At 38.5% G+C, this 71,048-nt stretch overlaps 5 protein-coding genes across 14 annotated transcripts; 4 read left to right on the top strand and 1 right to left on the bottom strand.

The window, feature by feature from the left end:
• The first annotated feature begins 9,357 nt into the window (after window positions 1-9,357).
• Window positions 9,358-10,439, top strand: LOC127786951 (auxin-induced in root cultures protein 12-like). Its single transcript, XM_052314748.1, has one exon. It carries the CDS (start codon window positions 9,444-9,446, stop codon window positions 10,230-10,232), a length of 789 nt encoding a protein of 262 aa, XP_052170708.1. The 5' UTR covers window positions 9,358-9,443; the 3' UTR covers window positions 10,233-10,439.
• A 3,356-nt stretch (window positions 10,440-13,795) lies between these two features.
• LOC127814214 (uncharacterized) lies at window positions 13,796-41,675 on the top strand. Of its 3 annotated transcripts, none has more exons than XR_008026310.1 (14): window positions 13,796-14,209; window positions 15,814-15,923; window positions 17,298-17,360; window positions 17,441-17,633; window positions 17,822-17,926; window positions 18,014-18,144; window positions 18,230-18,812; window positions 20,456-20,521; window positions 20,778-20,854; window positions 21,267-21,548; window positions 35,867-36,206; window positions 36,284-36,436; window positions 37,444-38,046; window positions 40,041-40,189. XR_008026310.1 is itself a non-coding variant. In XM_052355569.1 (14 exons), the coding sequence occupies exons 1-14, from the start codon at window positions 13,829-13,831 to the stop codon at window positions 41,465-41,467; spliced, it is 3,204 nt and encodes a 1,067-aa protein (XP_052211529.1). In that variant the 5' UTR covers window positions 13,805-13,828; the 3' UTR covers window positions 41,468-41,675. The 3 variants fall into 3 exon arrangements, 2 of the variants coding, with proteins under 2 accessions (XP_052211529.1, XP_052211530.1); XM_052355569.1 differs by lacking the exon at window positions 37,444-38,046 and adding an exon at window positions 41,282-41,675 and having other exon boundaries at window positions 13,805-14,209; window positions 40,041-40,574; XM_052355570.1 differs by lacking the exons at window positions 13,796-14,209; window positions 37,444-38,046 and adding exons at window positions 16,036-16,114; window positions 41,282-41,675 and having other exon boundaries at window positions 15,866-15,923; window positions 40,041-40,574.
• Window positions 41,676-43,139: 1,464 nt separating this feature from the next.
• On the top strand, window positions 43,140-44,234 carry LOC127787359 (cysteine-rich repeat secretory protein 55-like). Its single transcript, XM_052315364.1, has one exon. The coding sequence runs from the start codon at window positions 43,224-43,226 to the stop codon at window positions 44,010-44,012; it is 789 nt and encodes a 262-aa protein (XP_052171324.1). The 5' UTR covers window positions 43,140-43,223; the 3' UTR covers window positions 44,013-44,234.
• Window positions 44,235-44,344: 110 nt separating this feature from the next.
• Window positions 44,345-49,273, bottom strand: LOC127787358 (asparagine--tRNA ligase, cytoplasmic 2-like). Of its 6 annotated transcripts, none has more exons than XM_052315360.1 (9): window positions 47,062-49,271; window positions 46,709-46,930; window positions 46,451-46,524; window positions 46,003-46,369; window positions 45,470-45,652; window positions 45,326-45,390; window positions 45,117-45,246; window positions 44,921-44,979; window positions 44,345-44,697 (listed from the first exon to the last, which is right to left on the bottom strand). In XM_052315360.1, the coding sequence occupies exons 1-9, from the start codon at window positions 47,476-47,478 to the stop codon at window positions 44,478-44,480; spliced, it is 1,737 nt and encodes a 578-aa protein (XP_052171320.1). In that variant the 5' UTR covers window positions 47,479-49,271; the 3' UTR covers window positions 44,345-44,477. The 6 variants fall into 6 exon arrangements, with proteins under 6 accessions (XP_052171320.1, XP_052171318.1, XP_052171321.1 ...); XM_052315358.1 differs by having other exon boundaries at window positions 46,003-46,524; window positions 47,062-48,368; window positions 48,719-49,266; XM_052315361.1 differs by having other exon boundaries at window positions 45,470-45,532; window positions 46,003-46,524; window positions 47,062-49,273.
• A 165-nt stretch (window positions 49,274-49,438) lies between these two features.
• On the top strand, window positions 49,439-51,190 carry LOC127787360 (uncharacterized). 3 transcript variants are annotated; one of them, XM_052315365.1, is made up of 4 exons: window positions 49,439-49,719; window positions 50,259-50,359; window positions 50,524-50,711; window positions 50,822-51,190. In XM_052315365.1, the coding sequence occupies exons 1-4, from the start codon at window positions 49,644-49,646 to the stop codon at window positions 50,901-50,903; spliced, it is 447 nt and encodes a 148-aa protein (XP_052171325.1). In that variant the 5' UTR covers window positions 49,439-49,643; the 3' UTR covers window positions 50,904-51,190. The 3 variants fall into 3 exon arrangements, with proteins under 3 accessions (XP_052171325.1, XP_052171326.1, XP_052171327.1); XM_052315366.1 differs by having other exon boundaries at window positions 49,679-49,719; window positions 50,529-50,711; XM_052315367.1 differs by lacking the exon at window positions 49,439-49,719 and adding an exon at window positions 49,840-50,110 and having other exon boundaries at window positions 50,529-50,711.
• The last annotated feature ends 19,858 nt before the right edge of the window (window positions 51,191-71,048 follow it).

Here is a 71,048-nt window from a genome sequence, read left to right on the forward strand (position 1 = left end):
TCTGGGACCCGTCATACCTTCGATAAAATAAATCAATTACAAAATTAATATCATTAATAATTAAACATAATATATACATCTCAATGTAGCTCACTTGGATCATATAGCTCAAAATGGTGACATCACTATTAGAAAAACAATAACGATTTTCTTCTCAAGAAATTGATTATTCTAATAAATTATATAAAAAAACATATTCTACAAACAATAGATTCCAGAAAGGCTAAACTAAGGGGTTTTCAACTTTACTTTTAATACTAAAAATAAAGTTGAGAGTTTCAGAATTTTCCAAAAATGATTAGTTAAGAATCGAATTGCTAGAGGAAAACATATGCTGTGCAATTTCTGTATGATACTTTGGTTATATTTCTTTCCCTTTTTCCTGCAATCAAATGTTTTTTTCTTTAACATGGACCATGGTGTTGCAGAATTTTGTGAGTTTATCTGTTGCGGATGGGTACATAGCTTTTGGTTCATTGCTGTCTGCTCAATCAGTCTAGTCAAGATCAGTGTTATATATCCTTGTTTGAACTCTATATAATTTTGGATCAACCAACTCGTAAATACCCCTAATACTAGTTGACTTAGAAGTTAATTGAATGGGAAAACTCAAATGAGCCAATTTTATAGTCTACTTTATGGATCCTTTTGCCTATGTTGGATCTTAAAGGTATATTCCTTTTCCAGTGAGTGAGCAGGGCAAGGCAATGAACTCAGATCTGTCCATTATTTAACCTGACCAAAATTTTTAAGCTATTACATTATTAAACCGGACCAAAATTTTAGATCTGTCCATTCACCTCATACACACACACACATATATATATATATATATATGTTTTCAGCTTGACTTTACTTTTTCATCCACAAAATTCCAAAACACTGTATGCACTGTCATATATCCCGGAACAAAAACAAATAGCATTCAAGTTTCAATAGCATTCAAATATCATTCAAGTTTCAAGAAAGAGCTAAACCTCGAGCATTCAAATAGCATTCAAGTTTCAATAGCATTCAAATGCCACAAAATAGAAACAAATAACATTTAATAGCATTCAAGTTTTAAGAAAAAGAAACAGCTAAACCTCGAGTGAGTAAAAACGAGAAAACTAGAGGCAAGGGCGAGGGTGAGAGCCAACCGTGAGAGGCTAGGGTGAGGGCAAGGACAAGGGTGAGGTAGTGAGCGAGAGGCGAGCAAGCAAAGTAGCCAGCGAATCATGAGCGAGAATGAGAGCCTAGGGCGAGGGCGAGGGCGAGGCAGCGAGCTAGAAACTAGGGCTAGGGCTAGGGCGAGTTAGCGAGCAAGAGGCTAGGGTGAGGGTGAGGAAGTGAGCGAGAGGCGAGCAAGCGAAGCAGCGAGCAAGAATGAAAGGCTAGGGTTAGGGTGAGTTAGCTAGCAAGAGGCTAGGGCAAGGGTGAGCCGCGAGAGTGAGGCAACGAGCGAGGGCGACGGAGAAGGGTTTGCAGAAGGGGAAGAAGAGAGAAGAAGGGTTTGCAGAAGGGTTTTGATTGGGGGATTTTTAAGGAGGGATTTGGTTAAGAGAAAGAGACGGGGGAGATTCTCACATCTTTCTTATTTTTTGTTTAATATTTAATAATTAAATATATGTTTAATTTACTTTTTTCAAAGTAAGCATGAGTTTTCATCCTAGGTTTATAATTAATATTAATTATTTATTTTCTTCAAACAAAATTTTTGAAAATAACTATTGAACCGATTAGTCATTTAAATTCATTTGTATGAATTTGGCTCCCAAGAACATGACAACTAAATGGATGGCATCCAAATGAACACATGAGTTAAGAATATATCATTCAATAATTAATTTCTTCAAGGCAACACAATTTTAAGACTGGAACACAATTAGGGTGTGTTTGATAGTATGAAAAATATATGGAAAATGTCATATTCAAGGAATTGAATTTCATATTTGGTATTTGACACACTATATTTTTTATGGAATTGAATTTCATGGTACAATCATTAACGTATGTTTTTGTATCTTTTCCATGAAAAATTCCATCTAGGAGAGATGGTTTTTGTTTTCTATGCGAGTTGAAAAATGATTTCATTTCCAACTAAATGCTATCAAACACACCCTTAGTAAACCAACATTCGATAATTGCTATTTATTTAAATATTTAATTATATTATAAATTTAATAAATTCGTTTAATATATTAGATTATTTATTTAAATATTTCGTGAAAATTGACGTGTTTGAGAAATTAGCCAACTTACTCGAAAGGGATGATTACACCATAATATGAATGTCACATTATGGTGTTACCTATATGGGGATGATTACAATTTACATGCTAGTGTTAGGAATTCTATCCAATCCATTTTGTATATAAAAGAAAAAGAAATAGAATTTCACTTAACAAAGTTATTTAATTTTGGCTTCAGTTTATTCAACCTATTAAATTCAATACAAAATTTGTTACGGAGGGAGATGACAAAGGATACAAACATGAAATTGATAATTATATTTTTTAAATTTAATTTATATTTATTTACATACAACTATATTAAGATCATCTATGTGTCACTTTATAAGAACATAAAATGTCAACTTTAATGTATAATTTGAATCATATTTTTATTCAATTTCCAAAAAAAAAAAATCTGAACTCATTTATATTATATTTAATTTTTTTTAATTTTACTACTTAGCCATGGAAAAAATTTCCCTTGCTAAACTTTTCACGATGGAAATTATATTTCGTTGCTAAATAAATTAAAAATATTTTTTATAATGATCACAATATATTTATAAAAAGAAAAATAAATAAAAAAAAATTATATTTAGCGACGGATAAACTGTTCCGTCGGCAAAATCAAATTTTTATTTTTTTTATTTTTTGATTTCAGCGATGGAAATATAAATCCATCGCTAATTTTAGCAATAGAAGAAATAATCCGTCGCTATTTTTAGAGACGGATTAATATTTTCGTATCTGAAATTTAAAAATAAAAGAAAAATAAAATTAATTTTTTGCTTAGGAACGAAACAAAATTTTCATCTCAAATTAGCAATGAAATATTTATTTCTGTCACTAATTTTACCAACAGAAAATGTATTCCATCGCTAAATAAAAAATTAATTTAATTTTTTTTATTTTAAAATTTCAGCAATGGAAATTTTAATCCGTCGCTAAAAATAGCAACAGATTATTTCTTTTCTTTTGCTGAAAATCTTATTTAGTGATGGAATATTTTTTCATTGCTAGTTTTACGGTGTAAATCCATCGCTAATTCATCGTTGTTCCATTGCTAAAATACCATCGCTAAATCTCGAATTTTTTGTAATGCAAGAGTCTCCTTCCTTTTGCTTACATGTATTCAACGTAAGTTTCTTGTATTCGACGGGCGATATACAATTAAGAGGCTCCTTTTGGGCAACAGTGGTGAAGGATGATTTGATGAGGCTTGTCCTTTTCGTTGGCTGGTGATGGTGATGGCAAATTTGGTAAAACAAATATTTCTGGATTTGCAAAGGCAATGGAGACTGGAAATAATGAGAGGGAGATGATCAGTGGGAGACAAAGAGGCTAGCAAAGGATCTAGAGTCCACCACGTGGTCAATTGGATCGGTCTAGATCTAAATTAATTATTTAAAATGAATCAAGATCCATTGACAAGCCTTCCTAGGAGGAGTGCTTGAGAGTCACCAAATTTGAGTTCGAGACCCTAGACTAGCTCGTCAATATTTAAAAGATACCCATCATCATTTTAAGTATTTAATAGATCGATAAATCTATTTGGATATAATCTATTCGGATAGAAAGATATTTAATACTTGTTTTATAATATTTTAATTATATTAAACAAAAGAGAAAGACAATTTTAACCTTATAAAAATTTTAACTCTTCACTTGTCTAAAACTCTCGCCTAAAACTATTGCCCAACATATTAAAGTTGCACATTTCTAAAGCAAAAAAAATTAGTTATGAAAATAAATAATGACAATCATGACACTTAGTGGCAGCACACTATTGACTATAATCAATGTATTCTCTTTATATTTTTCTTCTATTTTATTTCATTCATAAATTATTTTACTTTATCTAAATTGATTGATGCATAAACAGACGAACTTCATCTGTGTTGAAGTCCGCCCACACTGGGCGGACTACATCTTAGATGATGCAACCCGCGCTGCTGCATTTAAGATGCATGCTGCTGCATCATGCAGCAGCGGGCTGCATCTTGTTGATGTAGCAGCCCGCTGCACAAGATGCAGCCCGCCATCTAAGATGTAGTTCGCCAGCACTGTATCTGGCGGACTGTATTTAGATATAATTTGTTAGAAATTGAGAATTGTCTGAATTATTGGACAAGTTTCATTACTGATATTTTTGTTATTTGATGTCTTTAATGATCTTGTGTGTCAATCAATCCAAGCAAAGAAGAATAATTTGTATTTAAAGCCATTATGACTCTTGAAATTCTAAAAATTCATTAAATCATGTGAGAGACTAAAATTTAAATTTAATAAGAAAGAGAGAATGAAATTTTGAATTGTGACTGAAGAGGGTATTGTTGATAAATAAAATGTTAAATGACATTCTTATCCTAACATCAATAATTGAAATGACAAAAAAAGACAATTCTATCTGGATCGATTCTATCCAAATAGCAAGGTCCTTAATAGATATCTATTTATCATCTAGACTAGATCATATATAGTATTTAAAATGTGTTCCTTAATATATATTGATTAAATGATAAAGATTGAAACACAGGAGGAGTGACTACGAGTAAGTGACAGGGCATGCATGCTAATCTAAAATGATTCATTATAACATGATGATTTGTGCAACTTTTTTTTTGTTTTTATTTTTGTGATTAGTGCTGCTAATGTTAGAAATTTTGTGTGGGCATTAATTGGCAGACACAAATATTGTTAGATAATGATGTTGATGGTTTGGCGGGTGGGGTGGAGTGGAGTGGAGTGGACGGACGGACAAATACAAATTTACAATCGAATGCATGCCGCTAATTAACAACCATGGACCATGCACCTACAAGTTGTAAGACTTGAGAACTTGATGATCGGGACTATTTACTGTTTAAAACTTGTACAGCAGCTTTGCTTGCTTAAAGCTCCTTGATCATAATTGGATTGGACCTTCCCTTCCTATATGCTGGGCTTCTCTCGCTAGCTATAGTTGCAGCTGCAAGTCTGCAACTAACTACAAGTCTAGAGTAACGGGCTGGGTTTCAATTTTGAAACATTGATATGACGGACACTTGGGTGGGTGGGTTGGCACTTGGCACTCCATATTCTCACAAGAAAATAAATTTTTTAAATGTAATCCATCCACCGATGCAAATCCTCTTTCCTTGCACCTTCCCATAGGCCAAAGTCTAGTCAAAGTCTGTCCTCCAATCCATAGCACGATGGCATGCATCCTTAATTCAATTTGAATTTGCTTATTGAAATCAATTCACATATTATGCGTGATCTCAGCCATCCACCGATGCAAATCCTCTTTCCTTGCACCTTCCCATAGGCCAAAGTCTAGTCAAAGTCCGTCCTCCAATCGCAACAGTCTAGTCAAAGTCTGTCCTCCAATCCATAGCACGATGGCATGCATCCTTAATTCAATTTGAATTTGCTTATTGAAATCAATTCACATATTATGCGTGATCTCAGCCCTCCACATCTCCATTCACGCGCTTAACTTTGGTCAACAACCCAGCCCCTTTTCCCACCTATCCCCTCAACCCCCCCACCCCCCCCCCCCCCCCCCCCCCCCCCCCCCCCACCCCAGTTTTCTTCAACCCCGAGCCCAAACCCAAAATGCTCTATTTACCCATTATTTATTTGAGGAATTTTATTAGCAGCCCACATGAAATTACTCTTCATAGTCCATATCATGTAAAATTCCTCACTAATTTTAAAATTTTCAGTTTAGCCTCACCTCTCTCTTTCTCTTCCGCACATATACACACATACACACAAACAGGACGACAGCCATGGTTCCCGACACACCGCCATTACCCCCTCCCACACTCCTACAAGCCGTAGCAGAGAGAAGAGAGATAGAGAGAGTGGGTCAGCCTGTACACACACACATATATATACACACACAATATAGCCGTAGCCATGACAATCGCAGCTATGGAACTCAACCCATCACACACACTTATATATATATATATATATACACATTCACACACATGAAAGCATGGCTACGACCATTGCAGTCGGCAGTCGCGGCCATCAGAAACCTCCGCCCTGACTCCTCCCCACCTCAGCGACGATGGTAGCATCGCTGCCTTCGTCAGCTATTATGGTGGCGGCCGCGATGCCACCACCATCGCCTCGAGTCGGGGAACGCTAGGTTCCTCAACTGCTGCCATGGCTAGGTTTCATGGTCGCGCTAAGTGTGTGTGTGTATATATATACTAGTGGATAACCCATGCGATGCATGGATATTGTAAAAAAAAAAAATCGTTAAAGCGAAAATTGTATAATTTAGTAGTTACAATAAATAAAAAATATAATAAAAAAGTAAAAATTAAATAAAATAATCATGTTACAATCATGAGAATACAACAAAAGAATTACAAATTTTAAAAGATTTCCTTATGTATATTCAAGGGTAGACGAACAATAAAAAGCACATAACTCTATCCCGAAACCATGTAAAAAATAAACCTAAATTAACATGTAATACAATAAGCAATGCGTAAAAAAATACAAAAATTACACAATAACAGGAAAAAAAAAGAATAAACGATAATCAACCTCTTTATTCTAAAATATGTATTCAAGGGTAGACGTTTTTATTTTTAATTTTCACATGTATTTGTCTCATATGTGCGTACCACACGAACCCTCAAGGCCTAATTTTTTCTAGTTGCATTCATATCACTCACTTGACATAATAGTGGTGCTATGTTACATCAGAAGACCAAACTGGATAAAAAAAATGGTTAAAATTTACTAAATAAAAATAAAGAATAAGAGAAAATTTAAGAAGAAGAATTGAGAAAGGAGAAGAGAGGAAATGGAAGTGTTGAACGAGAATGAAGAGGAAGAAGAGACAAATTTTTGTTTTTTTTATTAATTTTTCTTCCTTCAAATTCTCCAATTTCTCTCAATTTATCAAATCACATGTCACCATTAAGTTTCTCTTTTTTTCCCACGCTTTGCCACACAATCTGAATCTTACTTAACATAATTTTCAAAACACAAATTTAATTTGTATTTAATTTCCCCAAGTCCAACATATAGCACATCTTCGGAGTAGACCAATGGAAAAAAGAAGAATTAAATAAATGACAATAAACAATTAAGTTGAAAAATAAAATTATGACATTTAAAATTATAAAAAATAAATTTAAATTAATTAAATTGTATGTAAAATAAAAATAATTTAAATAATCAAATTTTCAAAATTGATTATCCATACATGACTTTATATATTTCTCCTAATAATTAATTACCATATTTAAGATAGGTCAAATTTTGAAAGAAGTAAAAACAAAAAAAGTTAAAAAATAAAATTATAACATTTAAGTTATATTTAAAATTATAAGAAAATAAATTTAAATTAATTAAACTATATATAAAATAAAGATAATTTAAATAATCAATTAATTATATAAATGGTAATAGTCAAATTTTCAAAATTAATTATTCATGACTTTACATGTTTCTTCTGCAATCAATTACCACTTTAAGACAGATCAAATTTTAAGAAAGTAATAAAAAATATAAAGTTAAAAAGTAAATTATAATATTAAAATTATATATAAAATTATAATATTTAAAAATATAAAAAATAAATTTAAATTAATTAAACTATATATAAAATAAGAATAATTTAAATAATCAATTAATTATATAAATAATAATAATCAAATTTTTAAAATTGATTATCCATATATGACTTTACATATTTCTCTTGACAATTAATTAACACATTTAAGACAAATCAAATTTTTAAGAAAATAACAAAAAAAAAAAGTTAAAAAATAAAATTATAATATTTAAGTTATATATAAAATTATAACATTTAAAATTATAAGAAAATAAATTTAAATTAATTAAACTATATAAAATAAAGATAATTTAAATAATTAATTAATTATATAAATGATAATAATCAAATTTTTAAAATTAATTATACATACATGACTTTACATATTTCTCCTAGCAATCAATTACCACATTTAAGACATGCCACATTTTTAAGAAAACAACAAATAAAAATAAAGTTAAAAAATAAAATTATAACATTTAAGTAACATTTAAAATTATAAAAAAATAAATTTAAAATAATTAAACTATATATAAAATAAAGATAATTTAAATAATCAATTAATTATATAAATAATAATAATCAAAATTTTAAAATTAATTATCCATACATGACTTTACATATTCCCTCTAGCAATCAATTATCACATTTAAGACATGTCACATTTTTAAAAAAGTAATAAAAAAAATAAAGTTAAAAAATGAAATTATAACATTTAAGTTATATATAAAATTATAACATTTAAAATTATAAAAATATAAATTTAAATTAATTAAACTATATATATAATTAAATTAAAATAAAAAATTTACTTGGCATTCGGTATTCAACGGTATTACCTGATATGTCAAGAGTTCTCCCGATTTAAAAAAATCTCATTTTTCTGTAATTTATTTCAATTAAAATTTTATGTTAATATTTAAAAATTAATAATATGAATTAAATTTTGTCTCTTCATATATCAGCATACTTACACATTCTCCAAACACTATTTAACAATAAAAAAATATATTTACGTGTTCCAAGAACTACACGATTTTTACAAATTTAGACTTAATTAATGACTTATAAAAATTTCATTTCGGGTAAGCAAAAAAAATTAAAAAATATAATAAAATATCTAAATAGTAACTAGAAACGGGCGGGAAAAATTTTGACGGCTGTTTTGTTATAATATATATATAGATGTGTGTGTGGGTCGGTCATGACAACCGACACACTCTCTCTCTCTTTTTCTCTTTTCTCTACTATGGCTTGCGGCTATTGTACAAAGAGAGAAAGCGAGAGTGTGTGGGGGCTAGGTCGACAACCATGGCGGTCGCCTTGTTTGTGTGTATATGTGCGGGAGAGAAAGAGAAAGGTGAGACTAAATTGAGAATTTTAAAATTAGTGGGGAATTTTACATGTTGTAGGTTGTGAAGAGTAATTTCACGGGCTGCCAATAGAATTTCCTTATTTATTTATACCTGACACACACTTCAACATTTTCGTTTTTTTAGAAATTACAGTCCCCACGTGCCACTACCTCAAATCTTTTTTTTTTTTCCTTACAAACTCTACCCCCCTCCCGGCTCTCTCTCTCTCTCTCTCTATTCCTTCCCTCTATAAGAGAGGCCCCCCCGTATTTAGGGCAGGGCAGTGCAGCGCAACTCAAAGCCAGCAAAATGGCCGCTCCTCTTCATGTTTGGGCTTTGTTCCTGACCCTTGCACTCCTGCTGCTGCTGCAACTCATCTCCCCCGCCTTGTCCCTCAAATGTACCTCCCAGAGCGTCTCCTCTAAGAAGAACCAGCTCTACACCAACTGCACCGATCTACCCTCCCTTGGCGCCTACCTCCACTGGACCCACGACGCCTCCAAATCCACGCTCTACGTCGCCTTCCTCGCTCCTCCCACCAAGGCCGACGGCTGGATCGCCTGGGCCATTAACCCCACCTCCACCGGCATGGCCGGCTCCCAAGCTCTCCTCGCCTTCAAGCAACCCAACGGCTCTATGGCCGTCAACACCTACGACATCAGCTCCTACAGCTCCATCGTCCTCTCCAAGCTCTCCTTCGACGTCTCCGACATGAGCGCCGAGTACTCCGGCGGCCTGATGAAGATCTTCGCCACCCTGGCCCTGCCCAAGAACGCCACGTCGGTCAACCAGGTGTGGCAGGTCGGCAGTTCCGTCTCCAACGGCATGCCCACCCGCCATGAGTTCCAGTCCGCCAATCTGAACGCCAAGGGACCTCTGGATTTGGTGAAGAAGGCTGCTCCTGCTGCTGCTCCTGCACCGAGCAGCGATGGTCCCCTTGCATCTCCAACTCCGGCTGCGGCTCCTAGTCCAGCTACCAGCACATCCACTGCTGGGGCACCCACCGGCCCTGATAACGGAGGAGGTTCAATGATTCGAAGCGGCCAATTGGGGGGTTTTATTTTTGCATTTCTTGCAAGTTTTGCGGTTTTGTTTTAAATTAATTTGCATGCACGATGAGAGAATTAATGTGGTGTTGGTTACAAATTACTTGATTAATTAGCGATCATTTAGGAGGGGGACTGAGGAGGAGGTGCAGGAGGAGGATATATCATTGAACTCAGCTCAGCTGTTTGCTTCATAGTGTACGATATATAAATAGTATGTTACAGTAATGAAGGGGTGGTGGAGTGTATTTTGGCTGTCTGTGTGTGTCTCTCTCTCCATATATATATATATATATATGTACTATTTGCTGAAGATGGTTTATATATGCTCTTGATTTAATTGCCCCTCAATATTGAATAACTTAATTACCCGTCGGTTAGAACAGTACTCTAATAACAGAATAAATGAAATATGATCGGTAGAGTAGAAAATTGTTTTTAGTTTTAATTTCCTATATATATATATATATATATAGAGGGAGAGAGAGATAGTAATTCTAATATAAGCGAAGGCAGGTAGCTAGTAAGTAGTGCTTTTTGCAACTTCATCCTTTAATTAGGTGGAAAAGCTTTGACGACGATGAAGCTTCTCTACTTACTACTAGAAAGTAGAAACAAAGATTACATTGGTTCATACGTGCTCATCAATTCCATTTTTCTTTCTACAATGAATATGATATTCTTTATCTTGGCGGGTCCTGGCTCTCGGATTTTGTTCATTTGCTGATCTTCTTCTGGTACAACTAATGTTTTGATTAACTACTGGTCTCTGCATCTTGTTAACCATCAAAGTTTCTTCTGTTTATTTTTTTTTCCTTTTACTGTATATAGAGCACCAGAGGCAGACATACAATATTGGTTACTCGTTAAACACGGCAATCCTTTCTCGGCCGACCGATCCTTATTCGAAGTGGGTGTATCGATCTGCAAACCAAGCAACAAAAGCCAACAAATAAATATACATATATATAACTTCAAGACTGACGTACGTGATGTGACTGCAACTTCCGCTGTATATCTTGTTAATTAATTCAACATACATGGTGTTCTTCTGCCAATATATATATTCAACGTACAATATATTTGGTTAAACCAAACCTTTTAAGAATTTGAAAATATTTAACTAATTGTGTATTTTTTTCATAGTAGTTGAACCATCTCCATGGTCCAGGGGAGGGGCGACATCATCATGCCAACTTAACTTTACCATGCAATCAATCAAACAATTAAATAAAAGATATGAGAAATGGAGCTAAGCTACCGCGCACCAAAGTCACATGCCAACCTCTACTTTTGTGCGGGCTTGTGGAAACCCAATACCTTTAAGCACAATAATTTCTTTAGTAATCCTAGCATCAATCTGGATGTCCCCCCGCCCCTCTTACTCCTACTCTGAATCAAAATTTACAGGTGGGTGTCTGTCATATATAAACAGTCCCAAGTCCAGACAAATTAAGCTGGTTGGGCGTGTGCACATCACACGTTAAGAAATATTAGAATGGTAATTAATTTAAGAGTTTAAGAATCTATATATCTTCTAGATATTAATTAGAAGAATATTACAATATTTGACATATAGACACATGTGAGTGGGGCAGAATTGACACGAGTTGAGGCATGTGAATTGGAAACATGAATATGATTTGCCTTGTTGAATTATATAAACCACATGATGATGGGTCCTCAAACTAATAAACTCGTCTGCCATGCCATGTTACAAAAATACAGTTCTCGTGATCTGGTGAACAGCTTCCACATGCTAATCCTACCTAATTTGGAATTTAAAATATTTCCAGCCTTCAATGAGTCAAGATCAAGAGAGGAGTGCGGGACAGTTGTTAAAAATATTAACCAACCCAAAGCATACAACACCACAATTTTACGTTCTTATATAGTGTTTTAATTATAACTCTATACTCGATTGTGACACTACAAAATGCATCTCTTTTAAGATATTCTAATTTAGTACCTACCTCTCTATATACGTACGTATTTTAATTTATTGTGTTATAGAGATACAACGTCGTCATAACTAATTAATTCGCCCTCAACTTTAATTTGTCACACTAGTTACTCAAAGAAACTACATATTTTGAGTAATTAGTGTGAAAAAACATTAGATTCGGCTTATTTTAACATAAAACATTTAGTAAGAACCTGAATCAAAAGAGAAAAGATGGGGTTAGTCTCCTGGGCGGGCGATGAGATTGATAAGACTGAGGAACTAACTGCTGCCTTTTGTAATTAATATATCTGAGGGAAAGATGAATTAATCCGTGAAGAGTGGAATCCCATAAAGCAGAGTGAGGGGTTGGAAAGAATGGCAACAAGAGCAAGCAGATGAATTATATCAATTAATTATGGAAAGCAAGCAAGCAGAAGCAGTGAAAGAGGGAGGGGGAGGGGGACCTCCATATAATAAAAGGAACATGCTTTCTATCGGACCCCAACCCAAATTCACAAACTTTTTTAGTGAGTCTTGCCCCAAAAATGTTGCCAGAGCCCAATTATGTCTTGGGAAACTTTTTGACAGTCAACAAGTCGAGGTTAAAAATGAGTTGAATGGGAGAAGAATTAGAAAAGAAGAAATTATTAGAAGGTTTTAGATCTCTACATTCCATTTGGTTGAGACCTGTGAGTGCTACCATTTAAGCTTCATTCCATTTGGGGACGCCCTTGTGCCAATCACCCTTGCAAGACTTGCTCTTAAGGGTATCACTTGTTGAGCCTTCAGTCATATATAATACAATTTTATTTAACTAATTAATTAGACAAGGACATATATATATATATATACATCTATATATAAGATATAACTCAAGTACTTTTTCACTTGATTAATTAAAAAATATATATATATATATATTTAGTACATTTTATTAACTTATACTCTTAAGGACATAAGATATAAAAACTTCAAATAAATTAGTATAATTATAAATTGTAGCAACTCATTAATATGAGGTACTAAAAATGTTTGCTAACATGATCGCAGACACAAAAATAATTGACCGAACTTGGGAGTGGGACAGCTTTGCCTACTACTAAAGTCTAAATCTCCCTCTCACAAACTTTGAAGTTTGAATGCCATGTCATCTTTAGCTTTTAGTTACAGTAGCTGGAACTGTTGGGCCTATCAGCAAAATGGATCGGCTCAGTTATTGGGCTAATGATTGGGCCCATTCAGTTTTACTTGGATATCTAACCGGCTTTGCCATACGATGCGGTGCAGCAAGCCTAAACAGAAGCCCAAAACTATTAAGCCTTAAACGCAGATATATTATATAAACAACAAATTTTTTATATATTTGAACTCTTGATGTAAACCAATGACTGAAAAAATTAAGTTAAATAAAATATATATATATATATGCTTAAATCTTCCACCTTTAACCACATACGTGTCATTGGTTGTTTATCCACAACCAATGAACCATTGCTCCAAATATTTTTGTTATTTTAATTGATTAACATTAAAAATCAGAATAAAATTGGAAGTAGAATGGGATACACAATACGAGGGGGTCCCCGCGCGTGTGAATGCGATACTGATACATACAGATCATACCGCGGGGAGGGCAGGGCAGGGGGAGGGACTGGGACACGGTTACTGGGGGGGCATATATAGATGGATATAGCGTATGGTATATGCTTGCCCGACAACGCCTTCATTCGTCGCTCTCAAACGCCTCTCGTGTCCCGAACGCAAGCGCAAGCCCAAATCGGCCAAAGAATCCCATCGAATTGCACTTGGGGTTTCGGAGTGGCATTGCTATGCGATGGACGATGGAGTCTCTCCAACACAGAGTGGAGACATGGATCCGGGACCAAAGCACGAAGATCTTGAAGGTCGCGTGGTCGCCTCGTTGGCCCTGGGCCAACGCCAGGCAGCAGAGGAAGCGGATTCAGCAACAGTACGAGCGCAGGAAGAAGCAGCTTCATGACCTTTGCTGCGCGCTCAAGGCCGAGTCCGTCTCCGATTTGCAGGACATTCTCTGTTGCATGGTGCTCTCCGAGTGTGTTTACAAGGTTTCTGCCTTTCCTAGCCCTTCCGTGTTCTGTTATTTCTACGCTATTTCTTGGTTGTAATTTTGATTTGCCCGTCTTGTCCTGATGTCATGTGGCAACGCCGCGCTAAGTTACAGCTACCAACAGTCGGATTACTTGCATATTTTAAGTATGCGCTGGCGGTAAACCTGACGTTTTAGGTTACCTTCTGTGAGTTCAGGTTTATGGAAATTCAATTGCAATTAAACGCAATGCATATTGGTAGCTTGTTGTTTAAAAAGTGTTATCTGCATTGGGAGTAAGAGCACTGACAACATGGCGCCACGGAATGTGTTGTCTGATGAAGTACAAAGACCGAGAAGAAAGGTCATGACACTTATTTAAATGAAATTATAGTGGGTGACTGAGTGACCTGAAAGAACTTATCAAAACAAAGGCTCAGAGCAAGAGTATCAGAAACCAGTTGGGTTCAATGCTGTTAGGGCATGCAGACTATCCCAATTAAGACCAGGCTCTGTGCAAATCCTTGAGCACAGAAGAAGAAAGATTCTAAGTTCTGTGCAACAAGACCTAGAGAAACAACCTTATAGTCATTAAACTATAAGTCCTATCAAATATATATGTAGGCAGGATTAGACACATGTTAACGAGTTCACTAGCATGCTGTGTTCGGTAGAATCACCTCTGCAAGATTTTGCTCGGAGGTATTTCACTTGTGTGGGGTAAGCTACTCCAATACTGTGTCTCTTTTTTGACAGATGAATCATATTAATGAAAATTCAGCTTTCTGGCCTATTTATGAATGCAAGGCATAGCTCAGGCTATTGGTACGTTCCCTAGCCCTGGATCTGGTTATATGTCCTGAAACAGAACAATCAGAAAAAGAAGTTGCTGAATGCTTCTGTGATCTTCTCCCTTTCTGACCTATCTTGACCGGAAAATTTGGGCTCATCAAGAGAGAAGCCAATGATCTCCTTGAGTAAGAAAGTACTCAAAACTTTGCTGAAAAACACCACATATCTCCCCTTTATTCCCCTCTGAACTGCATATAAATCTTTCAGGAAAGTAGAGGAATAATGGCTATCTAACTGGTATCTTAGAAGAAATAACTGCCATTTTAGAACTAGGAACTGCTTCCTAGAGAATGTAAGATAACAGGGAATAAACTGACAAAAGAAAACAGAACATAGCTGAATATTTTAAAATATAACTGCTCTATAACAGCTATCTTTGGGTTTAGTCATTGCTGAGAAGATATAAAATTCTATTTCAATTCACAGGATTTTTTCTGTTCTCTTTTTTGGAAAAGAGTGTCAAATTGGTAGGACCAACTTTATGAAATTCTGTGTTAGCTTTCCTTCCTGTGTGATAAAATTAGAAAGCCTTGGATGATTGTCTGTCTCAAAATGGCCACTCAAAACTCAAGCGCTGCAATCAGATCATAACTATAGGCTACAGCTATTTATTTATTTTTTTTCTAGATCATTAATGGTAAGTGACTGAAAAATCTAATGTTTAATATTAGTTCCTTGTTACCTAATTTACATGTTAGCTGGTTAGGAGTGCTATTTCTAAGTGCCTCTTTGTCATCTTGTTATAATGCTCATTTATCTTTCACATGACAGAGACCTGCTTCTGAGATGCTTAGAGCTGTGAACAAATTTAAATCAGATTTTGGAGGGCAAGTTGTTTCATTAGAGCGGGTACAGCCTTCTTCAGATCATGTTCCTCACAGGTAGATAATTTATGATCTAACAAATATTAGCTAGCCTAAAATTGATATGTTTTGTTATTAGTTGTTTGTTTGTACAGTACAGTTAGAGAATTAGTTTCGTTGGTTAGTGCAGTTAGCAGTTAGTTAGAGCAGGGCATCACATTGTATTTAAACGCTGCAATGCAGTTCATTTCTGGTAATGAGAATTTGAGGTATTCTTTTATTCCTTTGTCTCAATATGATATTCAGTGTAGTAATTTTCTTGATTTTATTTATTTACACTTCTGTATTTGGTATGTAATACCTATTTTTTGGTTCTTGCATATTAAATTTGTCTGAAAATCTTAATTATGGGGGTACAGGGTCCCTCTTGTTTCTTTAAGGATTATGATTAATCCTGTTCAAAGATTCCAATCACACTTATAAGGACAACTCCTGCTTCTTTACAAATTATGATTGGTCCAGTCCAAAGAATTCTATTGCTACTTATAACAAAGTGGCTTACTTTTGGCTTCCGTGGCTTGACCCAACCTAAGTTGAACACCACATGAATTTTATTGGTTGGTTTTAGGGTGGATGTACTGAATCTGAAGCTCTGTGACAAACCTGATATCTATCCTGGTTCACACAAAAAGAGAAATCAAAGGGATGTCTGCCTGTTATTTTGGTTTTTTGTCCTTTCTGCTTAGGACTATGACATTTGCTCCTTATTTATTTTTAACCTAGTTTCAAATATTAAATAACTGATCATCTTCACTTTCACAGATCAGGTTAGAAAAAAGTGTTTAGTTTGGTGCTGGCTGTCTTCACTTTAGGTGGAGTTGAGTGGTTGTTCATTTCAATTGGCACCGGTCACTCATTCAAAATTGCCTTTGCTACTTTGGACTTTTCTTAATCATTTATCAGTTTTCATCTTTTCCTGTATGGTCAAAAACTAGTTGTCAGTCTCCTCTATTACCTTGTTAGAAAAAAGTGTTTAGTTTGGTGCTGGCTGTCTTCACTTTAGGTGGAGTTGAGTGGTTGTTCATTTCAATTTGCACCTGTCACTCATTCAAAATTGCCTTTGCTACTTTGGACTTTTCTTAATCATTTATCAGTTTTCATCTTTTCCTGTGTTGTCAATAACTAGAGATCAGTCTCCTCTATTACCTTGTTATGCCAGTTTCTATTGTTTTCTGTCAATTTTTGCTACCTATAATTTACTAAGAATTCCTTTGTAAACCTCACTGATCCATTCATGATTCTTAGTTCATTTATGCTTGTTTATGGACAAAAATATCTTGCATGGCAACTCTAAGCATCTGATTGCCTTTGTGATGTTCTTGTTTAACCTTCCATAATGTAACTTAACTGTTTGGTTTTTCATTTATGTGGTTTGTATTCAATTCTTCACAGATATCTGTTAGCAGAAGCAGGGGACACATTATTTGCCTCCTTCATTGGGACCAAGCAGTACAAGTAAGTGGAATAGTGATCCTTGTTCAGCTGTCTATTACAGACTCTTGCTATTTTTATAATTCTTCTTGCCTTTTGTCAAGGGATGTCATGGCTGATGCAAACATACTTCAAGGTGCCATATTTCATGAGGATGCTATAGAAGATAATTGTGGGATTTCAACCACTGAATCTACCCAAGTTGACAGTCGAAAGATTAATGTAGAGAATCCTTCAAGGTCCCTTGAAGAAAAGCCTAGACAATCAAAACCAATACCTAAACCTGCTGTTCATCGAGTAGGGAGGAGTTTATCATTTTCAATTTTTATTTAAATTTGATTTATTACATGTTCTAGGATATTATTTGTTGTCTTATCCCTTTTAAAATGGGTTCCCCATCCCCCAACAAAAATAAAATAAAAAAGACAGGAAATATGTTTGCATTTCATTGTTTTAAAAAGTTTCTTTTAAATTCTTATCTGCAGGGATTCATGGCTCGTGCTAAAGGGATACCAGCACTGGAGTTATACAGACTTGCTCAAAAAAAGAAACGGAAGCTTGTGTTATGTGGACATTCACTTGGTGGAGCAGTAAGTTCAATTGATATCTGCTTACAGTTTGGACACACTTTCATTTTTTAGTATCTTTTTGCTGTGCTCACTCTTTCTGGTGTCTAGGTTGCAGCCCTGGCTACCCTTGCCATTTTGAGGGTTATTGCTGCATCATCATCATTAAAAGACAATGAAAAAGTTCAAGTCAAGTGTATCACATTCTCCCAGCCACCGGTTGGAAATGCTGCTTTACGGGAGTATGTTTATCTTCCTCATGTATATTCTTCTAATGGAAGAGTATATATATGCATGCTTTTGTTGTGACAATAACTTTTGTTTCAGTTATGTTAACGGAAAAGGCTGGCACCATTACTTCAAAACTTACTGTATTCCAGAAGATCTGGTCCCTCGCATCCTGTCTCCTGCTTATTTTCATCATTATAATGCACAAACCGCTCAAATCATTCTTGATGCCATGACTAGCAGTTCATCAATGTCAAAACATGAGGAAGGAGTGAAGAAACAAAAACTAGAAAAGGTAAAAGAGAATGAAGGTGAACAGCTAGTTCTGGGTTTAGGCCCTGTACAGACTTCCTTTTGGAGACTTTTTAGGCTAGTCCCACTGGAGGGTGTCAGAAGGCAATTCAATAAATACAAAGGGAAAAAAGTTGATCCTATTGAGGCATCTTCTACTGCAGATTCTTCTTTAACATCTCCATTTGATGTAGTAGCTGCACCACAGTGTCTTGAAATTCAGGAAAGTTCTGAAGGAGTTTCTCTCAAGCCATTACCTGAGACAGGAAAAGGGCCTCAAGGTGAAGCAAGAGATTCAAAGTCACCTGGAAAACTCAGCAAAGATAGCAAGGGTAATGATAAGGCATGGCGTAGAGTGCCTTATTTACCTTCTTATGTCCCTTTTGGCCAGGTAGTTATTATGATTTTTTTATTTGTTTTTAGATCTTATGTCTTTAGGTATGATATGAATTATAAGGGTTTTACGGAAGATACTGCTATAAATAAAAATGATTGATGAGCCAGAGTTCGTATGGCTGACCCCACATAATAGTAGTTATTTTCTTTAACAATGATTAGCTATGACTAATCATTGTTTTCTTTAACAATCATTAGCCATAGCTAATACCCATTTGTATATTGTTTATTATTTAATAAGCTTGGATAAAGAGTTTGTGGTTGTTTATGTTGTTGACAATTGTCACATGGCTCAAATTAGCACATATTTTTCGTGATGGCACGAAATTACAGTGGCCAGCCTCAGCCAAACCACACCGAGGTTATGCACGCAGGCACAGTAGGCACACAAGCACAACACACAGGTCAGGTCAACACCCATCCTTTATTACTTCAAGCTACAAGTACAAAGGAATGCCTGAGAACTCGTGTAGACTCCTTCCTCTAGAAGTCTATCTAGATCGCCAAAACTAACATCTCATTAAACTCAGATGAAGGTATTGAATTGAGAATGAGAGGGAGTCAAGGGTCAATAGTTGGATTAGATTTGAACAGGGAGAAAAGATTTATTTTTATTAATATAAAATACTTGATAATTAGAACTTAGATATAAAAAATAAAAAATAACAAAATTCATTACTCAATATATAATAAATTAATAAAATTCATCAAGTAACATTATATTATAATTAGAAAAAATCAATACAACAACAACATTTCCTTACCACCATATGGGGTTAGCTACATGAATTTTATCTTACCATTCATTTGCTCATTTGTCTAGAATTCATGTTTGATCTGATGAGTTTTACATTAGTTGTTGGCTACCTAACACTATTTTCCTCCTTTATCTGGGCTTGGGACCAAGCAGAGTTCAAGATGACATCTAAATTACAAAAAAAAATTCTTTATACATCAACAATATCCAAATTACAAATCATTATAAATAATTTCATTATCTTGTCCTTTATTTTGACTAGGATTTGAACAACCAAAATGCTAGATAATATCCTTAAAGTTGACAGTAATTCCTTCTAGATCTTGCATATTCTTTTAACATTTAAAAATAAAATAGGAAATTAAAAAAAAAAGAACTGGCTGGTTGAACCAGAACCGATTTGGTTGAATTGATTGGTTTTTTGCTTCCAACTTGATCAATTTGAGATTACCAATGGGCACGTTGGCTGGTTTTGGCCAACAGTTGGTCCGCATGACTCCATGTGAAGCTTTTGAAACCATCTACTTTGCCATCAGTCCTTCGGTTTGTCCACTTGGTAGTTTTGAAAAACTTCTATTCTTGCCCTCTGAACTTGCGGGCTTTCACTTTCCTTTTTTTTTTCCCTTTTTTTCTGAAGATTTTTTCTTTTTCATTAAATCATTTTCTCTGCTTCTTTACAATTTTTGGAGTCCCTTTTTTACTCAAATCGGTGAAATTGCTGACAGGCTTATTAAAATTCCTTTTGTGACTATTTTTTTGCTTTATTTGTTCACATTTTCCTGTGCCATTAAAGGTGCAAAGTGTGTAATCTTTCTTCCTAGCCTACATAACTTATAGTTCTTTATAGTAGGGAATCCAAACTTACAATTTATTTGTAACAGCTCTACCTTTTGGGAAATTCATCAGTGGAGTCGCTATCTGGTGCAGAGTACTCAAAGTTGACATCGGTATAAGATTTGTTTATTTATTGATTTTCGAATATTTGCTTCAGTGTACATATTTTGATTATTGTACATTGAAATTGAATATTTGGTTTAATGTACATACTTTGATTAGTGTCCATTGAAATTCAAGTGTATGCGTATATGTATAGATGCATTACTTAGAGTTGCATAACAGCCATTAGATATGCATGTTAATCTTTACATACCAGCTTCTAGAACCTCTCATTTTGTTGCTTTCATTTGGCAAAGACATTTTCAGGTTAGATCTGTGATTGCAGAAGTAAGGGAACTATTTCAGTCACACTCGATGAAATCATACAGGTCTAGATTTCAAAGGTAATAATGATCCTCTTTAGAAAGTTTTGCTTTTGTTTTTCTATACTTTTCTTGATTTTAGTACATCTTTTGTTTTTCCATTTTTTGTAGTTGTTTGATTTTCAGGAAGTTTATTGTGTTACAACCTATTCATCAATCTTGTTTAGCTACATTTTCATTTATTGCACCCTGCAATGATTCAGAAGTCATTAAGAAATCTAAATGGTTTTTTATATTCTATGTATACACCCACCTTTATGTTGCATTAATTTTTCAAAATAGAATTTCTACATGTGGATTGCTTTTAGTTCATCTAAATTGGAATTCATCTGCATACCAGTGCGACTGCCATTTTCTATAAAGCCAGCATTATTGGCATTGAACTTCAAGCATCTTGGATTATCATGACTAATGTGGCTATGTTTCCTTGCAGAATATATGATCTCTGCATGACTGATGATGCTTTACCATTCTTGGGGGTTGACCAACTTCAACAATTTCCTCATTTACAAAAGTGGCTAGGTCCTTCATTTGCTGGTACAGTTGAGCTTGGCCATATAGTGGAGTCTCCAGTTATTCGTGCAGCCACTTCTGTTGTTCCTCTAGGATGGAAAGGCGTTCCTGGCGCAAAGAATGGTGAACCTCTGAAAGTAGATATTACTGGATTTGGATTACATCTTTGTACACTGGTTCAAGCTCGTGTTAACGGTAACTGGTATTGTTCTTCTATCCTATTAGTTATTCGTCATTGTTGTTGTTGTCATCTTCTTCTTTTGTTTTCTGTTTTGGCCTTTTGTTTTTCTTTTTATTATCATTGGTTAAGTTTAGTTGGATGTAGTTATTTAAGCATCTATGCCATTTATTAATTGCATGTCATTTGCTTAGGCACATTTACTAGGAGATCACAAATCTATTGTATTTGTTGAAAATGATTTAAATTAAGTAGTTAAATTAATGAGTTGGATAACCAATGGACTTAGCCACCCAAGAGACATACATTAAGGCATTCATTAACTAGAAGTTATGCATTAACTAAGAACTCCAAAAGATATTTAGAAATTAGGAATGCATTCCAAAAGATATAAGTTAAGAAGTCTGAAGGATTTCCCTTAAATATTAAAGAATTCAAAATGAAAATATTAAAAAGATTATTACTTCTGCATCTAGAGGTAGAGAAGTACTTGGTTGCCACCAGTTAGTGTACAACTGTGAGGGAATGGGATTGAATCTAAGCTATGTTGAATCCCGGACATAGAGTTCTGGATCCCTTGCATAGTGGGAGGCTCTATCTTCAAGAAGCTTGATCACACCTGTTGGAAAGAGATTTGATATTTGTTTCAATTCAGGTATCTCTAACTACACCAGTAACCATTCCAGTTATCCAACAGTATTTTATGAGGAGAAGATGAGCAGTTGTGGTCTTTCAAGGAAACAATGATACCATTTGGCACAAATATAGTAGAATTGGATAGCTGCTTTCACATTTGCAAACTGAGAAATTTTAAACAGAGCCTCTACTGGAAAGATAACATAGATCTGGGAAGAAAAGGCGCTTGTGTGCATAATAAAGGGCCCATTTTTAGCTGTGGTAAGATTTGTCTATGCATATGTTGAATCATATTGTTTTTGTAGCTCAAGTGCTCCTTTGACAAACGGGTAACCTAATTCAATTACTTGCTTGTGCTGTGCTTCCATTCAAAGTCTTCATGAATAGCCTCTTTACCCAAGCAAGAAAGTTATTCTTCATACTAACCTTGGGTCTCTTGCTATTGATCCTTATGCATTGAAATTGCATGGTAGTTGAGTCTATTCAGATTGAAATTTCCCCCAACTGATCCCACTTTTTTTCAGCATTGCTATTGAATTATCTATTACTTATATTTTCTTCAAAGAATAAAATAATACTTGTGATTTTTTTGCATGATGTCTACATTAATCTAAAGCAGTAGATCTGCCATAGGAAGGGAACTTCGCAGAGTGCAAAGATGATGGCAATGCGCTTCATTACATTGAAGATAAGACCTTGAAAATTCATGTCCACGACTTGGTAATAATGTTAGAAAAGCATATTTATGATCCTTGAATGACCATTGCCCTAATCTTTGGAGTCATTTTAGTCATCTAAAAAGGATAGAAGTTAGAGATGCAATCAATAGCTGACGTGGCGTGTAGCGTGTGTGTGAAGAAAGCACACCAAAATAAACCCTTGAAAGAACAAACTTAAATGGCCGAAGCTTGGCTTTCAAGAAGACGCAAAAACAAGATTGTTTTGCTAAGAAAACCCAAATAGGTTGCTGAAATTTGAATTGAGAAAACTTAATTATAACCCCTAACTTCTAGGTATATTTATAGTGTTTGGCTAATCCAAATCCATCTAATATTTGTAATTAAAATTCAATTAGAATCCTAATAGAAATAAATCCTAAGTAAAAGTCAACTAGAATCCTAATAGAAATAAATCCTAAGTAAAATTCATCTAGAATCCTAATAAAAATAAAACTCTAATCAAACATGGAATAGAATCCTAAATCAAGTTTCATGAAGTAGAATCCTAAAACTTATGAAGTATTAAAATACTGTTCTGGCGATATTATTCTAGTGATACTGTTCCGGTTTAGTTGGGTCAGCCTTGGGCCGAGTCTTGATTGGAGATCGCATCAATAGCACATTGTTAGATCTCTAGTCTGACAATTGCCTCTCCCGCAAATTCTGAATTGCGCAAGAATGATGAACCAGAAGAGAACGAAATTCAGGGAAAAGAGAGAGAGAGAGAATCGAGAGAATAAGGGGGAAAATGTGATCCAATTCTATTCCAAGATAATCTACTTTAGCGGCATGAGCTGGCTCATATACCCTCCTCAAGGAGTGGCGCCAACATTTGAATTACATGCGGCTAACTACCAAGCTTCTACACACTTCTATACTTCTAACCGCCTACCTCCTTTATTACAATGTTACCCCCTTCGACTAATAGCCCCCCTGCCCCTGTCACATGACAATTCCCTTCCCCTTGGAATTCTTCTTGTCCTCAAGAAGAGTTTAGAGGAGTCCTACTGCTCTCGGAAATTGTTGAAGTAAGTCTGGTAAATACTCTTATGTGTTGTTTTTTGGATGAAGGGTGGACCAACGGACTAGCACCTGTGTGAGGGGTAGTTTTTGTTTGTAAATCACTCTCTTACCCACGATAGTGACAGGCTCAGCTACCTGTTGTGATGCTGGAACAGCCGGAGGTAGGGTTGCACTCACCGGGCTAGTGCCAGGAGAGGTTTGAGGAGAGACATGAAAAACTGGATGGATGGAGGTCTTTGCTGGTAGTTGTAGTCTGTACGCCGCTTTGCCCACCCGAGCTAACACCTCATACGGCCCATAGAACTTGGGATTGAGTTTGGACATTGCCTTTGGGGAGAAAGTCTTCAATTGTGCTTGCCTTAGTTTCAGATAGACCTGAGAAGTTTCGTTCACTCCTCTTCTTGTCAGCGTATTGTTTCATTCGGTTTTGGGCGCTTGCCCATTCCCTCTTTAGAGTCTGCATAACTTCTTGTCTCTGATTTAGATAATCATCCACTGTGGCTACCAAGTTGGGGCCTCCACTAATAGGTAACAGTGGTGGTTTGTAGCCTTATAGCGCCTCAAACGGGGTCATTTTTAAGGACGACTGGTGGTTGGTGTTTTACCACCATTGTGCCAAGGGTAGCCACTTTTGCCACCTTGTTGAATGCACCAAGGACGCGCACCTAAGGTAGGTCTCAAGGCATTGATTCACCCGTTCCGTCTGCCCATCTATTTCCGGGTGATATGCTGATGACATATGAAGTTTGGTGCTGAGTGATTTCATGAGTTCTCTCCATAATAAGCTAGTGAAGACTTTGTCCCGGTCGGTCACAATGACTTGAGGCAAGCCGTGCAATTTACCAACTTGATCTAGGAACACTCGCGCCACTTCTTGGGCTGTGAAAGGATGAGCTAGGCTTAAAAAATGGCTATACTTTGTGAGTCTGTCCACGATTACCAGTATGCAGTCCTTGCCCTCTGACTTGGGCAATCCTTCCACGAAATCCATGCTAATGTTGGACCATGCTTGCTCTGGCCTAGACAATGGCTGCAGCAGCCCTGGAGGGTGAATGTTCTCATGCTTACACTGGTTGCAAATGTCACAGCCCTTCACGTAATTTTGCACTGCCTTCTTCAAGCCTGGCCAATAGAACAATTGATGTACCCTGTTGTATGTACTCTGGACCCCGGAGTGGCCTCCTACTGGCGAATCATGTAGGGCTATCAGGATCTTCCTTTGTAGCAGCTCATCACCTCCGATCACCAGCTTCTCTTTGTACCTTAGCAGCCCATTCTTTAGTGAATAACTCGGTTTGCTCGTAGGGTCTAATGTTAGTTACTCCATTAGATCCTTGGTCCATTCTTCTTTCTCGTAACTGGCTGCTACTTCTAAGTGCCATTCCGGTATGACAGAAGTCATGGCTGTCGTAGTCCCCTCTTCCATGCAGCGGGAAAGGGCACCGGCTGCTTTGTTCTCGTGTCTTTTCCTATATTGGATAATATAATCAAGACCCATGAGTTTAGACATAACTTTTCTTTGGAGATGTGTTTGTAGTTTCTCCTGCAATAGGAATTTCAAGTTTTCATGATCAGTTGGAATAATGATCTTACTTCCTTCCAAATAATGCCTCCACTTCTCTACTACTATAAAAACCGCCAGTAGTTCCTTCTCATATACACGCCCGGCCTAGGTGCTTCGGTGCTAAAGCTTGGCTGATGAAGGATATGGGTCTTCCTCCTTGTGCCAACACTCCTCCAACTCCATAGTTGCTGGCATCAGTCTCTAGTACAAACGGTTGATTAAAATCAGGGAGGTTCAATGTAGGAACCTCACTCATGGCCTTCTTCAGCCTATCAAAGGCGGCTTCGGCTACTTCACCCCAACGAAATCCTTCCTTCTTTAGTAACTCAATTAATGGCTTGCTGATGATGCTGTAATTTTTAACAAATCATCTGTAATAACCTGTAAGGCCCAAGAATCCCCACAAACCCTTCACGTTAGTCGGTCTTGGCCAGACAGTCATGGCTGCAACCTTTTGGGGGTCAATGCTCATCCCCTTTTCTGATATAACATGACCAAGATATTCCACTTGGGTTTGTGCAAATGCACATTTAGACTTCTTGATGAACAACTTATTGAATCGAAGGATTTGCAAAGTCATCTGTAAGTGCTCTATGTGTTTAGGGAAGCTGGGGCTGTAAATTAGGATATCATCGAAGAAAACCAGAATGAATTGGCGTAGATAGGGTTCAAATATCTGATTCATGAGGGCTTAGAAGGTTGCTGGTGGGTTGGTCAAACCAAAATGCATTATTAAGAATTCTTAGTGCCCTTGGTGAGTTCTAAAGGTTGTTTTATGGATATCTTGGGGGCTCATACGAATTTGATGATATCTTGAACGGAGGCCGAGTTTGGAGAAAACTTTGGCCCTATGTAACTCATCTAATAGGTCCTCTATGATGGGAATAGGGAATTTGTTCTTTATGGTAAGAGAGTTGAGTTGGCGGTAATCTATGCAAAACTGCCAACTGCCATCTGTTTTGACTAAGAGAAGAGGGGAGGCATATGGGCTGATGCTAGGTCAGATAACCGATTGATGTAGCATTTCTTTTATCATGCATTCAATCTCAGCCTTCTGTTTTGGGGGATACCTATAAGAACGAATGTTAACCAGCTCGGAATTGAGTTTAAGGTTTATGGTGTGGTCTAACGGTCTAGGGGGTGGTAGAGCCTTAGGTTCTTCAAACAAATCCTTAAATTCAGCTAAAAGTTCATAAAGTAAGTCCAGTTGATTTACCTCCCAGGGAATGGAGCCATCCCTCGTTGATTCTAGTATGAGTTTCCCACCATAGACCAGTTCCTCCTCCTCCTGATCAATTGCTCGTATTGATTGAGCCACCTGAGTCCACTTGCTCTTGAATAGCTTATGTAGTCTTTTCCCCGAAATAAGCTTGCAAGTTCCAGCCTCCGCACTACCAGTGATAGTCATTTGTTTTCCTCCTTTGTCGAAAGTGACTTCCATTTTCTTAAAATCAAAACAAATGGGGTGTCAGGTCCCGAGGGACTGACTTAGGAATTTAGAGAGTGGAAGGGAGAAAACAGAAAGAATAAGGGAGGAGTAAGGAAGTAGAGAGAGAGAATTCAATGGAATAGTGATAATATTTCTCAATGCCATTAACGGAAGGGAGAGAATCCTTATATAGCTGGGATTCTCTCTCACAAGCTGTAACAGATTACAGCTATAGGGAATGTACAAGTTTGAATAGCAGCAACAAACTTTGTACTACTCCCTCAGCAGCTAACTAACTCTTGCCTAACTCGTCCCTCACTTACATTTTATTACAAAATCACCCCTATACCCCCACGGTACATGACATTACCCCGCCCATCAAAACATTTCTTGTCCACAAGAAATATGGAGAAGGCTGGCCACTCGCGGAAACTGGTTCAGAATGTCCGGCAGATACTCCCACGTGTTATCTTCGAAGTGATGATCAGTCCATTTGATGAGGACTTGAGTAATTGGCGCACCTTGTCTGTAAATTACTCTTTTATCCAGTATAGCTATAGGTTCCCGGAGAGGAGCTTCAATGTGGGGAAGGTTTGGTAGGATAGAGCTTGCTGGTTGTGCCCCTACTGCTTTCTTGAGAAGGGAGACATGAAAAACTGGGTGTATATTGGATCCCTTTGGTAATTGCAAACGGTAAGCTACTGATCCTATTCTTGCAATCACTGGAAAAGGTCCATAGAACTTTGGATGCAATTTAGAGCTGGGATTGGGAAGTAGTGACCTTAGGTGTCCTGGTTTCAGCTTAAGATACACAACATCACCAACCTGGAATTCTCTTTCACTCCTCCTTTTGTCAGCAAATTGTTTTATCCGATTTTGAGAAGTAGCCAACTCTTCCTTAATCTCCTGCAAAGCTTGCTGCCGTTGCTGTAAGTATACGTCTAGGGATGCCACTGTTGAGTGATCAGCCAATGCTGGTAGACGTGGGGGTTTGTAACCATAAAGGGCTTCAAATGGGGACCGTTTGATGGCTGAATGGTGGCTGGAATTATACCACCATTGGGCCAGTGGAAGCCATTTGTGCCAGGTCTTGGGTTGAAGGAAACAAACACACCGGAGATACATTTCTAAACACTGATTAACCCTTTTGGTTTGTCCATCAGATTCTGGGTGGTATGCACTAGACATCTTCAGTTTTACTCCCAGCAACCCCATCAATTCCTTCCACAGCCGGCTAGTAAAGATTTTATCTCGGTCAGAAACTATGGCTTTGGGTGTTCCATGCAGTTTCAGTACTTGGTCTAGGAATATTTTGGCAACCTCCTGGGCAGTATATGGATGAATCAGTCCCATAAAGTGCCCATATTTGGTAAAACGATCCACAACTACCATGATGCAGTCTCGGCCTTCTGATTTTGGCAATCCTTCTATAAAATCCATTGAAATATCTTCCCATGGCCCCCCAGGAATATTTAGGGGTTGAAGTAATCCAGGTGGCGCTACATTTTCTGATTTGCACTGCCTACAAGTGTCACACCTAATCACAAACTCCATAACATCCTTCTTGAGTCCTGGCCATCGAAAGAGTTGCTTAACTCGATGATAGGTGTTCACAATACCCGAGTGTCCCCCTAGAGTAGAGGCGTGGAGTGCCTCTATAATTCTCTTTTTTAGAGCTTCCTCTTCCCCAATCACCAACTTCCCTTGGTGTCTAATCATCCCATTACTCAAAGTGTAGCCTGGTTTAGATAAAGGATCCACGGCCAGCTGCTGTAAAAGTTCTTGGGTTTTATCACTTGAGAGATAACTAGTAGCGATTTCTTGGCATCATTCTGGAACAATGGTTGAAATAGCTGTTGTACTTCCCTCTTCAAGACATCTGGATAGAGCATCGGCTGCAAGATTTTCTTTCCCCTTCCTATATTGGATTACATAATTCAAACCCATGAGCTTAGTCATCCCTTTGCGTTGTAGTTGAGTATGCAGCTTTTGTTGTAACAAGAATTTGAGGCTCTCATGGTCAGTCTTGATTACAAAGCTTCCTCCCTCAAGATAATGTCGCCATCTTTCCACCGCCATTAGCATTGCCAACAGTTCTTTCTCATATATGCTCAATCCGAGATGTCTTGGAGCAAGGGCTTGACTGAGGAAGGCTATGGGTCTGCCGTCCTGAACCAGGACTGCTCCAACCCCATTGTTGCTGGCGTTAGTTTCTAAAATGAACGGTTTGTTAAAATCAGGTAATCCTAGAGTGGATACTTCACCCATAGCCTGCTTAAGTTTGCAGAAAGCCTCCTCAGCCGTATCATCCCACTTGAATCCATCTTTCTTCAGTAGGTTAGTGAGAAGCCGACTGATTATACCATAACCTTTAACGAACCGGCGATAGTATCCGGTTAACCCTAGGAATCCTCTCAACCCTTTCACATTTTGAGGCCGAGGCCAATTTACCATGGCAGTGACCTTACTTGGATCTGTGCTTACCCCTGAACCGGAAATAATATGCCCAAGATACTCAACCTATTGCTTGGCAAAAGTACACTTTGACTCCTTAACATATAGCTTATTGATTCTAAGGACTTCAAAAGTGATTTTCAGGTGGCTTAGGTGTTGTGCAAAGGAGGGACTGTAAATTAGAATGTCATCAAAGAATACTAGGATGAATTTGTGCAAATATGGTTCGAAAATTTTGTTCATTAACGCTTGAAAAGTTGCGGGAGCGTTAGTTAGGCCAAAGGGCATTACAAGGAATTCATAATGCCCATAATGCCCTTGATGAGTGGTAAAAGCTGTCTTAGGAATGTCTGTAGGCCGCATCCTAATTTGGTGATAGCCTGATCGGAGATCTAACTTGGTAAAAACTGAAGCATTGGTTAGTTCATCAAGGAGATCTTCCACAATTGGGATGGGAAACTTGTTCTTGATGGTCATAGCATTAAGTTGACGGTAGTCAACACAAAACCTCCATGACCCATCCTGTTTTTTAACAAGCAAGACAGGTGATGCAAATGGGCTATGGCTGGTTTGGATAATGGACTTCTTTAGCATATCTGTTATGAGTTTTTCTATCTCAGTCTTTTGTCTGGGTGGGTAATGATATGCTCTTAGGTTTACTGGTTCAGTATTTGGCTTCAGATTAATGGCATGGTCATAGGGTCGCTCGGGAGGTAAGGAACTTGGTTCAGAAAAGAGGTCCTTATAATCAATTAACAGTATGTTAAGGGAGTCAAGTTCATGTACCTGCCATGGACTATGGGTGGTGCTGCTCAGTGTGCGCGCCCGCTGAAGTTCCTCTCCTTCCTCCCCGAGGGTAACACCCATGGTATGGATAGAAAATAGATGAGCCACCTGTGATAACTTGCTCTTGAGTATGCTTTGTAACCTCTTACCCGAGATAATTTTGCATACTCCCACCTCTGGTTTGCTCGTTAGAATCTTCTTGCTGCCATCTTTCTCGAAAGTCACTTCCATTTTGTTGAAATCGAAACTGATTGGACTGACTCCCTTCATCCAATCCACCCCCAGCACTACATCACAGCCTCCTAGCTTGAGCAACCTCAAATCAGTTGAAAATTTTTCTCCATTCATCTCCCAATGGAAATCCCTACAGGCGGACTGACTCAACACCTTGCTGCCGTTCGCTACTGTGACTGACAATGGCAGTGAAGGACTGACCTTACATCCCAATTTTCTTGCCACAGCTTCATCCAAGAAGCTGTGAGTACTCCTACTATCGATGAGGACCATAATCGGATTGCTATTGACCTTTCCTTCAACCTTGATAACCTTACTATGGTTAACCCCCTCCAAAGCATGCAGCGAAATCTCTCTTTGGTCCTCCTTCTCATTTTCCGAAAGTTCTTCTTCTTCCTCCTTGTCCTCGTCTTCCCCTTCCAACAACAGTAGTTGCCTCTTGCACTTGTGGCCTACGAAATATTTGTCTCCACATTTGTAGCATAGGCCAGCTACGCGCCTCTGCTCCATCAAACTTCCTCCTTGGGTGGAAGCGGAGTTATTGGCCGGTAGAGCCAATACACCTCTTCCTTGGAACCCACCTTCTCTGGGTGGCAACCTATTTCCAGCTTGCCAACCTCCCGTGATCACCCCTTTCGCCGAATTCCTTTGTTTCTTGGTCATGGCATCAACGATCATCTCCTGTAACCTTGCACTCTCGGCTGCCTGTTTCACCGAGTGCGGTTGCATCATCTTCACCATGGGTCTAACTTCATCCCCTAAACCACTGATGAAGCTCGAGACGTAATACTCCTCGGAAAGCTGAGGATTATGTATCATCATCAGCGATCTAAGCTCCTCGAATTTTTGCTGATATACCCGTATCGTTCCTTCTTGTTTGAGTTTGTTAAACTCTTCAATAATGTCCCGCATGCACTTATCTCCGAACCTTACACACAAATCTTCTACGAACACACTCTAAGGGCTCCCTTCCTTGACCGCAAGCCACCCTTGATACCAAGCATCTCCCGTATCATTCAGGTAAGCTGAAGCCATGGTGACTTTCTGCTGTTCTGGAATTTGATATAGGGAGAATACTTGTTCGCACCTTCTCGACCACCACCTCGAATTCTCTCCTTCAAATAAAGGAATCTCAAGCTTCAGTGTGGGATAGTTCGGATGGTGTCGATGGGCCGTTACTCCCGGTCTCCGTTCCCTTACATTTTCTCCCATTGTGTCCGTATTGAACTCGAACTCCGACGCTCCTCCTGGTCAAGGTTCTATCCCTACTCCTGGAAATATGGGCTCCGTCCGGTCTTGCAGAGGAAATACAGGAGATAGCCTCAATGGCTGCTGTTGAGTGAACATTCGCACGATCATTTGCATTTGTTCCATCATTTGCTCCCGAAAGAGAGTGTTCTGCTCACGACTCTCCATCCTCCAACGTTCCATTGCCTGGTCGATTCTGGAATCGACTCTCGCTCCAATCGATAGTTCCAGTGATGCCACTCGGTTCTGTACCTCCGCTATGGCTGTCGTCGTCTGTTGTAGCTGCGTTTCCATCTGCTTCATTCTTGTCCCGTCTGCCATGGTGGTTACTCGACGCCCAAGAAGGATGCTCTGATACCAGAATGTCAGGTCCCGAGGGACTGACTTAGGAATTTAGAGAGTGGAAGGGAGAAAACAGAAAGAATAAGGGAGGAGTAAGGAAGTAGAGAGAGAGAATTCAATGGAATAGTGATAATATTTCTCAATGCCATTAACGAAAGGGAGAGAATCCTTATATAGCTGGGATTCTCTCTCACAAGCTGTAACAGATTACAGCTATAGGGAATGTACAAGTTTGAATAGCAGCAACAAACTTTGTACTACTCCCTCAGCAGCTAACTAACTCTTGCCTAACTCGTCCCTCACTTACATTTTATTACAAAATCACCCTTATACCCCCACGATACATGACATTGGGCTTACTTCTCTCATCCAATCCATGCCCAAGACCATGTCACAGCCTCCTAACTTGAGGAGTCTTAAGTCAGCTTCAAAGTCTTCCCCCTGCATCTGCCAACAGAATCCCATACACGCTAACTTACAAATCACCTTCTGTCCATTAGCCACAGTAACAGACAGTGGAAGGGTCCTTGTGAGTCGGCAATGGAGCCTCTTAGCTACTCTTTCATCAAGGAAGCTATGTGTGCTTACTGTCAATGAGTATAGACAGGTCGTCCTCTTGTGCCTTGCCATCTACTTTTATGATTTTACTTATGGATACTCCCCTTAGAGCATGAAGGGAGATCTCCATTTTCTCATCTTCTTCTTCTTTCTCTTGGGTCTCTGCTTCTTCAACCTCCTCTTCCACATCCTCTGTTCCTTTTAGTAGCAGCAATTGGCGTTTGCATTGGTGGCCTGGAGTGTACTTGTCTCCACACCTGAAGCAAAGTCCTGCTAACCTCTTTTGTTCTCTCAAACTATTCCCGAATGATGGGGATGGAGCTGGTAGAGCTAACACCTTACCATTTGGTTCCCCTATTCCTCCTTCCTTATTCCACCCTCGGTTACTCTGTTGCAGAGGCACCGCCTGCCATCCCTTGCTCACCCCTTTCTGCTTCTTCGTTAATGACTATTGCTAGCTCTTGCAGCTTAGCGCACTCCATAGCCTGCTGTACTGTTTTTGGTTGAAACATTTTCACGATGGGGTGGATTTCCTCGTTCAAGCCACTGATGAAACTTGATACGAAGTAACCCTCGGTAAGTGTGGGATTGGAGATCAGCATGAGGGCCTTCAATTCCTCAAACCTTTGTTGGTAAACCTGCACAAATCCCCCTTGTCAGAGTTTATTAAATTCTTCCACTACGTCTAACATTCCTTTCTCCCCAAATCTTCCACACATTCCCTCCACAAATTCTTCCCAGGAGCACTCATCTTTCACTCCCATCCACCCATGGTACCATGCGTCTCCCACATTGTTAAGGTAGGCAGCGACAATTGTTACCTTCTGTTGTTTGGCCACATTGTAGAGACGAAACACTCTCTCGCATCGCCTCACCCACCATCGCGGATTATGGCCATCAAATAGGGGAATCTCCATTCACGGCATCAACGAACCAATTCGGTTCGATCCTTGTGCAACGCTCGACCTCCTGACACCCTCGTTTTCTTCCATCATCGGTTGCTCTGTTTCCGGTTCGACAGATCCCTCTGATCTGCTATTACCTCCTAGATCATTTAGGATCAGTTCCGAATGCTCCGTCGGAGGAAACTCAGGTGAGATTCGTACCTGAGTTTTGCGCGAAAGCATCAGCATAAACTGATGCATGTGATCCCAGGGAGTTTGGTTCTGTTCTCTTATCTGCTCCTCTAATCGCGCAGTCTGTGATTGACTCTCCTCCTACCACAAATTCACTGCTCCATTGATCCTTCTCTCCACCGAATTTTCAAACGTGTCCATCCTACTCTGCATCTTAGATACTGATGCCGTCCACCTGCTGTAGTTGCGCCTCCATATGCTTCATCATAGTTCCATCTGCCATGGCCCTCCCTATCGCCCACAAACTTGCTCTGATACCAGATTGTCAGATCTCTAGTCTGACAGTTGCCTCTCCTGCAATTCTCCCGCAATTCAGAATGAACTCCCGCAATTCAGAATGAATTGCGCAGGAATGATGAACCAAAAGAGAACGAAATTCAGGGAAAAGAGAGAGAGATAGAGAGAGAGAATCAATAGAATAAGGGGGAAAATGTGATCCAATTCTATTCCAAGATAATCCGCTTCAGCGGCATGAGCTGGCTTATATACCCTCCTCAAGGAGTGACACTAACATTTGAATTACATGCTGCTAACTACCAAGCTTCTACACACTTCTATACTTCTAACTGCCTACCTCTTTTATTACAATGTTACCCCCTTCGACTAATAGGCCCCCTCCCCCTGTCACGTGACCCACATCTCTTAGCAAAGATGAAAATGAATAGAATTTCTTCTTGTTACTATCATGTAGGGAGAATTTCTTCTTGTTACTATTATGTAGGGAGAATTTCTTCTGCAGAGCCCTGTCTCTGTGATGATATTGATAATTCTGCGTTTTGAGGATTAGATTCTTCTTCTTCTTAAAATCTCTGAAAGTCTGTAGATAGACGTTCTTGAGAGTTTATCAGAAAATAGCTATGAGAATGAATGTGTAGGTTTGTGTATTCTTGTGCGTTTATCTTCAAAAACTCTGTTTGAACTTGTTATATCTTGAGAATTGACTTTGGAAGAGCTATATTAGGATATGATGCTCCTCCAATATTGAGTTCCAAGTTCCAATGGCTTTGATTGGTTGAAGGAAACTTGCTAGAAATCATGTAATTACAGGAATCTTCCATCAGGACAGTCAACTGATCAACACATTAGGTTGCCTGTCCAAAAGGACAGTCAATTATTGGGTCAACATGCATTATAGTGATGCAGCGTGAAAAACAAAATTTCAGGGAGATTGACTATTCTTTTGAGCAGGTGACTCTTAGGTCGACTTATCATACCTCTTATGTACGTGTGAGAGACATTTCTTGCAGTGAGGTCAACTGTGGAATTCAATTGTTGGCTGATGGTCAGCTGTTGTTTTGAGTGACTTACCTTGATTGTTGATGTGAATGGTAATAGAAAAGCAGAAAGCACACTGGTCAACTGTTCACCTAGACAGTCAATCAATCAATGCCTGACTTCTAAAAACAATGCCCATTTTACCTGGACTGTTATCTCCAACCATCGATTGTTGGTTAACTGTTGGACACCAGTAAACTCAATCCTTCGGTTGTTTATAGGGTCCGGGTGATTCCTTAGGCTTTTCCACTCACTCTTTATACTTTGAAAACACGGCTTCGGCCCTTGGAAACATTTGTCAATTGTCAAAACCAAAATTAGGGGCTTAAGAGGCACTACTTATACAAGCTGGCTCAACAAAACTGAATTAAACTTTTTCTTTCAGGCATTTGTGAAGAGTTACTCTTTCAGCTCATGTTTAGAAATGCAGACTGGCAAAAATAAAGCCAAATAGTGAGCCCTCCCTACATTAAACTGAGAAGGTGAAAGGACGTTTTGAATTAAACCAGAAAGGGTTGGATGTGATGTATTAATTACAACTGAGGCTTGATGTCGGTGATAGCTCTAGAATTTGATAATGTGGTCTTAGAGTTAACTGTCAATTTATACTTTAGGAAGATGTGATTTAAGTTTTTTGCCTTCTTATGTCTTCTTTTAGACCATGTAAGCATTGCTTCTAGAGTACTTCTCTTTCAAGAATCTGAACTTCATTTTAGTTTTAGTTTTTTTTTCTCTTTACTTATCTTTATCATTTGTGGAGGCCTTCATCTCCATCATGATTTTGTGCATCAAATATAGGAGTTCTCTGTGTCAGTTTGCAGCCTGGACCAGGGACCATTCTAAATGACCATACTAGAAGTGGACTAAGAAGAATGACCTTATGTTAGTATATGCTTTTTAACAATTTGATAATCTGTTGCCACTATTTCTTTTGTTAGGTGCTCAACAACAGTAGAGTCTTTTCCCTCATCACCAACAAGCTCTTTGGATGGTGGAGTGGAGTCATGTATACAAAAGATACGAGTGCTAGTTGGACCTCCATTGAGGCGACCACCAAGACATCAGAATACAGCAGATCCATTACTGCCTGTATTTCCTTCTATTGATTCAAATTCTGATGACCTTGAAGTGGAACAAAATATCCGTGCCTTTCAGAAGGAAAAATGCACCTGTCCTGAAGGTTTGAGTGATTTTTCTGTATTTTGCACAAGTGACTTCTCTACTGTCTCCAAGGAAGTTCACATAAGAACCCGCAGGGTGCGATTAGTTGGCCTAGAGGTATTCACATTGGACTTGCAGCATAGTAAATATGTAGTTCCCATATTGTGCTGAAAGGTATAATTCTGTTTTTTTAGGGTGCTGGTAAAACTTCTCTTCTTAAGGCAATTCTGGGTCAAGACAGACTTATTGCTTCTGCTAATATTGAACATTTGCACATGGATGCTGAGGTTCAGGAAGGTATTTCTGGTGGTTTGTGCTACTCAGATTCAAGTGGAATAAATTTGCAGGTCAATTTTTGTCTTTTAACTTAAAAAATCCTTAATGTTTTGACAAAAATCTCTTGTTTATACTGTGTTCTTTCCCACCTAACCTCCTGCCTTTTTGGATCAGTCCAAACAGTATCAGGCTGTTGTGCCAACAAAAGTTCTCTTTACTTGCTCTACAACATTAGTTAATAGAAATCTTATATAGACTTTTAAAATACCAAATGGAAGCTGTAGTGAATTTTTTAAAACTTATTTATTATACTTTAATATATCCTTAGAGAGCGAGCTTTGGTAGCAACAATAAATTTGCTCCTTTTGTGACCAGAAAGTCATGAGTTCAAATTGTGGAAACAATCTCTTTGCAAAAAATAAAGGGGAAGGTTGTGTACAAACACCACTCTCCTTGACTATTAGGAAGAAGGGAGACTTGTCCATTGGCAACACCCTTTGTAGGTTTTTTTTTTTTTTTATAAGTTACCCTTCATCTGTTAGAAGTTTCTTATGGGTATCCCAAATGTTTTCTAAAAATTTTCAGTCTTTAAAATGTTTCTCATAAGCTTTTGGGAATTGGGATGTTTCCCAAAAATGTTCACTTGAGTTTTGTTCTTGTCCTAGAAACATAGTTCCAGGGACATGTGTCTCCCGTCCATGTTGAGTTTCCTGGAGCTGATTTATTGGCAACATCACTTTTTCCTTTTTTCTTTTCGTGGCAGCTTTATTCATGACAACATCTTACTTTATTACCACTTTCTAATACCTTTTTTTTTTTCATTTCTGGGGAAGTGAGATTTCTTCACCATTTTTTCATTCTACCCTTGCATTAATCTGACAGTCAAATTTAAGTCCAGTTCATAAGGTGGGAGGATCATATGCGACTGACTGTGTTAAACCTTTATAGAGAATCTGCAGTGAGAGGAACTTTTGTGCACTAACCCCACCACTGCATTATGTTTGATATTGCTAACCTGATTGTTATTCTAGATTTAACAGGTTAGTGAGATAATTTCTTTATTGCTTCTGAATGCCAGAATATGTTGGGGCTGGAGCGTGACATTTTAGTTCTGGGTGTAGGGTGCAGCTTTTATATTTACATGATCTTAATTCTAATATATAGAGTAATATATGGAAACTCATTAATGAAACAGCTTATGTATATCCACTATTGCTGTTTATGAGCGATGGAAATTCATTGATGGAGCAGCTTGCCACTGTGTTAAGACTCAAGTCCACCACAATCTGATGTCAACATTTTTGCCAAAGAGATTCTATAACTCATCGCTACCTAGTTTAAGGGCCTTAGAATTTTTTTTCTTTGCTTTTATTGCTGTAAACTTTTTAAAACTTAATTCAAAGTGGTTTTTGAATGCTGCGGGGCAGAAAGACATGATGGCATGAAATTCTATTGCATACACTGATTGTTCATCCACTTCAAACACTCAAAGCACACTGTCTTCCATGTGAAATGAGTTTGGTTACTTAGAGAACCCTCTTCAAAGCAATCTACGCAAGTTTTGGGTTAGTAGTAGGAACATCAACTATATTCCTGTGGGCTTTTAAAGAGCGGGAGAAATTGTTGGAATTCTATGAAAGTGTCTTGGGAGCGAGGATGCATACCAGTTTCATACAATCAGGTAAAGTGGATGAGTATATCCTGGATTTATTCTTGTCTTGATTCTTTTTCTTTGAAAGCCATTTATGGAATGCTCTTTCTTGCTTGGATTTGTTGGGGCTTGGGGGCAGACTCTGCTTGCTGCCAAGGCAGATCAGGTCCATCCTAGGATTTTGGAGATTGGCCGCTTCCACATTTATCTAATCTTCCTGTGGTGGGACATTGAGATCAATGGCCAGGTGAGGTGGTGGCTGATGGTTACCCTCAAAGTTCCATTTGTGGTGAAAATTCCAGTATAATAACAAGCAGGAATGGAGCGTTTTAGCTGTAAAAGAGGCTAAAAAATACATTTATTCACCCTTGCTCTACACAGATCAGTGGCCAGCTAATTTATGAAATACTCTGCCTGGAGAGCAACAGAAAAACAAATTCTTATATCTAAAAAAGAACGAATTTCATTCAACCTTGGATTCAAAGAATTGCTCTTAGTCACCCTGCTCTTAAAATGGCTCTACTGCAATGGATGGCAGAGGGTCCTACCTAAACCCAAAGCAATGGAGTGATTGCGTAGCCAGGAAGGGGCCTAGAAGTGCCTATTACTGCACCACACTAGACTAGGCTCCTCCACTTTTACAGAGCCAACTGTTGTCTAGTGCAGGGCTTCAATTCTTTCCCCTCATCCCCATCTTCACCCTGGCTAACAGTGCCTAGCCTTGAGAAGCACTGTTGAGAGGTTGCAAGGCGATTGTGCACTACTCCATTTCTCAGTGGTTAGGATGTGTGGAGCTTTTCTTGGACTACCTTTGGTTCAGTGGGTGATGATGAACTTGATGAGTTTGTCAGGAAAGATATTTCCCTTCTTAGAGACTGAGCTGTGTTTGGCTGATTATATTCTTATGTGTGATTTGGTGGGCAAGGAACAACATAGAACTTTTGAGGAAACAATCTATTCTGCTGTTTTCTTTGAAGGAACCATATATGAAAAATGGACTCTCCATCCATATTTTATATCTAATCATACTCATTGGACATGTTAAAATATACATTTGACATGCCATGTTATCTTTGCTAGTATATAGTGTATAGCATAAGGACATATATTTAAATATGTGTATATTTCCGTTCTTGTATTCTTTGACCTAGTATACAAGTATCATATTGAGGAGCCTATAGTTAGAATGACTTAAGACCTTTCTACATGATATTAGAGCCTAATCCTATGTTTTTAATCAAAAACCCTGATTCCCAAACCACCACCACCCACCCCCCCCCCCCCCCTCCCAAAAAAAAAAAAACCCTCACCCTAATTTCAAGCAACAGCTGTTGTCATCCTTGCTGCCACCACTGCTAGTCCTCACGCTGCCATCACCAGTCACCGGCCAGTGTTTCTGTCTCCAGTCTAGCTCCAGTGGTGCTTGACTTGTCTCTATTCATTCATGTTTGCCTTTGTTTGAGTTATATGACTCAACTCTCATCAGTTCCAGCAGCACCCTGGTTTGACATCACTTGTCTCTTTCTCAGATCTGACAGAACCGTTGCTTCTTCTCTCAGGTCTGACACTCACTATTACACGCACAACTACCAGCAGTCCAACTTAATTTTTGACCAAATTGATAGAAGTAGATTAAAGAGATGTTTAATGTTTCTTCTCTGATCTCTGATCTGATTTTTGGAAGTTGAAAAATTTTTAAATCTGGGTTTCGTACAGTACAAGTTTGGCTTACTGGGTACCTGTCAAACTTCTACTGTATTTTCACCTGCGGTTGGTGAATTATGGAACCAGAAAGTATTGTTCATTTTGTACTATTTTGCATCCAGCATTGGCCAACTCCACCGAGTAGGACTAAGGATTGCTATGTTGTTTGTATCCAATGTTGATCAAATTTTAAATTTATAAATCTTCTGGCATAGCCATTGCTTTTACTGCTCTGCTCTTGTTTAGATGGACAAAAGAGTTACTTATGGTCAATTTCTTGATGACATTGCATTTTAGTTTCATATGTTTTTGCTTTGCAGGACCTGCATAAGGAAGCCTTGCATTTCAAGGATGAGCTTTGGCGGGGAATCCGTGATCTTACTAACAAAACAGACCTGATTATTCTTGTGCATAACCTGTCCCACAGAATACCTCGGTACAGTGACCCAAATGCATCACGGAAGCAGCCAGCCCTCTCACTTCTGCTGGATGAAGCTAAGGCCCTTGGAATCCCTTGGGTTCTTGCCATAACAAACAAATTCTCAGTCAGCGCCCACCAGCAGAAGGCAGCCATAGATACTGTTCTGCAGGCATATCAAGCATCTCCAAGCACAACTGAAGTCATTAATTCCTGTCCGTATGTTATGCCCAGTGCTGCAGGTACTTCTCTGTCTGGGGATGCCCGAGATGCAAATTCTGATGGTTGGGGTCCTCAAAGGCTTGTTCTTTATCCTATAAATATTGTCCGGAGGCCTTTCCAGAAGAAAGCTGTCATTCTCCCCGTGGAGGGTGTCACTGCTCTCCGTCAGCTAGTCCATCATGTGCTTCGGAGCCATGAGGAGGCTGCCATGCAGGTATATGATATATTTATTTTAATTCCCATTGATAATTAGGTACACTGGTAACAAAAAAAAAGGCACTTCCAAACATGAGAAAAAAAAGTGAAAGAAAATTGAAGTATTGTTGGAAAACTTGGGGCAACATTGCATGATTACTTGGTAGAGGGACTAATTTGGGTTTCTTTTTGTACTGTCCAAATATTATTGTCATGATTTGGGAACGACTTGCCATCCACCCTAAAGGGTTAAGCTATTAGGTGCTCTGCCGCTGCCTACCTGCCTTTGTATAACCCTATCTTTTCCTTTTTTTCAATCGATGGGAATTCATGAAACACTCTCCCAGCTGAATCCATTCTTGCCCATGTGGTGAGGCTAACCACTTGGCTAACTATCTCTTGGAACTAGTGGCATCAAATCGGATCAACAGTCAAGCCATTATAAATACCACTTGTCATGAGCTGAGCATTTGCCATCCAACTCAAAAAGTTTAAGCTGATAGGTGATGCTGCTCACTCTCCATTACATGGCCAAGACTGTTTTTTGAAAAAAAAAAAAAGAACTGATGTGGGACCACCCTTGACACTGTTCCTTTCTTGTCTTGATTTGCAAGTTCTTTTTGATAAAAATATCAGGAGTAGTTTTGGACTTCTCTTCCTGTTTTCTTGTTCTGATGTTTGTAAATAATTTCCCTCTACTTGATTTTCTCCATGCCTTTTTTGAAGGAACTTGCAAGAGAGAGACTACTAGTGGAATTTGCACGCGAGCGTGCGCTGGTTGAAGCTCGAGATTCTCAGACCAAGGCAAACTCTTCAACTGCGGCAGCCTTGGGTGCTTCTCTTGGAGCTGGACTTGGGATTGTGTTAGCCGTTGTCATGGGTGCAGCATCTGCCCTCAGGAAACCTTCATAATCTCAGTTTTGATCCTCCGCTGTCGGGGGCATAGCATCCATTACATTATTAGTCTATACGTTAGTTTTGTTCTAAACCATGACAGTTCGGTCCTATTTGTTTATGTTGGTTTTTCATTTTATTAGATTATTTTATGTACTATTTATTCATTATGTTAATAAGACCTTAATCGAAGGCCAAGAAACATTGGCCTAGTTTTCATAGTGTCTATTGGATGTTCATTTTTTCTGCTAGTTTTGAGAGTTATTGGGTTCGACTTGCTCCTCTATTCAGCATACCTAGGTCATAACAAGAAGAAAAATGGTATCCTCGCAGAAAATGTTGTTTGGATGTTCTGGTAAGGGTACATCTTTGTAATCATGCACAATTTGTTTGTTTGGGAAAAAAAATTGTAGTAATTAGGGAGTTGCATCATTTTTTCCTGGCTTATGATTCTACAGGACTGCAAGGCGGGGACCACTTGGGTAAAGCAATAATCATGATTCAATTGATAGGAGAAAGTTATCTCTTAGATTGTTCTTGATACAAACCCAGGCACGTCAAGCCACGAAACATACAAATAGCACACAATTGACATAAAGATTTTATGGGAAAAACTCCGAAATCGAAGTAAAAAACCGCGGGTAGAAAAGGAAGAATTTCCACTATGAAGGTGGAGGTTACAAAGCAGAAAAAGTAGTCTCAAAACTATTCTCTCTCAAATCTCTCTCTCAAATCTATTCTGCTGATATACATGTAAGTATGTGTATATACAAACATGGAGAAGAGAGTGAAAGTGGGGCTGCAACGCAACTGTTGGGCCATAACCACCCCAGCAGACAAAATAAGGAAGAACTTGGTATCCTTTAAACATTCATGAGACAATGATCCGCTCAAAATTGATTTAGGGGTTTCCTATTTACTCGACCTATCAGGCGACTTACTAGCTTTCTTTAAAAGCATGATTTTTGTTATTGCAGTTGCAGGTGTGCGTCTTCCTTGCAATTAATTCATGATAATGTTGCACAAACTATGCTATATGACCGACGAACAGTACATAAATTCATCAAAGTGGTTTAATTAGTGACACAATTTGATGGGTGATGGGTATTCCCGTATGGTATCTATATCTCTCGTATATATAAAAGAGAAACTCCATGAAGATTGAAGGGATAAGAGCGAATCTCAGGTCAGGACTAGTAGCAGTAGCACCCTCAAGTCAACTGTCCTCTAAGCAGCATGGAGTGCGCTACCTAAAACGGAAGGTTGACTTGGTTCTCTTTCAGTCTCGCTAGCATACATTATTTTATTTTTAATAGCACATTTTAATTTTTTTTGGTTTATTTTCTTCTTACAAAGATAAAAGGTTGGGTGAATTTTGTTTCTTCAAGATATATAAAAAAAAAAAACAAAAAAACAAATAGTTTGCATTTATCTTTCCCGCTTTCTGCCAAGATGAATAATGGTTGCGAATGAAAGTGAGATAATGATATAACTTAAAAATATGCAAGCCAGCTACTGCTAATGTATACTTTTTGAAGGAATTTCACCCTCACTTCATAATGTGGCTTGAGTTAAAAAAACAAAGCTGATAGTGTTCCAGAAACCATGACATTTTTCTCCACTAATGACAATAATTTTTGCACCATAGAGTCAATAATGTCTGCTTTTGCTTCCCCACTTGGTTTCCCACCACCACTCCAAAGATAACGAATAAGAAGACTCATGGATTGGAAGTGACCCCCTCCAGATGAGTTGAGAGAGGCAGAAGAAAAGCATGGCTTCATTATTATTTCATCTTCTTCTCTTCTTCATCTTCCTCTGCAGTATTCCTGCCGAATCTGCAGATCCCTTGGGCGACTTTTGTAACAACAATATCAACAGAAGTAGCAGCCAAATATCAGAAAACATTGATGGCTTGCTGCCTCTCTTAGTTCAGGGAACCATCCTAAATGGTTATACTGCCACCTCTTACGGCAAAGCCAAAGACCAAGTGTATGGCCTGGCACAATGCAGAGCAGATGTGAGCGGCAAAGACTGCTCCAGTTGCATCCAAGATGCAGCAAAGGAGATCACCAACCGCTGCACTGACCAAGCCGATGCCAGGATTTGGTATGACTTTTGCTTCCTGAGGTATGACATAAAGAACTTCTTTGGCAAAGTTGATGTATCTATTGGCATTTTCTATTACAACGTTGAGAATGTTACTGATCCAGAGACTTTCAACAAACAACTCGGTGCCCTCATGGATCAGATTACTTCACAGGCTGCTGTGCCTGGGAACAAGGGGAATGGGAGGGGGAAAACTAAATTGTCACCTTTTCTAACACTTTATGCTCTAGTTCAGTGCACAAGGGATCTGCCGCAGCTACCCTGCTCTCAGTGCCTGGCCATAGCCATTGGCAACTTCCCGAGCTTCTGTGACAACAGAAAGGGCTGCCGGGTTCTATACAGCAGCTGTTATGTCCGATATGAACTATATCCATTTTACTTCCCTCTTGATTCGGGAGAAGACTTGACAAATACTTCAATGACCTCATATGTTTCTGTTGTTTCTAAACCTTAGTCTCACATGCATATCTAGTCTTCCAGGACAGATGAATTTTACATATCAAAAGAAACACAGAGCTTCTGAATAATTTGATTTCAGTATGAAGTTTCTGCCTTTGGTATTATTCTTCGTATTTACATGTTAATCAGATATACATTTATCTTGAAAAGTTGCCTCTTCAAGAAGCATTAGCCTGCCATGTATCTAATTTGCATACCTCATTAGATCACTCAAAATGATGCTCTTTTCCCTCAAACTCCTAATTATTAGTAGGCTCTGTGGTTGCTTAGGGGGAAAGGGATGACATCTGTCAAGAATGACTGAAAAATTCAATCTTATTTCCCTTGAAGGGTTTTCTGAAATTATATACAAGTCAGCCTATCACAATAGGCAGTTTCCAAATCTAGATTTGGAAATCTATACAATTTAGGATACAATCAGAGTCATATATTCTTCTAGAAGATATACCATACATCTATATTAAGTAAGACCAATCCAGTGAGGATATCCCGTCCGAGAATATGGACAAGATATCTCGGGTATCTTCAGTTCAACAACATCCTTGACATCATTGAAGCCAGTGACACAGGCAACCAGAAGATCAAACATAAGACAAAACCCAGAGTGACTGACTGTTCCGTTCCTTTGTAGATCTAAGTACCAGTCGTACTGCTTATCTGGCAGGCCTAATTCCTTAATCCTGCAATCGTGAAGACCACAAATCAGTAAAACAGTCTCTTAATTAGACAATTCTCTCTTTTTTTTTAAGATGTAACCAAATCCACGCAAGATGGTGCAGCTTAAATCGCATAACTGAGGACAGAGAGAAACAAAAACAGAAACTTGGTTCTGGCAATGACTCTGAAGGGAAAGTATTAACCAAAGGTGTATCTGTATGCCCTTGTTAAAACATATGGTCTTACCTCTTATTTAGCACATCGAAGCGTTCCTCATTTTGGCTACCTCTGATCAGTGTTCCAGCCTGCAGCCAATTTCTCTTCAAATTTACTGACTAGCAATATTGCAGTCTAGATTTAAAGTGAAAAGGTTTATAAGATGATGAATGAAAAGAATATATGCCTACTTGGTGCTTAACCTATTGAAGTGTTTCTCCCGTACCTTTGGTATGACTATGTCAAATGCTGCGACAGTTTGTTCATCATCATTCAGGCGCACATAGAATGGCTTTGCATCTTTACAATACGTGTGTATAACAACAGGCTTTTTGTAGATTTCATCAGCCAGATAACTGAAATCCAAAACAGGGTTAAGTGTGAACACTTTTCTCTCTAGAGAAAATAACATGAGTACTGCAAGCTTTTTCGTACCTTTCCTGTTCTGTAGTTAGGGGCATGCCAAACTCAATATTAGCTTTGAATTTCTTGTCTTTTACCTGTTGAACAAAAAACTGACTAGGTGTGAGACAATATTATGTCACAAGACAGATGGAATTATCCTTGGCACATGACCACCTGCTTTAAAGCAGCCACTGCTTCTTCATAGGAGATCCTTTGAAATGGGCTTGATGTCATTGACTGAAGGCGATCCATAATTGTTTTAGTACGAGTCGCGAGAAATTTCAGATCGTCAGAACAATTTTCAAGAGCCCATTTGCTAACAGAATTCAAAAGGTCACACGCACAGATCATGGCATCCTGGAACATCCATGAAACAGTAATGATAAAAAGGATAAACTGCCAGGAAGGAAGCTGGCTTCACATGTAAAATGTAGTAGCAAAGTACTCAAAAGTGGTAGAGCAGCTGAGCAAATCCAAAAGATTCAAGTACACAAAGGTAACCAGGGAGCTAGGCGAGATGCCTCCAGCCAGATTCAAGATCAAAATGCTTTCATGAAGTCAAAAAGAAACACAGCGAGACAAATTTTTCAAGTTTCCTATTGGAAGTGATGTCAATTCGTTGGAAAGAAAGAAAAAAAAAAAAAAAAAAAAGCGGTAAAATAGAAATTATCTTCATAAGTCATAATTAATAACAAATAAGAAAATACCTCTAACTGTGAGAAACCCATTTCCACCTCAACCATCCACATCTCGGGTGCATGTTGTTTTGATTCTGATGTTTGTGCTCGAAACCTTGGCCCAAATGAATAAACATTTCCAAGAGAACATGCATAGATCTCAAGATGGAGGCGGCCAGAAACCGTGAGATAAGTTTGGCAAGAAAAGAAATCTCCAGATAAGTCCGAGGAGGTTGCTGGCTTGGGTATTTCTTCTGGGTCCATTTTTACACTTTTATCCATTCCTTTGTGTTCTTCCAGCTTTTTACCTACTTTGTTAAAAGAAGCCTTGACAGTCCCCTGGCCAATAGGGTTAGAATCATCTTTGGTTAATGCCGCATCCTCCTTTGCTCTTTTGCTGCCAAGAAGAGTGGTAACATGGAATTTCTCAGTAAATCCTTCGGAATCTATGCTTGTGATCACGGGCACTTGAACATACAGGAATTCCTTGTCCATGAAGAAGCTATGAGTTGCTTGATTCAGAGCATCGCGGATTCGTGCAACAGATCCCATCTGCAATATGCAAAACAGCACTATACAACTGTCTAAAAGCTCCCAATTTTTCCCAACATATCGAAGAATTAAGTGGCTTAATTATTTTCGAATTACTTACATAAGAGGCTGGAACTATCGGCAAGCAGTTGTAGGTATATCAATATTAAAAGGACGGTTCAGATGGTATGATGAAATTAATTACCGTATTAGTTCTTGGACGAAGGTGGGGAATATCCTTTATTCGCTTATTGATGGAGTTGTAATCTTGGTCTACCGTTCCAACATGAAGAATTCCATCTGCTTTGAGCTCAACAGCATCTCTTCTCTGTCCTGATGCAAGCTTCTGCAACGTTCCTTGAACTAATATGCAAGTTCCAGTAGGCAAGATTTTTGAAGAAGACGCAGTAGATGAGTCCACCAAAACCTAAGAACCGATCGATAACAGAAGTCGCTTTAATGTGTGTGTGTGTATGGATATATATATATATATAATGAAACAGAATCTTTATATATTTTTGGGTTGCAACACAGAAGAGAGGAGAAGGTAGGAGGTACCTGAAGACTTGCAAGACAAGAACCATCATTGAGTTGCAAGATTAAAGATGAGGGCTGTGGCGGAGGTGTCGGAGGCGGGTCTTGATTGACAGAATCCAACTTGGGGGGACCTGGGTGGGATACACCGCCACCCAAGACCTTGACGATTGTTCGAAAGCATTGCAGAATTTCCAGGCAGCTAGGTGAGCTAACATCATCATGAGGAGACGGCGGAGGGTGGACTGCATCCTTCGGGGCATCCGCATCGGCGAAGACCTCTTTGAAGGACTTAACCCAGCCACCAACGAGCACCCGGCGGCCAAGCCAGCCCGACCCATCTTCACCGGCGGGGGTCAAAATGGTCTTGAGGAGTACCCTGGTGGTGTGGGTGGAGGAATATGAGAGGGTGGATGCGATCTGTCCCGCCGAGGAGGCCATTGCCAATGCCAATGCCAATGTTGGCTGCAAAGGTGAATTCCCTCACCTTAAGGCCAATGCCAATGTTGTGGTACTGGTACTAGTAGCTAGGGAGAAAGATATGGAGGTTTTACTATTGAAGACAAAAACGAACACGAACACGGACACGATGGGTGGAAGAGAGAAAGGAAGAATGCCCTGCTTTCTGCTTTGCTTGGGATTGGGATTGGGAATGGGATTGGCTAACAGAGAGAGAGAGAGAGAGAGAGAGATTGTTGGTTTGGAATAGCGGTAATGGAAGGTAGGTATATTGGATGGGATCGCTCTTCTTTTCTTCCATTCCATTTCTTCAAGCTTTGGGCATTCCCGCGAATTTCCCATTCCAACGGTTCTCCATATTATGATTCCCTCTTCTCCCGCAATTAGCTGCCTCTTCCTATTTCCCATTATTATTATTATTATTACTATTATTATTATTACACAATGAATAAAATTTTGAATCCTGAATACCTATCTTTTATGGTAAATTATCAACCAAAAAGATCTCAACTTTTAATTTTATTTGTAAATTTAGACTCAATTTTTTATTTTTTTTCAATAAGGGTATTTGATTTTTTACTTTGTTTTAATCATAAATTGTTGTTTGATATCGATGATGTTCATTGTTAAGCTCACAAACACAGAGAGAGACACCCATTATCCATTTATAGACTCAAATAGTATGATAATATTGAAGATGAGATTTTTTTAGCTCTGTGGGTATGGTATATTTAGCCAAAAACGGCTTGAATACTCGGAGCAACAGACAAGATTGAACCTGAATTTGGGCCCAAGAGGAAAGCCCAATCAGGTAGGTAAGACGCTTGTAAGGCTGAAACTCGCCCTGGCCCAAGCCCATCCGTCGTGATTAGCTAGAAAAGAGGAGAAAAGCTCAGTAAACACAACAGCAGAAAAGAAAGATGAAGGGAATCTTTGATTATGGTTTTAAGAAATCGTTTTCTAATTTCAAAACCAAAACAAACTTAGAAATATGGGTTCAGTAAACTGACTCCTTTCAGGAATGGGCCACAAAACAACACCCCCCCAATACAATTAACATTTTCTGATAAAAAAAAAAAAAGTTAAGGGTAATGAAAAGACAAAAAAGAGACAACCAAATAAGCTCTTAATGTTCTCTGTGATAAAGTTTTGGTGGTCCAAAACAGTACTAGATAATAATAGGGATACCCCAGATCTATATGTCTCGTTAAATGGAGCGTACCTTTCCGAAATTGCAGGAATGCAATGCCACTACCTCAATAGGAAGATTCATAAACATTATCCCTGTTGGATGTGCATATTTCTTATAGTGGACAGAAGCATTTCTGGGAAATTAACCAAAAAAAAGAAAAAAAAAAAGATTGTTAAAGATGAGAAAAGAAAAGGAAAGGGAAGGGGCCGGCCAGCAAAATTTCTGGAACATCCATTCCCAATCCAAGCCTCCCGAAAATGGTGGGTGTGGCCCTGTGGTGAGGTTGGAACTGTTAATAAAACAGCGCATTATTCAAGATGAATTGTGTCTATCTATCAAATTCAAATAAATGGGGGAATTGGAAGGGTTTCCACATTCTTCTACTAGTAATCTTGACAGAATGCGTGCTGGTTCTGGGGCCTGGGCATTTCCTCTTAATGCTCTTCACTAAATGCTCTCTGTTCGTTTGTTGGTGGGTGAGGGTGGGTGGAGATATATATCTCTACCCTGAAAACGAAACAAAAAAATGATTCTCCAATTTGAATTCCTAATCTAACCCAACCCTTGAATTTGATAGAAAGCAGGGGGCAACAAGGGCGGTGGAGAGGAGGAGGTGGGCGTGGAGGGGTATTTGGGTAAATTGGAGGCTAATCCCCCATGAGATGATCAGATGTGTTGGACCAAATATGATGATGATGATGATGTGTCAGTCAGTTGGGGACCTCTTTAGTCTTTGGTGGGTTGTTCCTTCCCACTGCATGTTTTCCTGCCACTTCTATCTCCTTATGTTATGGTCATTATTTGACCACAATCCCCCTTTTCTTCCTTCCTTCCTTCCTTCCTCCCTTGGCCTCCTAATCTCTCTCTCTCTCTCACTGGCAAAATTCATCATCATCATCATCATCATCTATCTCATTCTTTCAAACTTATCCTACCACCAAAGGCAAGAATAATAATGGCCACAAAAACTAGGCAATCCTACTTACTCTTGCTCTTCTTTGCCGTAATCTATGCTGCGCATGCTATTCAAGGTCAGATTTATGCTCCTCCCCACCTCTACTTATTATTTCACGTGCTGCCGCTGCTTGTTCCTCAATTTTACCACTCTACCAGACTCTTTTTAACTTGCTGTTTCCCTCTTCTGGGTCTGCCTTACTCTAACCATCTTCAGCACATATTAAGCTCTACTATATGTATATATATATATATATCTAGTGTATGTATTATTAATAATTATGCATTTCAATATCATTCTCTTAGTTTGGCAGCGATTCAATGGAGAAGCTAAGCTAGTGTATGCCCATAGATTCACTAGGTTTTATCTAGCTATGGCGGCTGTTGCTGAGAATTAAGGCAAAAGGAGCAGCCATTCATTTGGAGCGTTATTCATAGTCGTGTAGCAGCTGGGTCTGAATGTGTTTTGTTAGATTCCATCCAGACTGTAGTACCTTTGATATATAAAATGCTTAATTTGTTTCCCCTAGATTCTTGCTCTTGGTATAGGCAATTAGCTAGGCAGGCAGGCATACATTTTGTATAGGTAGGTAACAATTTGGATATATAATTGCAGGAGCAAGATCCAGAACTCAGCTTGCAGTTGTTCCCCATGTTCAATATTCGACTTCGACGACTAGCACAGATAGAGAGCTTCGGCCGCAGCAACAGCAGCAGGTCAGAAAGAAGCAGCCATTTTTTTTATGTTTGCCAGCGCATTGCTGCTCAAATTCTACCAAAAAAAAAAAAAGGCTAACTAATTAAGCTTGCTTTAATTTTATTTGTTTGTTGTTGTTGTAAATTATTACTGTTACTATTACTATTATTATTATTCTTATTAGGATAGTGGTGGGGAGGAAATGGAATTGTGGGGGAAATCAAGAAGAAGGATGATGATAGGATCGACAGCGCCAACCTGCACATACAATGAATGCCGAGGGTGCAAGTACAAGTGCAGAGCAGAGCAAGTCCCCGTAGAGGGAAACGATCCCATTAATAGTGCATACCACTACAAATGCGTTTGCCATAGGTAAACTACTTTACTGCTGCTGCTGCTGCTGCAATCCAGAGAAAAATATTATCCTCGCATCATCATGCATCTTGTTGAGGAGCCTGCTTAATTATTTATTTATTAACAAGGGAAAGGAGAGGCGCCCAGCAGCAGCTGCTGCAAAACCCACCTCAGATTCAGAATTCAAAACCAGCGGCCGCTCCAAATTGATTTGAGCTGCTGCTGCTACTGCTTTTTTTGTTGGTGTTGTTGTTGCTCCGTACAATTAGGCTAGAACTAGATGTGACCCTACGTGCAATTAGCTGTTACAGTAGTAGTGTCCTCTCTCTGTCTCTTCTCTCTCCTCCCCCCCCCGGGGGCCGGATTGGATGGATTCACACTCTGTTGGACCGTATAAATCTTTTTGGGTGTTATGTATCAGTAAGCTATCACGAGAAGGATTCTGATCTGTAGGCCATTTATTTTTCTCTTGCAATTAATTTCTTCTTCTTCTTCTTCTTCTTCTTCTTCTATCACGTTAAGCTGCACGGATAGAGATTAGATTTGTTGTCAGTACTGGTGGATACACAATAAAAAAAGGTTTCAACAATTGTTCGATAATTCATTCAATCTCAAATTCAACTGGAATTCACTGACTTACAGTAACACAAGGAAATTCAAAAGAGTTGCTGTATATGTCCAGCATAAACAGATATATATATATAATAAAAAAAATAGATAAATATAAAATATATATAAGATTGAGGTTTGAAGGAGAGATTATTTAAAATACTGATTTATATTTAATTTAAATTCTATTAACATCAAATTTGCCATGCATGGTAGCATTTCAAGTACCTCCAAATAATGATTTTTAAATTTTAAAATGAATCCTAAGGAGAAGGTAGCTAGGCCTAGGGGCTGGAAAATGTGGCAATAAATGGCAAGTGGCACTTGGACGTGGTCCCAAAATGTTTTCTATAGAAAGCGCCGCTACTGAAAGCTCACATCACATGGCTGCGGGCTGCTGCCTTATTACGCAAAATATGAGTTCCAATTGGGGCATAACACAAGGGTTGCTAAAAAGGCGAAAGCCTTAACAGGTTCATGGCCAGCCCCAGCCAAGCAAATTATAACCCATGTAATTAACATGTTACATCTAAATTCTAATGCTCCCTTTTTCCTTTCCCTTTGCCTTTGCGGCACGTACGGGGCATGCCCGTTTGGTCGTATCACTCACCAGAAGAGAGCCATATATATATATATATATTTGAATTGACGACAGTTTGTGATTGATGTATTATTGTATGACATTCGGTCTCTGGGACAAGTGAGTAGATGGGCGAGTCAACTTTCTGGGTTTTTATTTTTTTTATTTATTTTTCCTGATAAAATCTCTCCCCCCCCCCCCCCCTCCCTCTCTCTCTACATATATATATATATATATATACACACACATACACACAATATATGTGCAAGTGACTGTCTGAGCAGTTTGGTGGATCAATCTTTCAAGATACCGGTGCTGATCTTTCACGGCTTCTTCTTCATCACACACCTCGCTTTCTCGCGCGCCTTAATTAATTACATCATCGGTCACACCCAGCTCTTTCTTTAATTAATTAGTTACTGTAAACAATGACTCAAAATGTTTTACAATAAATACGATAAGACGTGTCCGAAGCATCTACGGAAGCGCCGATGATGATGATGAGATGAGGACGACGATGATGTACTATATATATATATATATATATACTATTAGAAACAACGACAGGCCTTGGGGTTGGGGTAGCTAAGCTTCCACTCCCATTTATTTGCTCCCAAGCTTGTGCGTGCGTCCATATCAAGCTGCCGGTCTATTATATTACACCAACAAATGCACCTCTATCCTCAATTCTATTAATTCCACTACTGGATGTGCATAATCTTCACGCATCATTGGGCATTGGCTGGTTTATGTATGCGATGGGAAATCCAGGTACGTACGTAGATCACATGTGCATTATTATTTGTATACCTCTTGTGTGGTCCTAAGTGTGAACTAACAACAGGAACCTCTATATCTATATTATTATTGATGAGTAACACTAATTAACAAGAAGACAATTAAACATTACTTGTAGAAATGCATAGGCTATATATATATATATATATATATGAAAATCTTCATTTTATACACTTTCAACAAACTTAATTTAACTTAGTTTGACAACAAAAAGGCAATAGATTACGATGCCTTAAAGACTATAAGGGGATTTTCTGAGAATTAATGCATCCCAAATAAGAGTGCGATTTTGTTCACTCTTTTTAACGAGACGAGGGTTAAAACTAACAAAGGAGACAATGATCACCCCGTTAAAGGGGGTTATGTTCACCCCGTTAAAGGGGATGAACAAAATTGCACTCCCCAAATAACGAAAATTGATCAAGTCATGATTATGAACTAAAGTTAAAAATGAGGAATCATTGACATGACATATGAATGATACTACAGTTGTGAATTAATATATTATTTATTTATATTAACATGACAAAAAATATTGTTAGAATGTGTGAAATTTTTCTAGTATGATTTTTTTGCAATCTAATTCCAAAAATTATGGTAAACTGTGTATGTCCTTAAATTTAGGAATGTTGTCTAAATATCCTTAAATCTAGGAATATTGTCTAAATAAAGAAATATTTTAGTTGTTGTGTTAGGTAAATCTTGTCAATTAGCAGCCTTTGTTAATGAAAAATTTAGAGAAAAGTGTATTGAATTTTGTTCTCTCAATATCTTTTAATTTTTTTTTTTTTTTTGAAAGTAGTGTTTGTTGTGTGTGAGATAAGATTTTAACATGGTACCAGAATTATTTTCTTAAGGGTTGTGAGTATAATCTCTTTTTTTTTTTCTTTGTTCGTGAGAATTAAACATTGTGTGTTTAAGAGAAAACAAGTTAGCTATCCTTTCACTAAATCAAAAATTTGAAAGTTGTTTGTTATGGCATCAAGAAGCCTCTATGCAGCTAGTTCTCCAGTTTTTTTATGGTGAGAATTATTAAATGTGGGCTATTAAAATGAAGGCCTACTTGAAAGCTCTTAACCTATGGGATGTAGTAGAGCAAGGAGCAGTACGTGTTCTATTTTTGAGAGAAAATGCTACCTTGAATGAAATCAAGAAGCATGAGGAGCAGGCTACCAAAAGTCCCAAGGCACTTACATGCCTTCATTCTACATTATTAGAAGTTATTTTTGCAAGGATAATGGCCTGTGAAACAGAAAATGAGGCCTGGGACAAATTGAAAAAAGAATTTGAGGGAAGTGATAGAATTAAGGCATTTAGGTTTTTGACTCTTAAGAGAGAGTTTGAACTCTTGAAGATGAAGGAATCTGAAGGTGTTAAAGATTATGCTGCTAAACATATGGAAATAGTTAATCAGATTAGACTCTATGGTGAGTCTATTTCAAATCAAAAGGTGGTGGAAAAGGTCATGATAAGCCTCCCTGATAAGTTTGAATTTAATATTTCAGCTATAGAAGAATCATGTGACTTGACAACTCTTACTATTGCAGAACTTATCTCTAAGCTGCAGGCACAAGAGCAAAGAATCTCAATGAGGTCTAAAGATGTTAGCGAATAAGCCTTCCAAGCCCTCCAAGCAAAGTATAAGGGAAAAGCTCTATTAAGAATAAAGGAAGGGCAAAACGAAAACAGAGATGGTTATGGGAAAATAAAATTTGTGCCTTGTGAAAAGACAAATCATGTTGAAGATAGATGCTGGAAAAAGGTTCAATGCAATATTTGTAAGAAGCAAAGTCATATAGAAAGATTTTGCAAAGCAAAGTAAAATCAGACCCAACAGCAACCTATTCACTAAGCCAATTTCATTGATGAACAATCACAAGCTGAAGAATATCTATATTTTGCATCTCAAGTTTATGCGTCACCAGAAAAATACATTTGGAATGTTCACAATGGTTGCAGCAACCATATGGCCAAAGATGCGAGCTTTTTTAAGTTCTTGGATAGATCAATCAAAACCAAAGTCATAATGGAAAATAGAGAGGTTGTACAAGCTGAAGGAAAAGGTTCAATTGCACTCTATGATAGAAATGAAGTGATAAGGCACACACCAACCAAGAGGGGGATGAATTGATTATAAAAAAACTTTAAACAATGTAAAATATTTTTCAATGAAAGATTGATATGCAAAATATGTGAGGAATGGATAGGTGCTAAAAAGTAAATTAAATAACACAAAAACACAAAGATTTATAGTGATTTGGCTTATCCAACTCTAGTCCGCTACCTTACCTGTAATACCCAAGAACTTTGGGGTGTTACTTTAAAGGAAAAATGAAAATTTGGAGAAAATAGGTATCTGAAAAGCTCAAAAAAATTATCAAATCAGCCGAAGGAAGAACCCTGAAGCCTAAATATCTAAGAAAAAAGGAACAGCTTTAACGAGCATATCGAGGCAAGATTTTTAAAATCAAAAGAAATTGAATTGGGAACGATTTTCGGTACAGAAAAAATGCAACTGTCATTTAGGCTGCAAGAATCGAATATTTAAAGGAGACTTCTGGGAAATCAACAGAACCTTGAGAAGGCTTTGATTTTTCATAAAGAACAACCCTTCAGTAGTTTCAGGAAGAAACGAATAAGGTTAGGGTCAAAACGAAGAAATGGGCCTAAGTGTAATTTTCCAAAGTTGCCCGAGGGGGTTAAAATGTCATTTTTTCCAAAAGTTTCAAAAAGAAAATTGAAAGATTTGAACTTGAGGGACTCGATAGCAATTAAGAAAAGTCCAGGGGTTGTGAGAAAGAGGGACAAATTGAGAAAACCAAAACAGTTTGGGCCAAAGTGCAAAACAATAAAAACCTTGGCCATGGAATCCGACCAAGCCACGAGGAGTCGCCAAAAGCTTCTAGGGTTTCATGGGAAATGGTCAGGGAGGGCCAAGGAGTGATGATAAGCCGACAAGGGCCACCGGAGTGGCCGAATTTTCGAAAAAATCGGCCAAGAAAGCTAGGCCGAAAAATCGCACCTTGCAACTAGCTTTTGTAGTCGACCTTTGATGCTTCTAGGTCGATCTAGGGGTGGTGAGAACGCTTAAGGCAATGGGCAAGGCGACCAAGGCCAATTGGAGCTTCAACATTGCCTATAAATATAGCTCTTTGATGGCAAAAAAATTCAAAAATGGGAGGCTCAAATCGAAGGCATTTTTGAACGAATTGGCCAACCAAAATAAGGGACTTTTGTTGTCCATAAGGTAAGAATTATTTCTGTGCATTTTGAAACATTTTGGTTGAGAAATGAAGGGATTTCAAAGCTCGTCAGAGGTGGGAGGCGGACCGTCTGGCTAAGAGTTTGGCCAGTCCGTTGAGGGCTTTTCGGTGGTTCTTTCGGGCTGAAACCTATGCCATTAGGATCGACTTGGCATAGTATTCCTGGTGGTGCAAAAATCCCATTTTTCTGGCAAGCTGTGGTTGGAGAAGACGACCGACGTGTGGGCCCCACACGCCAGTCTCACACGCCCTACCACGTGCCGGCGCGTGTGGGCTTGGAAATTTTTGTAATTTTTTTTAAAAATCTTGGAAAATTATTTTATGATTTTTCATGAAAAAATATTTGCAAAATAAGTTACGTAGGTATTTATTTTGGTTTATTAGAGAGAAATAATTAAAGAAAAATAGAGAAAAAGGCAAGAAAATTAAAGAAAAATAGGTTTTATTATTATTTAAATAAATATCTTGCCTAGGGTGCTTTTGAACTTGAGGTGAAACATTTGGTGAGAATTTCAAAGTTAGCACATAAATCGAGGCAGTTTGCATGCTTCTCAAGGTATCTCAATTTTTGTGAAAGATGAGTGATTTTATCCCTATAACTCATATTCGATATGATTACCTTTCTATGCACGATATTTACATATGTTATGATCAATTTCGTCATATTTATTCATATAGTGTTGAATGAAAAGTTGTGATACTCACATGGCATGATATTATCGTCATATTGAAACTCGTGCATGGGATTGGGATGTCGCCCTAAGAGTATAGTCGTAATTCTTCGAGGGCAATTGATGGAACAATGTTAGGGTTATCCTGCAGATGTTCGGGATTTTGCCTAGGGTTCTGTGCTGGACTGATAGGTAAGGGAAGTTACACTAAGGGTATCTGCTTATAAATGTCCATGCATCATTCATTCATTCATACTTGTCTAACCTTCACTTAGAAGATTTCATCTTTTAATATTGGACTATGTCCCTGGAATATTCCACATTACAGGTGAGACAAGCGGCTGGAAGGGCAAGGAAATGATCGAGACCTGATCCCGACGAAAATTTTGTGGGTCTCATATAGGGCTAGACCATATATTTCATTAGACTGTATTATTTAGATTTTAAATAAATGTGTTGGGTAAATGATGTTGATGAACCCAGGTTAGGTTTGCGAGGTTTCATGCAGGTTCTGATCTTGCTTTTGCTTATGTTTAAATTGTATCATTCATTTACTATATTTGGGAGTGTTATTAAATAAAAGTTATGTTGAGAATTTATTGCCAGTTTATGTTTGATGTAAAAAAAAAAACATCCTAGCATATATTAATACCCTGGATGGCGGGGTGTTACATTAGCTCTTCATTAAGGATTTTAAAACTCAATCCACTAAAACACCTACTTAAACTAAATAAGTCTACTAGTCTAAAGACTAGAAAAATACAACCTTTTATCAAATAAATAGGCTTTCAAGCTCTACAAGTTTGGAAAATGAATACAATAGTAAAAAGAGAGAGTTCTAAGAGTTTGACCTCTTAATTACAAGTTCTCTCAATGAAACAACAAGGCTTGAATGAAGATAAACACAAGATAAGCACAGACTTTACAATTTAATATGAGAGAATAGTAAATTTAAACCTCAATAACGTTTTGAACACTTGGTAGTTGAGTATTGAATGATCTTTCAACTACCTATTTATAGTTGATGTCGAGAGAAGACAAAAATCAAGCCGCTGGAGTTGGTTATGCTGCATTAAATGCATTGAAAAACTAGCCGATAGAAATTTTCCCGAAAGAAATTGTTGACAGGTTGCTTGATACTAGCGATAGTTTGGTTCACAATTTCAAACCAAACCCTATAATTTGTCGACAAATAAATCTAGAGAACATGCTTTTAATTAAACTGTCAACAAATTTACATAAACTGTCAACGGGTTGGACTTTTAATCAAAAGATACTGTCAATAGTTTTCTGAAAAATGTCGACAATTTCTAACTTTGAAACACATGAATCTTTGATTGTTTCTAGCTTTGAAACACATTAGTTTAAAACACGTTATATTGATTAATCTTTGTTTGTTTGGAAAATACACTACAAGAAAAATACTTTTTAGTGACAGAATTTAATAACAGAATTATTCCATCGCTAATTAGCAACGAATAGCGACATAATTTCTATCGCTAATATTTTTAGATATTTTTTTAATTTAACAACAGAATTAGCGATGAAAACCTATCACTAAAAAATAAAAAATAAATAAATAATATAATTAAAATTTATCATAAAATAAATAATTAAAATTAAATAAAAAATTAAAATTTAGCGACGGGGCCACCCCGTCGCTAAAAAATAAATAAAAATTAAAATTTAGCGATGGGGCTACCCTTGTGGCTAAAAATAAAAAATAAAAAAATTTAGCGACTGGGTCAACCCCATCACTAAAAAATAAATAAAATTAAAATTTAGCGACAGGGTCAATCCCGTCGCTAAAAATTAAAAAAAATTAAATAAAGAATTAAAATTTAACGACGGGTGACCCCGTCGCTAAAAAATAAAAAATTTAATTAAAATTTTTATATTTAAACATATCATAATAATTTTTACTAACATTAATATTAGTAAAAATTAAACTAATAATTTTTTAAACATATTACAAATTAAAATCAAAATAAGACTATAATTTTTCACTGCTAATATAATAATTAACAAACTTTTATTTGAATTAATAATGAAATAAAATTAAATTAATATTCATTTCCCTTTACTAACATTAATATTAAAATTAATATCATTAAATAAGTTTGAGAAATTTTGGTGTATAAATATAATTTTGAAATATTTGAAAAAGAATACTATAAATATATTTTATACACATCAATAAATTAATAAGGAGACTTCCAGATCAGCTGGATTGTGCGCGAAACTTGGTCATGAGAGGTTGGGCGTTCAAATCTAGTAGAGAACTTGAGATAATAGCTGGGTGTAATATCTCAGCGCTACCACGTGGCGTACATGAGAGGATGGCGGGGCCTGACACGCGTTAAATTTTAAATTTTGGGATTGAATTTAGTGACGAAAATTTTGTCATTGAATTCAGTGTAGATTGAATTTAGCGACGAAAATTCCATCGTTGAATTCAGTGACAGGATTGTACCCGTCGCTAATCAATGACAGGGTTGTACCCGTCGCTAATCAATGAGGGGGTTGACGACGGATAAACCCGTTGTTGATTAGCGACGGGTACAACCCCCGTCGTTGATTCCGTCGCTAAATTTCATAGACGTCTTTTTTAGTAATGGAAAGGTACCCGTCACTAAATTTGTTGCTAAAAAATTTAACAACGGAATTTTCCGCCATTAAAACGTGGATTTTTTATAGTGATAGGACAACTTGACATGAGATATTTATTTTAACTTGATATATAACATTTGAATCAAGAGATAGTTTGAAAGTTGATTTTAAATCCATGCTATAGACTTTCATGTCGAGGTTTGTCATTATCAAAGTACTGAAATCATTATTAGGATATCACTCCAAACAGAGAAAGGTATGAAACTTATTTTAGTTATTTTGTTTATACCAAAGCTCAAAATTTTCTTAGTATTGCACAATTGATAAATAAAGAAATTCTGTGGTATTTCAAAGAAATCTTTGCATTATATTTGATTCACATGGTTGTAAGATTGCAGAAACAAGAATGGAAAATAATAGCTTTGTCTTAAATTTGAAATCTATTGTATTTTATACTCAAAGTGATATAGTAGTTGATCAAGACAGAACTGCAAAGGAAAAAAAGTTGGAGAAAACTGATTATACAAATGTTGGAAAGAAAATTGAGCATTGTAATGGAAGCGTTTGTGATCTTGTTTCAGATATTAAAAGTCCAAAATCAAATGTTTGGAGTAAATCAATTAAGGACGAGTTTAAGAAGAGTAAATCAAGTTCCATGCCATTAGTTTGTGATGAAAATGTGTCAAAAGTTAAGGTTGAAAAGCTCATTGTTCCTTCAAGAGCTAATCAAGTAATTTGGTTCAAGAAGAGTTCATCAAATGTGAAATTGAATTAAGCTGGAGTTTCTCGACTTTTAAATGGTGAAAATTCTTATATTTCAATTACTAATCATCATGTTCAGTTTGGAAGAACAAAACAAATTTATGTGAAGAACTGTAATATTCTGTATTTAAATATCAAAGGTATTTTTAAAAATTGTGGGGTCAAAATAAAATTTATCTAAGTTTCGGGCAAATGTGTAAATTCCAAAACATGAATGAAGAGGTAAGTGACCATACCAAGACAAAACTTGGAGGGTAAAAATGCCTAAGGAATCATGGGTTGTCAAAAACAAGAGATTCACAAAGGTTTGGGGTCGAAATTACGCGATTAGCGGCATTCGGGCCAAAGGGTAACATCTAAAAACTGACGGATAGTGGTCAGAACAAGGGTTTTTCTAGACTTTCGAGGGTGTAGTAACACATCCTAAACTTGTGGGGTCTAATGGAATAAGTGGAAAGTCCAGGGTTTGAGAGATAGAGACAGAAACATGAAATATCAAAAAGTTAAAAGGTGGAAGTGCAATTAACATAAATCAGGTGTGAAACCTGCAAATGATCGACCAACTTTGTGGCGGTCGTCGGTGGGACTTCCAAGGGGTACCAGAATGCTCTCTAGGCCATGATAGATCGATTGGACTAAGGTATTGGCCGAGATCGACAGTGAGATGACGGGAAATTAATTTCAAAATAATCAAAAATTTGGCCTGAGATTTCGAGGGAATTTCATCGCCATTTAGCTTGATTTGAGGCTTGAAATGATAAGGATTTGAAGCTTGGGGACTAGGAAAGCTTATGTATGGTCAAAAATCTGGTGGAAATCGGGTATAAATAGGGTTCTTGAGGCTGAGGGTTTCATTCAAAATCGAAGAAAATTGGTCGCATTTTAGCTAGAATCGAGCCTCAATGATAAATGGATTTTGTTCTTTCGGTTCTAGGAAGGATTTCTGGAGAATTTGGAGGCGTTTGGTATATGTTTTAGAGGGTTTTAAAAAGCTGCCTAGAAAATCGAGCCTCACCAGAGCCGTACCTGCAACCGAGCTTTTCAGGATTTTTCGGCGATTGTTTCGGCCATCTAAGGGTATCTATAGGTTTGCCTCAATAGGAGTTTCAAGGCTATATAGCTTGTTTGGCTATTGGAAGCCGTCGTAGCTCGTCGGAGTCGAAAAAGACAACCGAAGAAGACAGGGCGTGTGTGCTGCACGCATGGACTTCATTTGCAGGTCACTTGCTTGGCTCGTGAGGCATATTATTTTTTTGAAATTAATTTTAAAATTTTTAAAAAATTATTTTAGGAATATTTGTGGAAAAATATTCAATGAAAATAGGTGTTAGGTATTTATTACACATTTTCAAAGAGAAGGAAAATTATGAAAAATAGAGAAAAATGAGGAAAATTGAGGAAATTATGGAAGAAATTAGGAAAATCATAAATATTATTTTCCTCTATGTTGCACAGAAACACCTTATAGGAGTCGTTTCCTCGTTTCCGAAACGTTTCCTATTCCCGTTTCGGACCCTATTTATGCCTATTTTTTTTAGAAGAATGTTCGTTTCCACGTTTCTGTTTCCTATCGAAAATGTTTCCCATTTTCATTTCCATGCAACATAGGTTTTCCTTGGATAATTATTGGCCATGGAAGGATTGCTATAGGGGTTGAGATTTTACACGCTAACTGAGGTCAACACATTTTTAGAGGAACTCGTCGAATTACTGTCTAAAGGTGAGTGAGCAGACTTTTCTAAACCTAGTATGATTTATGTGGGTGGTTCGGCCCAAGGTTCACTTTATGGTATCACTTCGAGGTGGTTGATTTATACGTGATTATGTTGCCTATTTGTTTTTAAGCATTCTATTTGTATCAAGTTATTTTTCACGTTTTGCATCTACTTTGTGAAATTGCATGGCAAGTGGTTTTCGTTGCATTGTTATATTGAAATCATGTCATAATCCGATGGGACGGGATGGGGTCTTCTTGAGAATGGGGCAAGGTTAATCCCGGAGATCAGGTGACGTGGATGGACACTCGGGGATTAAGTATGTCGCGGGAAAGTCAATCCCAACGATGTGTGGAATTGATTTTTCACGAGAAGTTGAGTATGTCAAGGAGATTTCTCAAGGGTGACATGTCATATTGTTTTGTATATTGACTGCACTCCCACCCTGCAATTAAAACACAAAACAAAACACAATAAAAATTTTATATTTTTTTCTTTGTTTAGGTGAGAGGTTTATACTCGTCAGTGTACGAGTGCAGTTGTAGTCCAAATTTAAATTTATATTTTCTGAATGAGTCCAGGTCGTCACTGAGAGATTTATTTATGGAAAAATAAAAAGAATGTCACACAAGCACACACGCATTTGGATAAATTGGCAACAATATTTTTTATGATTTTTTAAACAACAGATACTAGGAAATAAATTAAGGCAGTAATTGAAATAAATACTTTAAGTGAGAATATAAAATTGGATAGTACTTGAGTTAAGACAATTTCAGTGCCAACCCGTTAATTCCCAAATTTTAGTATAAAAGATTAGCAACATTAATTTAATTTCAGATATGAGGGTTTGTTATTAAATACAATTAGAGATGATGATAGTTCTAGGTTAAGCAATCCCCATACATGATATGCGGGATTCTAATTTAAGCAACCACCATAAATTCAATTGCAATTAATACACAAAACAACTAAATTAATCATCCGGGTTTGGGTATGATAGCGTTTCCAGTTCTAGTAACTCTCATACATGGCATGAAAGCTCTAAGTTAGGCTTACGCTCCAATCCAAACCTAGTGATTACTCAATAATTAAGATACACTCATACTGAAATTTAAATTAATGTTACTTATTTAAAGCGCAGCTTTCTTTGGGAATCATTGGCGTTGGACACTGTCATTGCCTTAACCCAAGATTAGATTTAGCTACTCATTTCCATTTAAAAGTTAATTGACATGAATTTAAACGACGTAATTTAAATAACAGAATTTAAATGACAAGAAATTTTTAAAGGCATAAACTAACCGGCCATTTAGGCGGTGGATAATTAAATAACAAGAATTAAAATTACAGAAATTTAAAGGTATAAACTAACCATCCATTTAGGCGGTGAATAATTAAATGACAAGAATTAAAATTACAGAAATTTAAAGGCACAAATTAACCGGCCATTTAGGTGGTGAATAATAAAGTAATAATAAATGACATAAGAATTTAAAAGAAGAAAGAAAGGAAGTAAGATCACAAGAGAAAATACTAAAGAAAAGGGGAAAGAACAAGAACAATTCTCAAAGAGAGAATTATAAGGAAACAACTAAACTTTGATTCGAGAATAATAATCACACTTACAAATGCAATCAAGTGATCTATTTATAGGCCACAAGATGCAATACAAACCACACAATTTCAATTATTCAACTAGACATAATTATATCTAATGGGCACTCACACACTTAAAGTTAAATGGATTTTAGCTATAATACACACCTAATATTAAATGGATTTTAGCTAAAATACATACCTAATAAAGCATTCATAAAGTTAAATGGATTTTAGCTATAATATCCACCTAATAGTTAAATGGATTTTAGCTAAAAAAACACACCTAATAAAGCTCTCACATAAAAAATAAAAATAGATTTCTATAAGTTGGTTTTTTAATCTTCATTAGGATTAAAAATAATCATTGGGCCTTCTCCAAATAATATCTTCTATGGGTTGCTCAAATTGGGCCTTAATTCTTCATGGGCTTGAATTCTTCATGGACTTTAATTTTTCATGGGCTTGATTTCTCCATGGGTTTGATTTCTTCATGGACTTGAATTCTTCATGGACTTTAAGTCTTCATGGGCTTGAATTCTTCATGCCTAAAAAAAATAAAAATAATTTAATGTTATTAATAAATTATATATTATATATATGTATTACACATGGCACATATATATATTTTATATTATATTATATATATATATATATTACATGCATGCATATAATGATGTATATGTATTATATATAATTTTATATATTATTATTATTATTAAATTTTACTTTAAAATTTCATTTCATTCACTTTTCAATTTAAACTTGCATATAACCATAAAATATATATTAATATCTAATTTAAACTATTTTTAAGATCAAAAGAAGGGTATAATTATAACAAAATTTTTATAAAATTAACCACTAATCATATATGCCATGCTTATGTTCGTTTCATGCATTCTATAAAACTGTTTTGTGTGCCATCACTTAGATGTTTCAGCATCTAATCTGGGGTTCTGCCCCTAGAACATTCAAACGTTCTAGACGAGGGTGGTAACAGGGTTGAGGACATGACCGAATAGAGTTGAGGAAGTACGAGAGAGTTAGATGACATTTATGTTTTCATTTAGTTATGTAATCTTTATTTTAGACGGTTTGTATGAACGATTGTGATTTGCTATAACTTCAAGTTATGATGTTTTCCGTTGTGTAATGATATGTCTCATTTAGTTTAAGATTGTTGATCTTATTAGTTAAACGAGCAAGACTGGGGTTCTCAGAATCTTGTGTGCATGTGAAAATTGTTTGTGGAATCATCGCGGGTGTCAGCGTGTGTAAGCATGTGACGTTTGTTCTTGAAAACATCATATGCGTCGAGCATGTCAAAGCATGTGACGATTGTTCTTAAAGCACCGCACGTGGGGAACTTGTTAAAAAAAAAAAGATTCTAGAGAATTCCCTTATAGTGACATGCCTGTGTAAGGCAGTGTGTTACATGAACAGTCCAATCAAAGAAGATAAGAAGAATTATTTTGTAAAGCTCGTTCATTGCAAATCAAATTAAGAAGGTTCATGTTTAAAGAGTTGATAGCAAATATTGGAATCTCTAAGAAAAAATTTAAGGAGGAGTGTTAGAATGTGTGAGATTTTTCTAAAATAATCTTTTAGAGTCCAATTCTAGACATTATGATGAAGAAATATAGTGAATGTGTGTATGTCCTTGAATCTAGGAATATTGTCTAAATGTTCTTAAATTTAGAAATATTTATAATAGCATTTGTTAATGAAAAATTTAGAGAAAAGTATGTTAAATTTTGTTCTTTCAATATTTTTTAAATTTATGTCTTTTGTAAATTGTGTTTGACATAGGATTCTAACAAATATAATCTATATAATAAGGCAAGAAGGTTTTTGAAATGTCTCAAATGTATAGACATTTCAATGACTGAGATCAATTTGGCTGAAATGAATGGCTGAGATTACTCTATTCATTTGCGTGTTCCCGCCCATCTTCCATCTCTATCTCTGTCTCCCTAACTACCCTCTGTCTCACCACCTTCCCTCTCTATCTCTCTCTCACTTTCTCTATCTATCCTCCTTATCTCTCTCTTCCTCTTTGTTCTTTTTCCTCTCTCAACAAAAAGCTCGTTGTTTATAACTTTCCAACAACACTCCAACCCCCGTGGGTAGGGGCAAATGACAGTGGGATGGGCAACTTGCAAGCGGCGACAGCAGGTGGTGTGAACGGTAGGGGGCTGACGAGTGGGGGCGGTGCTCTTTGTAGTGGTGGGGACGAGGCAGTGCGAGCACAAAATGAGGGGTGACAACTTCCACCGATAGTCTCGTTCCTTGCAGCCGCCGACGGGTGTGATGATGTGTATAGGTGGAAGAAAGAGAGAGAGATGATGAGTGTAGGTGGAATCCAGGATCCCCAAATGCAGCGATTCGGGGGTACTGGGCATCCCCAAGTTTGGGGATGCCAAGCACCCCCGAATCCCATCCCTCCCCTCTCCCTTTCCCTCTCTCTCTTGGGGGGCCTCGAACTACTCCGCTGACTGACGGCCATAGTAGCTTGTCGGCCATTGTGTGTGTGTGTATATATATATATATGTATATGGGTGTGTGTGTGTGTGTGTGTGTGTTTATATACTTAACTTTGTATATGTGTTTATATATAGATGGGTGAAATAAAAAAACATTGTAAGTTTTTAAACACACACAAGCTAATAGACGGCTATAGCGGCTCGCCGGCTGCTGTGTGTGTGTATATATATTATATGTTGTTCATTCCTGACCAAAATAGGGGGGTGATCGGAGGCGGGGCACAAGCTCTAGCGACGGGTCCGTCCGAGGGGCGGCTGGCCCCTGCAAGAACTCCGACGGTCGAGTGAGCAAGAGAGTAAGATAAGGCTATGTATCAACAGGTCAGAAGTGAGAACATACTTTGGCTCTAAAGAGAGCTGACTAATATAGAAGGAGGAGATGTCTTCCTGCATGCATAAGACGTGCGCTTGCAGGCGATGGGATTGGGTATCCGGCACCAGTGGAGATTCTCAGGTGGTAACATGGTGGCGATGGGACCTCAATAATGTGGATGGGATCCGCCATTAATTAGGGCAGGATCTGAGGCTGTTGCACGGATATCCAGTGGGATTGCAATGTTGCTGTGGTAGTTGTGGCGCTGGGCCAAGGCCGGATCCAAGGGGAAGACCAGATTGGGCCTAAGGAAAAGGCCGAGATTGAGCCTGAGAGAAAGGCCGAGATTGGGTCTGAGGGAAGGGCTGAGATTGGGCCTAGACGGTCCATAGCCCCCCAGGTCGGATGCTCGAGTAACGAGCATTCGAGCTAGAAAATGGGAGCCTGAGTGATTTTTGTTGTGCTCAATAGTTTGGAGGGTCGGATTAGGTAGGACCGAGGTGGTCGATTGAGCCGATTTTGTTTTTGCTGGGGTGATGACTCTAGGCCATTTTGAGGTCGGCCCTAGATGAGTAAGTAGAGGAATGTTCTCTATGTGCCGGTCTGCGCTGCACGTGGCCTCTAGATTCAAGGGCCCTTTTTCTGGAAGGTGAGGGTGCTATTTGGACTGGTAATCCCTTGGATGCGTGACAGGTGGCAGCCTGGTGATGCTGCGTGTAGTTTCGAGAAGGCGAAGGGTGTTGGCCACTGAGGATGTGCGTCAACGGAATCTCGTATTACTGGGGTTCATTTGAAGTATGGTCGAGTTCCTGCTTATGTACACTGTCCAAGTAGGGAAGGGAAGATTGTGCTCTCTTCTGCAAAGCTTTTCCCGGGGTTTAAACTTATGACCTGTGCTTCGATCCTTGTAGAGTAGGGGCAAACACTGGCGGCGAGATGCTCCCTTGAGGTGTACACTGCCCGGGGCTTTGGGATATGGGGCGGGCACTTATCGTAGGTGTGTACGATGGCTTTTGGTTTCCTTGGGAAATTTGAATGCGTGATGGGTGTGTGATAGGTGGCATGCCCCCTGACTCTCTGTCAAGACGTCTAGCGGCGTTTTTCTTTTCTTTCCAAAAGGCGTGCTGCTCTTCCAACCTCTCTCACTGATAGAGGCAATTTCCTGTTTTAATCGGAAAGATGTCAAAGGTTAGCCCTACTGGTCATCAGGGGAATGCTAGCAGCGAGGCCGGAGGAGGCGCCACTCTTCCAATCGCTGGCCTGACATCCTCTATTACCGGGCCCGTTCTTCTGACTACTCATGATGAGGAGCGACCACCGGTTAGGAGGTGCCCGAGGGGCACCGGGAGAGCTGAGTCTTCCGCTCAGGTACTGTCTGCGGGTGTGTCCCCTGCCTCCAGGGACCGTCAGGCAGCGTACCGCCAAGTGGAGAACCGGGTCCTGGGGGTTTTGGCGGAGTACTGAGAGGTGGAGCTTGGATTTCGCTCAAAGGTCGCTGCCCTCAAGCGGTCACATAAAGAAAAGGTGGAGCGTATCTAAGAGACGACGGAGGGCGAGGCGAGAGAGTGTGGTTAAAGAGACGATTGACTTGCTTCAGCAGCTGGAGGAGTCAGAGGGGTCGCAGACTCGTTGTCGCGAGATCATGGGCCGTCTTGTCCGCCATCGTAAGAATGCCAGGGCCGCGCTTCGTGATTCAAAGATGGAGGTCACTCGTTTGCAGGCAACGCTCGGGGCTACCCAATCGATGGCGGAGGTTGGCAAGACTCTGCTGTTGGATGTCACGAACGAGTATTTAGAGGGTTACGATGAATCTCTTCTACACGTGCGAACTTTGTTCCCCATCCTAGAGCTATAGCCCTGCAGGTCGTACATGAGGGTTCAGGGTGGCCGTCTTGTGGACCCGATCGAAGGGGCGTGGGTCGAGGTTTCAAGGGAGATTCCTGAGGTAAGCCGAGCTGGAGAAGATATCGCCAATGATGCTGAGCCATTGGTTGAACTAGGCTAATTTACTGCTTTCATTGATTGTAATCGCGTAGGCTTTTGATGTTTTCTCTATTTTGTCCAGTTTCGTGGTATCATAACTTTTGTTGTCGTTGGATTTATCCTATTTTCCTTTTCGCAAAGTAACCTTCGTTTGTCATGGAGCATCGTGACTTTGGACTTATCGCGACCCCCCCCTATTTTTTTTTTTTTTTTCTGCTTGATTGTGAACGTGGTGGATCTTGATTGGGCTTAGTGTCCTATCTTAAGACTCAAGGTGCCAGGTTTGCGTCTGGCGGAGGGGTTGGGAAATTACGTGGCGCAGGCTTCGAAATTATAGATGACGCGAGTTTGTGATGTCGGATGTAATATGGGGGACGGAGCGCTTCGTCTTCCGGGCGTGTTGCTAATACGCAGGAGGGGTTGATTGGCCAGGATAGGATTTGGTGTTGCGCTTTTCAAGGTAGGATTATGGCAGCCTTGATGGAGCAGTTTTTCGGAGCTTGACCATATTCAATGTCTAGGGGACGGTGAGGGGCTTCCGACCGTTGGGCGATTACGTTTATAAAAGGGGAAATGGTTTTGCTTCATGCTATCTATGCTCGCTTGCGTCTTTGTTCTAGGATGGAGGCTAAAGAGATGTGGTCGATGTTTTACAGTGGGAACTTGTTGTCTGAGTAGGGCATTTCTATTGGTGGCCTTGGGGAAGGTAGTTTTCTAAATGGTATGGCTGAGGCAAAGAGGTCTGTGGTTGAGTGTGTTGAGACGAGGGGAGTATTAGGATGGGTGAGACATGGCATGTCTAAAATGGGTGATGTGGCTTTCTCGGAGTTTACTTCTGGCGAAAATGCTGTGTGTTGTTGTCTGAGGGCTTGGTCCACTAACTTTGATATTATCTGGCTGTGAATGGGGATCGTCTGCCTACTCCAAGGTTGAAACTTGGAAATGTCAGGACTGCCCAGGTGGTGGGCCACTCCAGATTTTCATTAGGAGCAGCGGTCATACTGGCAAAATTTGACCCTTTGGAGGGCAGGATGTCAAGAAGTACAAAAGAGATCCGACCCTTTTTAGACGATTTAGAAGTAAGGCGACCACTGATAATCTGGAGGAATGCAACCGCTGCTTGACCTTGCTTTACCCACTCGTTTGTCCTTCGTTAGACTTGTTTTGTGTTGTGTTTCGATGTAAGGTTTTCTGAAATCGAACTCAAGATCCGACGTTTCTTCCTATCTGAGTCTAAGGTCTGCGTGGGGCGTGTGCGCCTGGGTCGAGGTCCTGTGCGCCTGTATGATACAAGGCATTGCTCGATAGGGCCGAGGCCAGCTCGAGGCGCCTAGAGAAATGACGGGGCTATGCCCGAGGTCTGCTCGGGGCAGACTGGCCATGTCAGTTTGGATCCTGAGCATGGCTTAAATGAGGACCAAGCCTGGCTTGAGGTCCTATGCACCTGTCTAATACAAGGCGTGGCTCGATAGGGCCGAGGCGGGCTCGAGGCGCCTAGAGCAATGATGGGGCTGTGCCCAAGGTCGCTTGGGGCAGACTGGCCATGTCGGTCTGGATCCTGAGCATGGCTTAAAGAAGGACTGAGCTTGGCTCAAGGTCCTGTGCGCCTGTCTGATAAAAGGCGTGGCTCGATAGGGCCGAGGCAAGCTCAAGGCGCCTAGAGCAATGATGAGGTTGTGCCCGAGGTCCGCTCGGCACAGACTGGCCATGTCGGTCTGGATCCCGAGCACAGCTTAAAGGAAAACTAAGCTTAGCTCGAGGTCCTGTGCACCTATCTGATACAAGGCGTGGCTCCCGATGTGGGCTCGAAACGCCTAGAGCAATGACGAGGTTGTGCCCGAGGTTCGCTCGGGGCGGACTGGCCATGTCGGTCTAGATCCCGAGCGCGGCTTAAAGAAGGATCGAGCCTGGCTCGAGATCCTGTGCACTTGTCTAATACAAGGTATGGCTTGATAAAGCCGAGGCGCCTAGAGCAATAACGGTGTTGCGCCTGAGGTCCGCTCGGGGCAGACTGACCATGTCAATCTGGATCCCGAGCACAACTTAAAGGAGGATCGAGTCTGGCTCGAGGTCCTGTGCGCCTGTCTGATACAAGGTGTGGCTTGAGCCAGACTCGGTCTGCTTCGATAGTGGCTCGCCCGAGCATGTCGAATATGGAGTTTTTAGGCATAATATTTGTAAAATGTGGAGTTTTTAGGCGTACCTTTTTTTGCCCTACTTGGATAGTGGTTGAGGTTTGCCCCCGCTTTCTCGTGGCACGGGCTCAGCTAGGTGGCGACCTTTACCGCTAACATTGGTCCTAGCGTGCCGCTTGTGTCACAGGTGACTTGTTCTGAGCGGGAGTGTAGCTTTTCGGGTTGAGGTTCTGTGCATCGGTCATTTGCTAATTGGTTTTGTTCTTCCAATTCTGTCATGTGTACACCAGAGTGCGAGGTCTGACCATTTGTTCTCCCCGTTTAGTCATTGTTCCTAGGGGCGTCGTTCCCATTGCCGTCTTTACGGGGCCCTGGGCTTCGGATTCTGAGACTATCATGGTAGCATTGTCGGCAGGGGCGGAGCTACATAGAGCCAAGGGTAGGCAATTGCCCACCCTTCAATTTGAAAAATTCTCACTGTACATGTATAATTTATTATTTTTTTAATTTTTTCTAAACACCAAGCCCCTGTGGTTGCCCACCCTTCAATTTTTAATTCTTGTTTGTGTAGGCTATGGGTTTACCAATCTCTTTTGAGTCTAGTGTACAATTTATTGATGAGCTCTCTTTGGAAATTTTCTTTATTAATAAAAAAGTTGGCAATGGATATTTAGTGATATAGAAGATATAGTGATTCACTAAAGTCTAGAACATGAGGTAGTTAAAATGATAGAAATGCTTATAACTTTATTTAGAAAATGTTGAGGGGAT

The sequence above is a fragment of the Diospyros lotus genome, chromosome 12 (assembly GCF_014633365.1).
Source record: "Diospyros lotus cultivar Yz01 chromosome 12, ASM1463336v1, whole genome shotgun sequence".
Lineage (NCBI taxonomy): Eukaryota > Viridiplantae > Streptophyta > Magnoliopsida > Ericales > Ebenaceae > Diospyros > Diospyros lotus.

Excerpts from the sequence above, each read along its gene's own strand:
- LOC127814214 (XM_052355569.1), top strand. The coding sequence starts at position 13,829 with ATGCTTGCCCGACAACGCCTTCATTCGTCGCTCTCAAACGCCTCTCGT. Across the intron at positions 18,813-20,455 it reads CTTATGTCCCTTTTGGCCAG|CTCTACCTTTTGGGAAATTC; the intron begins GTAGTTATTATG and ends TATTTGTAACAG. Across the intron at positions 20,522-20,777 it reads AGTACTCAAAGTTGACATCG|GTTAGATCTGTGATTGCAGA; the intron begins GTATAAGATTTG and ends AGACATTTTCAG.
- LOC127787359 (XM_052315364.1), top strand. The coding sequence starts at position 43,224 with ATGGCTTCATTATTATTTCATCTTCTTCTCTTCTTCATCTTCCTCTGC.
- LOC127787358 (XM_052315358.1), bottom strand. The coding sequence starts at position 47,478 with ATGGCCTCCTCGGCGGGACAGATCGCATCCACCCTCTCATATTCCTCC. Across the intron at positions 45,391-45,469 it reads CAGTGGCTGCTTTAAAGCAG|GTAAAAGACAAGAAATTCAA; the intron begins GTGGTCATGTGC and ends TTTGTTCAACAG. Across the intron at positions 45,247-45,325 it reads CTAACTACAGAACAGGAAAG|TTATCTGGCTGATGAAATCT; the intron begins GTACGAAAAAGC and ends TTTGGATTTCAG.
- LOC127786951 (XM_052314748.1), top strand. The coding sequence starts at position 9,444 with ATGGCCGCTCCTCTTCATGTTTGGGCTTTGTTCCTGACCCTTGCACTC.
- LOC127787360 (XM_052315365.1), top strand. The coding sequence starts at position 49,644 with ATGGCCACAAAAACTAGGCAATCCTACTTACTCTTGCTCTTCTTTGCC. Across the intron at positions 49,720-50,258 it reads TGCTGCGCATGCTATTCAAG|GAGCAAGATCCAGAACTCAG; the intron begins GTCAGATTTATG and ends ATATAATTGCAG. Across the intron at positions 50,712-50,821 it reads TACAAATGCGTTTGCCATAG|GGAAAGGAGAGGCGCCCAGC; the intron begins GTAAACTACTTT and ends TTTATTAACAAG.